The sequence below is a fragment of the Zootoca vivipara genome, chromosome 4, assembly GCF_963506605.1.
Source record: "Zootoca vivipara chromosome 4, rZooViv1.1, whole genome shotgun sequence".
Classification (NCBI taxonomy): domain Eukaryota; kingdom Metazoa; phylum Chordata; class Lepidosauria; order Squamata; family Lacertidae; genus Zootoca; species Zootoca vivipara.
The window spans coordinates 66,482,498-66,554,586 of record NC_083279.1 but is presented as its reverse complement, the minus strand read 5'-3'; the positions used below and the strand labels follow the sequence as shown (position 1 = coordinate 66,554,586).

Genomic DNA, 72,089 nt, shown 5'->3' with positions numbered 1-72,089 from the left:
ACAATCTTACTCAGCTACGAGTGATCGCTAAAGAAGAAGAAGAGTGTCAGATGTGAAGAAGGCTCATTTTGCAGCTTGCATTGCATCCTTTAGGAGCCATCCAGCAAAGTTCTTTTCGATGTTCCAGAGATTACCGACCCCCTCTGTGAAGTTTTAATGCTGTAATTTCATATAAGCCTAGAATTGTAGAGCTGGAAGTGATGCCAGAGGTCATCTAGTCTAATCCCCAGCAATTCAGGAATCATAACTAAAGCATCCCTGACAAGCAGCCATCCAACTTCTGTTTAAAAACCTCCAATGAGGAAACTTTCTTCCTGATGTTTAGTCACAATCTCCTTTCTTGCAATTTGAATCCATTGGTTTGTGTCCTCTCTTCTGGAACAGCGGAAAACAAGTTTGCTCCATCTTCCATGTGATAGCCCTTTAGATATTTGAAAATGGCTATCGTATCACCTCTGAATTTCCTCTTTTCCAGGCTAAACAGGCCCATCTCCTTCAACCACTTCCCACAAGGCTTAGTTTGCACATGTTCCAGCTTTGAAATTTATCGCAATTCATGCAGCTTTCTTCAAAATTCTTGCAGATACTTTGCCCCCTCCAACTCCAGTTCCAAATTTGCTTAAAATAAAATTTCATGGCAATGTTAACGTTCAGTTTTACTTATTGCAAAATTCGTATCCTGCCAAGTAACTGACTCTTGTAGCAGCTAGCAATAATTTAAAATAGGAAATTAAAAATACAAGAATTACAGAGACTGCAAACATAAGAGAGTGAAAAGGCATGAAAAAGCAATGCAACTGCCCTCCAAATAATATCTTGACCTGCTTTCCTGACCACAGAGGTGTTTCTAAATGAGTAGCCAGGCAGCCAAAGGAAAAGGCCTAGCTGCCTCCCTTGCGGGGGTGGAGTGGATCAGGTCACAGAGGCCAAAGATGACAAGTACCCAGGTTCTACTCAAGTCAACTTTCCAGCAGCAACTGCAAGTCAACCTGACACCAGGGATCTTGAGGTTATGAAACTGGCATTGTTTGTGTGTGTGTGTGTGTGTGTGTGTGTGTGTGTGTGTGCGTGAAGTGGTTTTGCACAGAGAAAGCCTTCTGTCTGCCAGCGTAGTTGCTAAAGCCATTTCAATCAGTGAGCTGTCAACATATAGTTTCCTGTTCCCCTCTGAGAGTCTGATTAAGCTCTTAGAGTTCATCCTTGCCTGTTTTACTCCATGCTGTGCACCTGCATGAAGCTGAAGCCAGGAGTTATTTTACTGCTTGCTGAAAAATAAGCAAAAGCCTGTCACATCAGTTTTTCATGCTGAAACGATCCACCAAATTGCCTTCCTTGCTCAGAAAGCCTGCTTGTTCGTGATCTTTTGTAACACAAAGTGTCACTCAAACAGTTACCACTGCCCCCCCCCCGTCCCTGTCAGAATACCAGGACTGTTCTATACAAAATAATCATTGTTTCATACATTATTCTGGAATGTCCATCAGGAGCAGGCATGTACATGATATATCCCTTGCTGAGTCTCTTCCCCCCCCAATGAGATAGGATTTTTGTCACGAGGAAGGAATTGTACTTTACTGTTATGGGCTGTTGCATCTTACTTCAATGGGAATGCATATTTTCTAGCCTTTGTTTAAACAGACGGTTGGTAAAAACTGTTGAATATAATATCAGCTGCATAATTTCACTTGTTTTTTCAATAGAGATTATAGGGTTACTTTGGAAACCTAGCAAATGCTGAGAGTTCCAGCTATCAAGGCAATGAAACTCCATTGTGGATGGGAAAGATGGCATGTATCTTGGCTTCAGGGGTTTTGTGACACTGAGTGGATCATATGATTGACAAGTGGAGACTGTATCTTGGGATAGCCAGCCTGGAGACAAGCAGTTTTGATGTGGTACAAGGAAGAAGGGCTGCTACTCAAGAGTAAGATTCTCCTGAGAGCCTGGTTGAGTTTATGGACTGTTTAGTCCAGGGATATTGGATTGCTCCAAAAGGGAATATGCTAGTTTCCTGCAGGGGGGTATACTCTGTGGTACATGGGAACAGGCTTCCTCAAATGGCAGGGGACCTAGGGTAGCCGAGAGGTGGCTGCCATTCAACCCAGACTTTGTGAATGAGAATCTTTTGGAATCGTGTGCCATATTCTTCCTTCCAAGAAAAATCCAAGACATGGAGTGAAATGGTTTTGACCACATTCTCCCTTTCAGAACTTCAGGACAAGACCACCCACCTCCTGCAACAGGCTTATCTTCCAAGCGGTGGAGATATATCTCAGTCTTCCAGGGCACTCCACCACTGACCTACATGTTGAAATTCTTCTATAACGGAGTTATTCTTCTACAGAGTGCAGCTTAGCTCAACAAGGCTAGGAGGCTGCTGTTGTGAATTGACAGTGTTTATCTTGCATACATCTCACCTTTAGATGAATTGCCTCCTTTCACCCTTCACAATATCTGAAACCCACTGCTTGTTGTTTTCTACACCCTCATGCGCTGTTGGTGGTGTTGATTATAGCCTCTTGAAACCTCTAGATGGCACTGTAACTCTGCCCAATGCAAAAGCACGGGAAGCAACAATATCAGTTTTTAAACGTTCCTTTCCTCCAGTGGATAAAGAAATCAAAGCCACTCAGTGATATGCTTCTAGCTCCTTATATACTGTTACGTATTGGGCAAGTACTGCAATCATTTGATTTATATATTGCTAATAGGATTTTGTGCCACGATACTCATGTATGCTTGATGGAGAATTTGGAAGCAATGCCTGAGCGATGAATAATGGCATAATTGTTGGTGCATGAATAAACAAGCAATTCACTTCAAGGAAATGTGCAAAAAAAATGTGGCTGATATTTCGTTTTCACCCACTAAAATCTTAATATCAAAAGTTGGTCTGTGTTGAGCAGTAGAGTTCATAACCATATGTTCCGTTCAGGGTATTGGGCGGAGCTGTCTCCTGGTGTGCAGGGCAAAAGGACATTCTTCAAATTCTAGAGAACCTCTTAATATAATGCTCCATATTTATAAGCTATCTGTCTGCACAGCATGCTTACCTCCTGAATTACTTTGCTGCCCCAGGTAGAAGAAGGGAAAGGAGTAGACGGTGATTTAGAAACTTGTTATCTTCTGGCAACAGCGAGGCTCATCAGTGCATCTTCCCACAAGGAATGGGATTGCTGGCTGGGACTGATGGGATCCTTAGACCAAAATGCTGGGTTGGTTCTCAATTACTAGGCTCATTTAGAACAGGAAGCAGGATTAAGGCCCACATCAAGAGTGTGGTCCAGTACTAAACACTAGTGGACAATCATTCATGGCATGCTGCAGATTGTAGACATTTTGCCTGTGTAGAGCCATTTTCAAATTCCCACATCCCCTTTCTGAAAAAGAACAAGGAGCAGTCTTCTTCTTTGGCGATCACTCATATCCGAGTAAGATTGTCTTCCATAAACACGGTTTTAACAGTGGGTCCGTAAGTGACTGTGGAGGCAAATTCTGGATCCACATGTCCTTCCACAGTGGGGACATTGGTTTCCAGGCGGGAGTTGATCACAGTGTGGATTTGCCAAGCATGTCTTCCTCTTAGCATGTTTCTCCCTTGCGTCCTGTGTTCGAGCATCTTCAAAGTCCACTACACCTTTGGTAAAGGCTGTTCTCCAACTAGAGCGCTCGCAGGCCAGTGTTTCCCAGTTGTCAGTGTTTATACTACATTTTTAAAGATTTGCTTTGAGACAGTCTTTAACCCTCTTTTGTTGACCACCAGCATTACACTTTCCATTTTTAAGTTCGGAATAAAGTACTTGCTTTGGACGGCGATCATCAGGCATCCACATAACATGAGCAGTCCAACGAAGTTGATGTTGAAGAATCATTGCTTCAACACTGGTGATCTTTGCTTCTTCCCGTACACTGAGTTTCCCATCACTCATTTCACTCTTTGATCGGATGTTTACCAAAGCAAGTAAGCAGTACTGATGAAATAATGCTCTTGCTGAGATAACATCAGGAGTGCTTCTGTAACAGCCCCATGGGAACATATATTGCTATCTAATTAAGGCTTATTTTTCAGCTATCAGAAAGACAAATTTGTTTCTAACTGCAGCTAGCTGCTGCTGAATCTGAAGCCTGTGAGATTTAAAATGAATTATATGATACAGAGAGGGGAAGGAATAATAGGGAAGATCCAGTCCAAAAGCACACAGACACAGCTTGCTTAAACCGTGAACCTGGTCCAGAGAAATGCTGCTGTCATGCAAATTCACATGGGAAATAGTCCCATCAGTATCAGTGAGGCTTACCGTACCTCTGAGCACTCAAAGTTGATGGCTGCTGACATCAGGGGACATCATCATAGCTAACTGGTCCCATTCATTTCAATGGAATTCAAGGTCCCTTCATACTGTGGCTTGGGGCATTTGTCTCTTGTATGTGACCCTGATGGCCATCTTTCTTGTAAATGGGCATCATATATTCACTCAGAACAGGCATCCCCCCAACTTCGGCCCTCCAGATGTTTTGGACTACAATTCCCATCTTCCCCGGCCACTGGTCCTGTTAGCTAGGGATCATGGGAGTTGTAGGCCAAAACATCTGGAGGGCCGCAGTTTGGGGATGCCTGACTCAGAAGAACCAGAGTATTGTGGAAAGTGTGTTTGCTTACTATTCACTCAGCAAAGGACCTGCCATATACCAGGTCATATTATTTGCAACATTTAGATCAGTATAGTTGCTTCTTGAATGACAATAGTTCCCCAGGGTTTCCGACAGTGATTTTCCCAATCACTTACTACCTTACCCTTCTCACTTGGGTTGCAGGTCCAACCAAGGGCGTAGCCAGGATCAAAACTAGGGGGGGGGGCAAGCCATGATCATTCAGGGGCGGGGCCACAAAGTGGGAACGTGGGCGGGGCTACAGGGCCAGCTGGCCTGGCGACATCGTGGTGGCGGCAGCGGCGACCTTGTGCTTCTGGGGCTTGCAACGGCGGCGGCTACCCTGCTTGGCTGGAGAGGACGGGAGGGTCGGGCAGGCAAGAGGGGGTGACAGGGTGGGCGAGGGCAAGGCAAGGCACGGCCGCAGTCACGACGGCTCCGAGGCGTTGCTGCATATCAGCATAATATTTCAACCATGTTGTGGGTTCAAGCCCCACCTTAGGAAAAAATTCCTGCATTGCAGGGGGTTGGACTAGATGACCCTTGTGGTCCCTTCCGACTACAATTCTATGATTCTATTGATATATTGCCATAGCATATGCATCATTCTGCTTTCTTGAATTGTCCTACTCCTAGGCATAGCAGCCAACTCCTAGAGGCCTAGGTGCCTCCCCCCCCCCAATTACTAGTAAATACCGTATGTGAAAGAGTCATCCCCCCCATGTTGATGGGCTTTCTATGTGGGGCTTATCTGCCCCCCCCATATCTTATTAAGAATGGAAGAGGGAGGGAAGGAAGGAAGAAATAGAGAGAGGGATAACTCATATTTGTGGGTGCCTCTGGGTGACGCTGTGATGCTGGAACTCTGCAGCAAGAGGACGGGAGGGTCGGGCAGGCGAGAGGGGGTGGCAGGGCGGGTGAGGGCGAGGGAAGGCACAACCGCAGTCACGACAGCTCCGAGGCGTTGCTGCATATCAGCATAATATTTCAACCATGTTGTGGGTTCAAGCCCCACCTTGGGGGGAAAATCCTGCATTGCAGGGGGTTGGACTAGATGACCCTTGTGGTCCCTTCCGACTACAATTCTATGATTCCATTGATATATTACCATAGCATATGCATCATTCTGCTTTCTTGAATTGTCCTACTCCTAGGCATAGCAGCCAAATCCTAGAGGCCTAGGTGCCTCACCCCCCCCCCCCAAATTACTGGTAAATACCGTATTTGAAAGTGTCAACCCCCCCATTTTGATGGGCTTTCTATGTGGGGCTTATCTGCCCCCCCCCAGTATTTTATTAAGGATGGAAGAGGGAGGGAAGGAAGGAATAATAGAGAGAGGGATACCTCATATTTGTGGGTGCCTCTGGGTGATGCTGTGAAGCTGGAACTCTGCAGCAAGAGGATGGGAGGGTCGGGCAGGGGAGAGGGGGTGGCAGGGCAGGCGAGGGCGAGGCAAGACAGGGCCGCAGTCTCGATGGCTCCGAGGCGTTGCTGCATATCAGCATAATATTTCAACCATGTTGTGGGTTCAAGCCCCACATTGGGGAAAAATTCCTGCATTGCAGGGGGTTGGACTAGATGACCCTTGTGGTCCCTTCCAACTACAATTCCATGATTCTATTGATATATTACCATAGCATATGCATGATTCTGCTTTCTTGAATTGTCCTAGGCATAGCAGCCAACTCCTAGAGGCCTAGGTGCCTCCCCCCAAAAAAGAAATTACTGGTAAATACTGTATTTTAAAGAGTCCTCCCCCCCCATGTTGATGGGCTTTCTATGTGGGGCTTATCTGCCCCCCCCCAGTATTTTATTGAGGATGGAAGAGGGAGGAAAGGAAGGAAGAAATAGAGAGAGGGATAACTCACATTTGTGGGTGCCTCTGGGTGACGCTGTGATGCTAGAACTCTGCAGCAAGAGGAAGATACCGGTACACCTGTACAGGAGCCTTGTAAGCAGCTTTCTCTCTGCTTGATTTACAGCAGGCACGTCCAACAGGTAGATTGTGGATGTCTGTGGTAGATCACTGCTAGATCACTGGCACCCCTAAAAAAAGCTCACCCAAAATTTTCCTCCTCCCTAAAAAAAGCTGAACTATGACCTGAAGCCCTAAACAAAAATGGGCCTCCCTCCCTCCTAAAAGAAGCTCAACAAGTTTGACCTAAACCCCCAAAAACAGGGCTTCCCTTCCTTAAAAAAACTCAACAGCTTTGACCTGAACCCCCCAAAAGGGGGTAGATCACTCCCAGTGTTTAACTCTGTGAGTAGATCAGAGTCTCTTGGGAGGTGGCCACCCCTGATTTACAGTATACAGATGCAGGAGGAGGGGCAGACTGGAACACCAATGCTTTTTATAAACATCACTGTGTCTATCAAAGCTACAGCCCCCCCCTTCTTATTCACTTCCTTTTAGCCTTGCAGGGCCACCTTAGTCAAATTGAATCCTCTGCACCCTCATTAAATCGCCAATAGAACTGTTAATGCGATCCCTGAATGCCCATTAACAACTCCTACTGAAGCACAATAGGGTGAATAGGGTGGACCTTGCCTGAAGGGATATTCTGCTCCATTGTCTTAACTGCTTAAGTACTGGTAGCCACTTTGCTTTATTTATTTGATGTGTTTTTGTTACAGCTGTGTTCCCGCCCCCAGCAAGTGGAGAGCTGCTCTTGCTAAAGCAAAGCCCTTTCCACTTCAGTTTTTGGAGGGGCAAAGTATTGGTTATGGTCTGTAAAATACAATAATTTTTTGCTTCTAGGGGGGGCAGCTGCCCCCTCCTGCCCCCCCCCTGTCTACACCCATGGGTCCAACCCCCTGCAATACAGGAAGCACATCTAAAGAACCCCTGACATATGGCCACCCAAACTCTGTTTAGAAATCTCCACTGGAAGTGAGTCCATCACATTCTGCTGTAGTCCATTCCACTGTCAGGCAGCTCTTACTGTCAGAAAGTTCCTCTAAATGTTTAATCAGAATCTACTTCCTTGGAATTTTAAATCCATTGGTCCGTGTCCCAACCTCTGGAACAGCAGAAAACAAGTTTGTTCCATCATCCACCAGCCCTTCAGATATTTGAAGATGGCTATTATATCACAGGAGTGCCTGGCGTGCTCTGGTCCATGGGCTCACGAAGAGCCGGACACGACTAAACACCTAAACAACATCTTATCACTTCTCAGTTTTCTCTTCTCCAGGCTAAACAGCCCCAGCTCTCTCAACCATTCCTCGTAAGGCTTGCTTTCCTTGATCATCTCCCTCGAATGGTTGTGGACTCTCCTTTCTTAGAGGTTTTTAAGCAGAGGTTGGATGGCCATCTGTCATGGATCCTTTAGCTGAGACACCTGCACTGCAGGGGGTTGGACTAGATTTACCTTGGAGTCCCTTCCAACTCTACAATTCCATGTTCTTGGTCGCCATCCTCAGCACAGATTCCAGCTTGTCAATATTGAACTGGGCACAGTACTCCAGGTGTGGTCTGACCAAGGCAGAATAGAGTGGGGCTATTACTTCCCTTCATCTGGACACTATGCTTCTGTTGATGCACCCTAAAATAGCATTAACTTTCTTTTTCTTTTATTTCTGGTGCATCACACTGTTTCCTTTATGGAAAATAATAATCACATTTTAGAAGTGTCCACCACACACAGTAAAAATGCCTATGATTGGGAAGGCTTTATCCACTCTGAAGGAGCTACTGTGCCTGCAAATTTCATCCACTTCCATCAATAGGAAAAAAGTTAAAGCATAAAAATGAATTTAAAAATCCCTAATAGTGAAAGTGTTGAGAGGAATGAAGGCGACCAATTAAGCTGCCTCTGAATTGGCTATTTTATAAAGTGCAGAATTGTGTGAACCAAATCTTGTACTCCAGGGAACACCCTTAGTAGTTGATAAACTTTTTTTTAAAAAAGACAATTTACACAGCACTATTTTACAGTTGGGGACGCAGGTGGTGCTGTGGGTTAAACAACAGAGCCTAGGGCTTGCTGATCAGAAGGTCGGAGGTTCAAATCCCTGCGCTGGGGTGAGCTCCCGTTGCTGAGTCCCAGCTCCTGCCAACCTAGCAGTTCGAAAGCACGTCAAAATGCAAGTAGATAAATAGGTACCGCTCCAAGCGGGAAGGTAAACGCTGTTTCCATGCGCTGCTCTGGTTCGCCAGAAGTGGATTTGTCATGCTGGCCACATGACCTGGGAGCTGTACGCTGGCTCCCTCAGCCAATAATGCAAGATGAGCGCTGCAACCCCAGAGTCGGTCACGACTGGACCTAATGGTCAGGGGTCCCTTTACCTTTTATTTTACTTTTTTTGTAAAAAAAAACCTTTTATTTTACAGTTGGATCATCCTTTCCTAATATTAATGTCCACAGCCAAGTAAGATAACAAACCACCACAGTCCTGCTGATGACTGATTGTGCAAATGCTCATTAGATCCATTACCTAATTAGCTAGCGCATTAGCACTGAAAGCCTTTTGTGTACATATAATATGCAATACTTTATGTATAATGGTTGTGCAAGGCAAATTGGAAAGATGTCATATCTGGGCGATGTTCCTAATTAAAAGGCTTTCTATAACCCAAACATTGTAATTGCTGTGTACTCACAATGTGATCTCTGACTATACAGATTTTTAAAAAAGAATGTACCCATGAAATGGAGCATAGAGTGGCACAGATTGCTTATGCAGAGATTTCAAATGCTTTAATTCAGACAGATAATGCCTTAGGGAGGCCAACCACTAGCACCCAATCCCCTAGAACAGATGTGTGGTGCAAGCTGGAGGACATATATACAAGACTCAAATACAGACTGTATACACATTACTGCCTTAAAATGCAGCTAAACTGTTCATTTGCTCAATTCACATCAAAGCTGGTTTCAAGGGGAAATATATAAAAGCGTAGTATTCCCAAAAATGACAGGATATATTGTGACCAATGTTATGTGTACATCACTTTGCAAACCAGGAGTGGGAAGTGCATATGCAACCGTATATAGGGTTGCCATACAGCTGATATTTCCTGGAAGTATATCGGGAATATCACAGTTGGAAGCAGTGTCTGGGCAGAAATTGGCAAAAGTATCCAGGAAAATCTGGCATACAGTATGGCAACCCATGTCAGTAGTGTTGTTTTTGCCGATGTTCCTTAAAAATAGCTCGGAGACATCAATTTATATTTTTATTTTTGCGATTGTGACAACAACTATGGCCAGTTGTTCAGTTCCAGCACCATGAATTGGGCTTGAAAGCACAAATAGGCAGCCAGTGGCAGCTTTCAGAACTGATGTTTTAGTATGCGACCCCATCAGGCTTTATTGGTTATAATTCTGGCAGCTGCACTAATTGCAGAATTATTTTTAGCATTACAAAGGCATCCCCATGTACAACAGATTACAATAATCCAACTGGGATTAGTATTTTTCATCACCGTGTTCATCCAGTTGTACTTAATTTACACAGATTAGAGATTGCTTTTGGCGTCTTCCTTGTTGATTTGTGGTTTCATGATTTTGTAGAAACTCCAGCCCCAACTAATCTGATGTTTACGCCTAATTTTGGATCATTTGTGAATAAATTCAGTAGCATAACTCTCAATACAGATGCATGGAGGACTAGTAGTAGATAGAGGAATAGAGTTCAAAATAGATGGAAGTTAATTGTTAGTTTCCATCTATTTTGAACTCTATTCCTCTACTTTGTTTTTCTAACTTATCCTCTTATCCCATGACTACCAAGTTTCTTCAGAAGTCTCTTTTGTCCCTTTTTAATAGCTGGGATGAGCACTGTTCAAAAGTCCCATTGTTCTAGGTGCATTTTGCAATAGGAAAAAACAAAATTTCAGATTAAAACTGCAGAGTGGAAGGGAAGCAAGACCTTTTTCTGCCTCCCTGCTTCCAGCTACTCTCTGAAGACTGGAGAAGAGACCCTCTTAAGGATATTGGGGGGGTGGGCAGAGGAAGGACTATACTATGTGAAAAATGAACATAATATTTTAGCTGCAGTTCATTCATTTTCAGCTTTGTATTTGTTATAAAGAAAGCACGCCTCGACATTCCATTGTTGCACTCATAACCTAGGTTTAAGGTGCCTTTTAGCTCCTAGCTTTCATATCTCAGTTTCTAATACTGGGGCTGGGCCTCTTTAAACATGCTCAGTGTGATATCAGCTCTTGCATAACATTCAGTCAATTTGGCCACTGGTAGGAAAAAGGATAAAATCATTTTACCCTGTGTCAACACTTTTGAGAACATAACAACGGTTTTGCTCATCTCTGTATTTGATCAAATGTTTTTCACTTGTAGAAATATGACTATTTTGTGCTCACAAGCAATTGTTTCTAATCCATTCAACAATGGGTTAACTGGAACACACCAACATGTACTACAATAGCTGACTTTCAGTACTGGTTTCCTGTTTCCGATTTGTATCTAGCTTCCACCACATAATTCTCTTCTTTTTTAACACCCTCATGCAGATTTTGGGTTCTAAGTCTAAAACGACTTAGAATTACTATTTAGAAAACAACCCAATCTCAGCCAGAACCCTTGATGAATGGAGTTCTGCTCAAAACATTATTACAAAGTAGATCAGCTTCATATCAGAGCGTTGAAGTTTTTATTGCCTTTCCATTTCAAGTAATGGTTCCCTTGTCACAAGGGCTTAATAATGTGAATAGAGGGCATCTTTTAGCTTGACAGCAAGATTGATATAATCTGCATCATAACTCAAGAACAGATATGCAAATCAGAAATATTTCTTGAAGCAGTGAACTGGTATATAGTCTGCAGGATGAAGCCTGTGAATACATGGCCATTCGCTGTTTTGCAAAATGCAATAGTTCTTTCGGATTCAGGGGCGATAACACTAGTGGAGAGTCGTTCTGTGCTTTTATTAAGCAGCAAGCTTGAATACAGAATAAAAGGCAGTGAAATAGTCTTAAAGCATAACAACAGAGCACAAACAAGATAAAATACTTTTCCATTCAGTTTTTGGGAGCTCCAAGGAATGTGAACAGAGAGACTAAAGCAGGTTAGTACACAGCCCTCTCCAAGCTCAAAAGATTAGACCCCATCAGGAGATTTATATAGCGTGGCTATGTGATGGCTAGCATATTAGATTCCACCTAAACATTAGGAAGAACTTCCTGACAGTAAGAGCTGTTCGACAGTGGAATTTGCTACCAAGGAGTGTGGTGGAGTCTCCTCCTTTGGAGGTCTTTAAGCAAAGGCTTGACAGGCATATGTCAATAATGCTTTGATGGTATTTCCTGCTTGGCAGGGGGTTGGACTGGATGGCCCTTGTGGTCTCTTCCAACTCTATGATTCTATTATCTCTCCTGTTCCAGAAGCCATTATTGGGATGGTATAAGGATGTTACATCACTTGCAAGATGAGCTAGGCTAATAAACAGGAGCCAAAACAAATACAATACCTTGTTACGCAGATGCAATAGTTACAACATATAGAAGAGAAGAAGAAGAGTTTGGATTTGATATCCCGCTTTATCACTACCCGAAGGAGTCTCAAAGCAGCTAACAATCTCCTTTCCCTTCCTCCCCCACAACAAACCCTCTGTGAGGAGAGGCTGAGAGACTTCAAAGAAGTGTGACTATCCCAAGGTCACCCAGCAGCTGCATGTGGAGGAGTGGGGAAGTTATCTCAGTTCACCAGATTATGAGACTACCGCTCTTAATCACTACACCACATAGAGCGCAATAGGCTGAATGGTAATGTTTGTAACAAATTTCTTTACTGGTTACTTCCTACAAGTTGGTAACCGCACTTATAGAACGTTGTTACCCACGTACGGTGGTGTCCGCAGCCATACAGAGAACTAAAACTAAGGATAGATCTACACTTTTAAAAACCCGGACTGACATCCATGAGAACCAAGAGAATCCATTCTTCCTTAGAATTTAATCACATGACGAGAGACATTGAGAGAATATTGAAACGCCATTGGCATATCTTAAATGAGATTCCTGGTTGTGAGGTCCCTCCACTCTTTGGGAAACAATGCACTAGATCCCTTTGAGATATACTGGTACACACCGATCTAAAACCCATACCACAACAACAGACTTTAATAACATCCCTGAGAGGTTTTTTTCAAGTGCGGACACTGCGTTGCATGCAGATACGCACTTCCAGTAAAAGAGCTCACCAACAGTGAGGGTTTTAAATGCACCATATGATCATTTGCTACATGTGCTACTGCACACACTGTATATGTAATAAAATGCACATGTGGTTTATATGTGGGACAAACCACAAGACCAATCAGAACTAGGATATCGGAGCATCATTCTAGGATCAGAAATAGAATTTTGGATGCTCCTCTGGTATCCCATTTCATCCAAAAATCTCACACTGGGGATGACCTGACATTTTTTGTACTTTGGACCTATCACGGACCTCCTGAAAATGCAGGAAGAGTCCTTACACAGAAGGGAGGCAGATTTGTTTTCTTACTCAACACTCTTCATCCTTTAGGTTTAAATACTGATTTGGACTATACCTGCTTCTTATAATGACATATCCCATACAAGCTATGTGAAATATATACTATATAAGAGCTCTGCCTATGACACACCATTGTGGTCATATTCCTTTAAGACTGCATATAGGTTAATTATCTACACCTGTCTCATCACATGGTTTTGCTTATTAAAGCTGTATTGGGACTCATTGGCCATTACTATTGAGAATCGTCCAATAATCATTGCTTACATGGAAGCCGCCCAGAGTGGCTGGGGGAACCCGGCCAGATGGGCGGGGTATAAATAATAAATTATTATTATTATTATTATTATTATTATTATTACATAATCTGTTACACACTTCAATGGTATGTACAAACTCTTTTCTAAAGCTTGATAATGTATGAACTCTATTTTTTAGTCCTGATATAACAGATTTATTATTCGTAATTTCTACATGTCAAATATTAATAATTGTATTATCAAGTGTTTATATTTATATTATATAGAACTATTAACAGCTGAGGAAGCCCTTCAGGGTGAAACAAGGAAATATCCGGAAACCTTGTTCTACTCAACCCAGCTGCCTGAGCCAGCCTGCCTGTGTCTGCCACCAATGCTAGCCAACCTCATCAGTTGTATCGTCCATGACATTCTGTGGACCTTTCCTTAACCACATTTGAGGACTGTGTAATATATGAACTCAAACAAGAATGTATTAAGAAAGGAAGAAATATATCTGCATTGGATTTAATTAAATAGGATATATACCTTGCTTAAGGATTGTATATAGTGTACATCAGGGGTCAGCAAACTTTTTCAGCAGGGGGCCGGTCCACTGTCCCTCAGACCTTGGGGGGTGGACTATATTTTTTAAAAAAATATGAACAAATTCCTATGCCCCACAAATAACCCAGAGAAGCATTTTAAATAAAAGGACACATTCTACTCATGTAAAAACATGCTGATTCCTGGACCATCCACGGGCAGGATTTAGAAGGTGATTGGGCCGCATCTGAGCCCCGGGCCTTAGTTTGGGGACCCCTGGTGTACATCCTGGACTAGATTCGTATGTTAGGAAGTAACCAGTAAAATTTGTTACAAACATTACCATTCAGCCTGTTGTGCTCTATATGTTGTAACTAATGTGCTGCCAAAATGTTATTTCTATTTCAGATGATCCCAATTGTAGGGAGGATTGGATATTTTTGTTGGGAATTCCATTCCTCCCATGCTGCAGATGTGTGTGGGATTGTTACATGTCGCATGTGTTTACATTCTAGCACTGATTGTTGGAGTCTTATGAGAGGAAATTGAGATACGCTGTTTCCCCTCTGTATAGCTTTTGCAGCTCTCTCCGAGGAAGAAAGACAGAGAGGAGCCATGTTTTCTTTGTTCTGTTATGTTTGATTTAATTTGCAATAAATTAGGCTTAGATGTTACTCTTCAAGGCTGAGCTTCTGTTTTGAACTCTGCTTGTCGTGTGCTCATGTCCCTGGATATGGGCCACATCAGTGTGACGGGAGACCAGAGGAACGAATCCTGGGTGATGCTGAGTTGGGGGGGGGAGGCACCAGGCCTCAATGTTATCACCCAACAGTTTTAAGGATTGGCAGTTATCCAAATTAATTGGCAAGGGAAGAAACCACGAATTAAATATAAAATACTATTAACGGATATAAAGGAAAGAGGCGTTTTTGCATTACCATATCTAAAGCTTTATTATGAGGCCTCATGTCTGTGTTGGTTAAAAGAATGGATGACTGCAAAATACTGATATATTGGACATAGAAGAATGGGACAACAGATATGGGTGGCACACCTATTTAGGCTATAATAAAGTTAAAGTACATAGGGAATTTCTAAATCATATAATTTGAAAATCTCTATATACAGTGTGGGACAGATATAAAAATTTGCTGGAACCAACGACACCTTGGTGGCTGTCACCTTTAGAGGCTTTCTCAGTAAAGAGAAAGAATATGAAAACAAATTGGGGAACTTATAAAGAAATTCTTGAGAAAGAGCATAACCAACTCAAACTAACTTTTTTTTTAAGAAATCAGACATTGTACGGATCGGCTACAATACCACCAATTAAATGATGTCTTAAAAATAGACAGGAAAATTGGGTTTGAGAAACCAAACATCAAAGCTATATAAAGAATTACTACAAAACAGAAAGGAAACACTATCCAAAACCTAAAACTCTTGCTGGACTGGGAGGTCAAGGATGAAGAGATCAAAGAAGTGATAATTAAATGGGCAAAAGATCTTGGTTACTCCATCCAGATGGAGGATTGGGAACGATTATGGCAAAAAGATTTAAAATTTACAGCTTGCTACACAATAAAAGAAAACTTCATGAAAATGCTATACAGGTGGTACATGACCCCCAGCAAATTGGCCAAAATATATAAATCAAAGTAAAATGTATGCTGGAGGTGTAACCAAGGGAAGGAACAATGTACCACATGTGGTGGGGTTGTGACAAAAATTTTAGAAATCTGGAATACTGTCTATGAAGAATTTTTAAAAATGTTCAGATAAACATTTGAGAAGAAACCTGAAGCCTTTCTTCTAGGCATTATGAGAATCGATATTTCAAATGATTAAAAAAAAATGGTGTTCCTATATGCTACAACAGCAGCAAAAATTTTAATGGGAAAAACTTGGAAGGGGGATAAGGACACCAACAAAGGAAGAATGGCAAACCATACTGTGTGAGTATTTGGAATTAGCAAAAATGACAGAGGCAATTAGGAACCAACCAAACCCAAAACTTAAAAAGGAGTTGGAATGTGTTAAAGAGTATCTGGGAAAACATTGCTCTCAGGTAAAATCCTTGATATGTTTTGACTAAATTTTGCTATTTAAAGAACAGGTAGATAAGGTAGATTATGTAGTAGAAGGGTAATAAGAAAAAACAACACAGTTGAAAAGAGAGGGAAGATGTAAGAAGCTGGAATGAGGTGGTTGGAAAGTCACTTGTGAAGAAATATTGTTACTGTTTGGACCGTATATGTGTACAATATATGTTAAAGAATGAATGGAATATGAATATGAATGATAAACTTAAAACTCAATAAGAAGCTTTTTTAAAAAAGGAATAGCCTAACTGTTGTCTATGCTCTGGTAACACACAATAGAAACCAAGATCACGGATAAATGTACTCAACCACAAAACAGATATAAGATATAAGACCGTTTTTTGTAACCCATCTATGCACCCTGCTGGATTAAATACCGATATAGATTATAACTGTTTTGTATAACTGGAGTCTATATGACCTGCAAGAAACAGTAAGCTCCACTTCATGGTCCGTTCTTCCTTCTCTAGAGTCATATTATTTTGTCTGTTGTACATTTATTATCGCTTGCCTCTTTCTCCTTTAAAGGTGTTTTTAAAAGGTCTGAATTGATAACACCTGTGACTCTAACAATATGACCTATATATAGCTTGTTTTATATGATGTTTGTGATTTGAATCCTTATCTTGTGCTGGTCTGTTTCCTTACTCTGACCCTTACTGGTATGTATACATATAACCTTTTTATTAGTTAACAGAACGTAAAATTGTATAGATGGGTTACAAAAAAACTGTCTTATATCTCTTTACAACACATAGTATACCTGTTTGCTGATGAAGCTAATCTGGCGAAACAAGGACTATAATCCGGATAACCTTGTCCCTGGATTGTGTGCCTCTTCATGAGAATTTCAAGTGCATTTGTTGGATTGGCGGGATTACAGAACTTTCGCCGGACTCTACAATATGTGCTGTACACCTTTGATAATTACTTTCTTACTTCATGGACTAGCAGTACTACAAGCATTATCGTTGGAATGAACTCTTGCATACCTTTGAACATCCTACACTACTCTATGTCAGTGTTTCCCAACCTTGTGCCTCCAGATGTTTTGAGACTACAATTCCCATCATCCCTAGCTAGCAATACCAGTGGTCAGGAATGGTGGGAATTGTAGTCCGAAAACAGCTGGAGGCACAAGGTTGGGAAACACTGCTCTATGTGAGCAAGGGACTTGATTTGAATTTGGAAACATTGACGTCTTAGTTTTGGTTTAGTTTATCCTATATAATAAAGTGCAAGTGTCTCTGTGTCCAGTATTCCCTGTGTCCCTGGGTTTGCGCTACTGTGCATGTGCCCCACGGACACAGGGATTGGATGCAGAGACTTGACGCACACACACACACACGCTCTCCCCACCCCCCTCTGCCTACCGTTTCCCTCGCAGTCCTCAGAAGAATCGTGGCCTTCTCCTGGGCGCCCGCTGGCCAGCTGGGCTCAGCGGAGTGCCCTGACGAAGCGGCGGCCATGGGAGGGGCCGGGCCCCCCCCACGCTGCCGCCCCAGAAAGAGACCGAATAGCGGCCTTCTCCTAGGCGCCCGCTGGCCAGCTGGGCTCAGCGGAGCACCCCGACAAAGCGGCGGCCGTGGGACGGGCCAGCCCCCCCCCAAGTGCCACTGCAAAAGGCCAAATGTTCTTGCGCCCGTGAATGACACTAGTATATAATTATGCAATTTTGAGACAATTATCAGCTCGTCACGTCTGTTTTGTGGTTGGTTATGCTCTGGTAACTTCAAGGTTAGATTACTGCAATGCATTATACATAGGGCTGCCTCTGAAGACAGTTTGGAAACTTCAGCTAGTGCAGAATTCAGCGGCCAGGTTGCAAGATAGTCTGAGCATATTACACCGATTCTGGTCTGACTGCACTGCCTACCAATTAGTTTCTGGGCCCAATTCAAAGTGCTGGTTTTGACCTATAAAGCCTTAAACGGCTCAGGAACGCAATAGCTCAAGGACTGCCTCTTCCCATATGAACCTACCCGGACCCTTTGTGTGCCTCCTCCTCAAGAGGTCCACAGGGTGGCAACACGAGAACGGGCCGTCTCTGCAGTGGCTCCCCATCTGGGGAATGCTCTCCCCAGGGAAGTTCACCTGGCACCTTCATTATACACCTTTAGGTGCCATGCAAAAACGTTCCTTTTTAACCAGGCCTTTGGTTTATCTTATTGACACCCAACACCATTTTAGAATGTGACTTGGGGGGGTGTTATTGGGTTACTGCTTTTGGTTTGATTTTATATGTTGTGGTCTTGTTGCGAACCGCCCCGAGACCTCCGGGTATAGGGTGGTGTATAAGTTGAATAAATAATAAACAACAATAATTAATCCTGCAGCTATACTACTGCTGGCAGGCAATTCAGCCTTCAGATGGCCCAGATATGGGTTCTCCCACATCCTGGCCAATACTTATCCTGAACACAAGACAATAAAGCAAACAAAAAAAACCCTTGAGAGTCCTAAAGGGTTAATCCCTTCAGGATGCACCAATAAGCAAGGAAGGCAAATCATACAAACCAATGAAGCTATCTCCTCGAAATACAAAATTCTTCCGCAATGGACCCCCCCTTATATTCCACCCCTTTGGTAGGTACAATTTGCCTTCATGCCCTGGCACTCTTACTTCAGTTTTTAACATGCTATATTTTTTGCATACAGTTTTTGAGTTCTGACATACAAAAGGCGTACTAATACAAATGAAATTGCTACAGAAATCAAAAAGAACATCATACTAGATTCAGAATATTTTTCATCATTGGGCTCCAACCTGAGAAAATGTCCCACCGATCATGCAACGTCAGATCTTCTATGCCTTGGGTAACCCGAACTAACTCAGCTCACTCTTGCTTAATTCCTATCTTCACTTCATCCCTTTATCATTTTTGGATAAAGCATGCAATTTGGCCTAAACGTCCTTACTTTCCCATAGCATTTGGGCTACTGAAGCCCCAAAGAGGCAGAAGCAGCTTTGAACATCCCAGAAGTCATCACACTAGCCCTCTTTGTAGGAGAGGCAGAGCGTCAATTACCTGGTTGCCTTGGCTGGCTATGGGGTGTAGCTCCTGCTGCAAGTTGAACCTGGAGGTGTTCAAATACCACTTTGGATCTGAGGGTGGGGAGGGCTCACCCTCTATTCCTCACGTCACACAATCCACTGCTCAATGGCGCTAGTACTCAATGTCCCAAAGAAAGCTTGTTCAAATGAATTTCTTTTGTTTTCTACTCCTGCTTGATTCTTAATGATAAGTAGCAGAACTTGAAACATCGTCCATGCGAATGTCGCACTGAGAATTACACAGGTAAGCATCTTGCTGATGGCTGGACAGAACTCTGGTGACCCAAGTGGAGGATCTATTACAGCTTGCTCTTGGTATCAGTGACTTCTGGAGGAAAACCAAAGGCTGAAGACCTTTATAGAAGCTATTGAAGAAAAACCATCCTGGCTTGAAAGAAAAGATGAAGGCAGTGAAGACATGGAATGCTCTCAGTCTAAAACTCAAAAGACTCCTTAGGTGGTGTGAAGAATCCCTATGGCTATTTTTGTTTCTCATTTTATATTTATTTCTATTATGTTTTTTTTAAAATTAAAAAAGGGTTTGTTTCAAATAAATTGCTGCTTGTCCTCCTTAATAAAAGACAACTGCATATTCTAAGAAAAAAATCATGGAAATTCATAAATTCCGCAATACTTTAATGGGAATGGCATTCACATTAAAACACATGCCATTCAAATTTCCTGCATAACTCAGAAAACTTTTATCCCAAGGCACAAGAAGAGATGAACCAAAATAGTTCAAGCTGTTGAGGAACTTCTACCTCATTTAATAACCACCTGTCTTACAAATTAAATCTGTGGTGTATATCTCCTTTGCTTGTTACAGTTTGAAAATATGGTCCCAGATTGTGTAGACTGTGGAGTGTGGGAATGCGATATTTCTATAGCCTCTTGAAAATGAAACATTGCTTTGTGTATTCAGTTCCTCACTATTTATGCCTACCACACCGCTTCACTAAATCCTAGTGCAAGTGCCCTGGAACATTCACTGTTACAATTTTGGGATTTTTCAAGACAAATGAAAATCTGTTTTATGCTTACAATGCTATACTCACCCTTGCCCAATTTATCATCATCACTACAAAACCCATTTCTCACATAGTGGACAAGGTGTTCTCCAAGGGACTGCATGGCCATCAAACAATTATATATAAAAAATAAATGTTAGAAATCATTGCATTCAGCTGAGGAAGGGAACAGCTTTGCCTGCATTCCTCATATAGCAGTGAGAATTCCAAACATGGGGAAAAAGTCATTAACACATTGTGGCCTGGAAGGAAAGCATTGTATTGCTTGTCAATGGGCTGTCATATTACCTAAGATCTGGAACATTCATGAAGACCTTTCTCCAGCTGCCCATGGCATTGGACACTAGCTGGGTGTAGTAGAAATTCAGAAAATAAATGGTTAACCCAAGGAGGCCTTGCACAATTAACCCTTCATATGACCATATGGAAGCAGGACTTTACAGTTCTCCTAAGCTCAGCAGTAGTGATTCTAATGCCGACTGCTGCTGACTCAATTGCTCGCAATCTACAGCTGTAGATTAATTTCTTTGCTTGCCTGCTAGCGTAGATCATGAGACTGTTGGGTTTTTAGTGTCTACATGCGATTCTGCAGCTACTCACATTGAGCAATTAAGAGTTGGCTTACCAAGAAAAAGTAGGTCAAGACAATCTCACTCTAATCTGCCTCTAGATAGCCTTAGTAACAACCTGGTGATTAGTTGAGGGGCCAATAAAGGCAGGCATGACTCTCAGTGTGGGTTGATAGTGGTTGGAGAAGGTTGTATAGAGAGAGTAGTAAGAGGAAAGGATTTGTACTGTTTACTGTTTTCCCAAAGATTCAAGTTTGTATATAGTCTGGAGACTGCTGTAAATAAAGTTGCATATAGTGGCAGTGAGTTCCTGCGTCCATTCTACTTGCCAACGCTTTGCAGCCAAGAAGCTTCCTGCACATACTCTGCTGTGTCCAACTGGTTTGAGTTGGCAGTTTACATCAGGTTCAGCCTTGCTGGCCTTCAACAGAGACACCTCCCCCCCCCCCCCCGAGCCAGGTAAAAGTAGCTTAGCAATTTAGCCTCATGACTTGGGGCAGACAATGATATAAAAATCCTTGCCATGTTTATCAGAGAAATAGGGTGCTCTGATGCATGCTTGAACAGATGTAGGCATAGCCTGGCCAGACTGAGGTCTACTCTGCTGCTACATCCCTGGGGCTCACACCCAGACGAGAGAATGCCACTTGTTCCGTATGTTCGTCTATTCTATCCTTGTGTAAGATAAGCCTGCTGCTCAGTAAATTCCAGCCTTTCTTCATTGTGTTTGCATTTGGTTCAGAGAGATAAAATAAAAAACCTAATAGAAAAAAAACACCATTTTGCCTTTGGTGAAACACTGGGGAAGGGGGAGGACTATACACAATTTTTGCTTTAGGTGCAATCTCTGGAACATAACCCCCTGTCAGTTGTGGGCTTACTGTAATGTGGCTTGAGTAATAGGACGATACTGTATCCCTGTAACGAAAGTGCTTTCTTGCTGTCTCCATCCAATGGAACAAATTCATTACATGGAAAGTATTTTTTCGGGGTGGCAGGGGGTGACATCATCAAATAAGATAGCTGCTTAATTTGCCAACCGTATACTGTTGTTTAAATGCAAATTAAATTCTCAAAAACAAGAGCCTCAGATGGGGTATGCCTCATAGAAGAAAGAAAAACAAACCTGGTCTGCTCAACTCGTGGATTTCACCTTCTCCTCCTTCAGCAACCTTGCCAGTGTCACCAGGCCCACAGAAAGCAACAGTGCTGGCCAGGATCTCACAAAGTGGGAACAGAGAGACAAGTCTGATGAACAAGAAGAATTACAACAACTGAACTAGTGGGTCCAGATCTGCAAACAACTGGCTCAGGATTGGTCCAAGACTGGTCCATAGCTCTTTTCCTTCTGAGAAAGGATATTGCTAACTAACTCCGACAAAACACTAACTGAAACGCAGACTACCAAAAATGAAGTCTTTGTCCAGAGCCTTCAGTACAAAGCATCCTTAAGATCCCTTCAACGATCACAAGCAGAATAAAAAATTCGAATGGAAGACATTCAGACTGTGAGAGATCCTTTAACATTAGGGCCACAGAGTTGTCGGAGGACTTTGGGGAGCAAAACTTTCAAGAGGCCTTCCTCTCACACATCAATTCTTTTTCAGGATCTCTCTCCAAGGACTTTGCAACAGAGATGAGAGTTCTGAGCTTATTCCCTGGTGCTAACTGCACCTGGAGTTCCGTATAATTGGGGCTACCCTTTTAAATTATGAGTAAGCCACAACATCATAACCAAATCAACAACAAAGCTAAAAAAAGTACTCAATTAACAGCCTGAATTGAAATACCAGGAAATACAGTAAAGAAGAAACAGTTCCAGATAACCATTCCTGGCAGCTCAAGCTGAAAAGAGGAAGGGGAAAAAACGCAAGACAGACTTTATGGGAAAGGAAAACATATTCTGAACCCAACAGGGCTGCTTAACATGGATATATAACTTGACAGTGATTAATCCCACCTCCTTGAAATGTTTCTGGGAGGAGGGGGGGCCCACCAGGTTTCCTCTGACTTGTCCCTGCTGCATCTGATTCAGAGTTTTCTGTGGGTCTGTCAGTGATTTGAGGATTGTTATTATTTTGGAGGGAGAGGAGAGGAGGAATAATTATTATCTGGTAGTACGGGGCAGGGGAGCCCACTGCTTCGCTCCTCAGAAATTGAAACCATCAATATCTTTGACCATGCCCCTGGGGAATTAGTATTACCAATGGGAAGTGAAATACTGCCCCCTTCCCTTATGGAGGCCTGGCTCATGCCTTCTCCAAAGTACAACCACCCTCTGAACTACAAAAATAGCTTCCCAAATTTGTTGAATTAGATGATTATGGTTCATACTCTTCTGCTTTAATTTGGGAGACTTTCAAAGCCATGGTTAGTGGAATTTTAAATAGCAAACATAAAAGAATCAAAAGAGAAAATGCTGTTACTTCTACCATCACCCAAAAATGAGGAATGTGAAAAGAAACACAAATCCACTGCAAGCAAAAGGGTCAACAGTAAATTACTATGCAAGAGAAGAGAATGAGAATAATTAACAATACCCAAAATAAAAGAATCAATGCAATACTCAAAACAAAAATGCCATTAATTTGGCAATAAAAACTCTAGATTACTAGTTAATTAACCCCATAAGTGTTAATCTAAAAGGCAGGTCCACTCTTTTTAATTTGGTGGCCTAAATATTCCAAAATTAACTCCAGAAATATCTCCTTTTACTATAAAGAAACTGTAAAAACTGAAAGCCCTTTAAATCAGCAGCTCCAGATACATGGTGTGTCTTTACAAAACTTTTATGGACCAGTTGACACCATCTTAAAACTTATTTTTGCTAGCGAGTCAGGGTGGGGGAGGGGATCCCCAATACTTGGAAAAATAAAAACAAGCAGTTGACTCTTGTTGCCAAATATCTCTCATCAGTGTATATAATAAGCTTTTTACATGATTACTAGCCTTAGTTTTACCAAGTTACATACATCCAGAACAAGCAAAGTGACAGACTATGGATACTGTAGATACATCTACTTAAAGTGATAGTTGTTCAACTACAGAACAGTATTTTAGAAAGAACGTTGTATCATTCACCTTTTGTTACCACTTTAGGGAAAGGGAAGGATGGGTCAAATGTTTATTATTATTGATGTTTGTTATATTGTGCCTTCTATGTTTCGATATATGTACAAAAACCAAACAGATTTTTTTAAAAAGTATTTTTAAATAGCGTCTTCTGCAGTGACTGCAAACTATTCCAGACCTGTCCATGGTTGGGAAAATCCACAGGAATACGCCTTCATTTCCCTTCAATAGCAATGACATTCAGTTATTAACAGCCTAAGCCATGTTCAAGCCAGTGAGGTGAAAGGCTATTTGTATCCTGTTACCAATCCCCCTGAGCCAAACAGGCATTCTATGGTGCTTTTCTTAATCCGGTTACCCAAAGCCAATTTGTTTCTTTATAATGAATTGTGACTTAAGATTGTACAGGGAGTACTAGAAGGGGATGCACAACGCAAAGCAAACACCCGCCCTTCCCCCATGCAGGCACATTTTTATATAGATCTTTCAATAATATTCCTTGCTGTCTAAAATTAATTCTACACCCACCTTTAATTTTTTTAAAAAAAGACAGCTACTCCTGCATTTTCCTTTATAAGACATAGTTTGCTTTCCTTTCGTTTTCGGAAATAATTTGCCAACTCCGATTAGTTCACTACAACTTAAACCAAGCTAATGCTTATATAGTTAGGAATCTGCTCCTATGCTGCCATGTCATTTAGAAGGGGGAAATATCACATAGGATATTATCAAAGGCAAGTCCCATAAGTGGAAGCTGCACAAATTGTGCGCGTCAGAAGCCCCTGTTCGTTTTAATGGGCTCGCACAGAGAAACATGCCCTAGGAAAAGCACACCCCCAGTCTCAGATTGCACTCCGTATTCATGGACAAAATAAGCAGCTGGGGAGGTAAAAATCCCCAAGCCTCATATCGTGCGGAGAATGACAACGGTTAAATATAGATGTCTGTCACACTTGCTTCCAGCAGTCCAAATAGATTATACAATTGAGAGGCTAAGTTAAGATTAAAGAGCAATGATTTGGAGATGTTACCCTAAATCATTTCAATGAAGAATAATGAAGGTTTAAATTGGCTTAGCATCAAGATGGGCAACTGAGGTTAAGAAAATAGGTCACCCAGGACGTTGTAACACCACTGGCAGGGAAGGGGTATAAATGAAGGCAGATGCCCTTTGCTCATGCCCTTTGTACTTATCTCCTTAATTATTACACTTGGTCTGCCACACAGCTTCACCGTGCTTGACAAAGAGTAGAAAATCCAGTGATAAAGATTGGCTTTCCTTTAAAAGAAAAAAAAAAGAATAAACTCCAGCTGAAGATCCTTGAGCTGTGAAATACAGCGATCACTAGTTTGCATGATAGAGGCTCTTACACAACCTTTAGCCACGGTGAAACAGGTAGAAATTAACATGCAGGACCTTTGCCTGGCAAATGCAGTGATAGCAAAAGCTACCCCTGTTGATTTCTGTCTGTTTGTGAAACTGTGTAAAAAGTTACAATAATCTCAAATCTTGTGTGACAAGCACACAGAGTCCAATTAGCTTGAGTGTTTGTGTGTGGGGGCGGGGGCGGGGGAGGCTTGGTTAATTTCATTCACAGGTTGTACATTGACAATAAAGGTATTATTATATTAATCCACATCACAAAAAGCCTCTCCAGGTATGCGCTGTCGTGTGTCTGTGTCATGTTAAACAAATTTTACCCAGTTGCTAACATTGCCTTCTTTGGCAAAGCAAAGGATAAATGTCCATTGGCTAGAAAGAATGATTTGGTGGGCAATTCCTTTTTTCTGTCAGTGCTCCTGTGCTTTTAACACTACACGACAGTTCAAAACTCATCTGGTTTCCACTGCCATGGAGATTCAGCGATAGGGAAAGCCAAAGCTATTTAAGGTCAGCCTGCCATGTAGATGTCAAATCCTTTGGGTAAAAGAGGTAGCTGCCTTAATAACTGAGCTGGAGGCTGAGGAATCTAGGGCTGTTTGTAGAATGAGAAGTCACCTAGAAGAGAGCCTGCAACACAAGAGATTGAAAAAAGGTTGGAATGACACACTTCCTGAACATCTGGTAAAAGCCAACGAACAATGAAAACCACTATTAGCCATCTCCAAACACAGGGCAGCCTTTATCTAGCCCTTGGCCTATTTGTGTTCAAAGCCGTATAGACTTTGAAGCAGAAAAGCAATTTGATCAGAAATGCCAAAATGGACTGTGATGATGCACGACTAACCTCATTCACATCCACATTTAAATGTATAGGCAGTTTGCAGTGCAAAGTCAATAGAAAAGAGAGTGAGCACATATAACCACAAATAGAAGCAGTTCTTAATGGAGTCAGCCCAATAGATCAGCCAACCCAACATAATTGCTTCAATATCCAACATTTCATGAGATTTCAGACTTTTTTGTTTCCAAAAAAGGAAGAAATGAAAAAAATAATTTGACTGAACAGTGAAATACAATATTTGGTTCCCAGCAGAACAGTGCAACATCTAGTTTGCTTTGATTTTTAGAGCAGTGCGGATGGTAGCATGCATTGCCTGGGCATCCAGGGTCAGGCATTGCTGAACCAGAGACCCCACATGAGCAACTTGCCCCCCCCCCAAATGCCAAAAGCAAAGCAAACCAAGCCATTTTTTAAAAAGGCTCTCCTTCCCCCCCCTCCCAACATCATCTCCCAGGCTCCAGCTGCTAGTGGAGAACTTCACTTCTTAAAGGGCAACCCTTTGGCCCGAAGAGAAGTGCTCCTACATTCCAGGGACTTTTGTCTGTGACACTAGACTATTGAGGTGTTGGAGGGGGCATTCGGTCCCTCGAGCTCAGGAAAAGTTGCCCATGAAGGTCCTGAGTCGCTGGTGCTGTGGGAGGCTGTTTTGTGGGCCCCTGTCTATGTCAGCTTCAGGCTCAATGGTCTCTCTATTGCTAGGTACAGGCTCAAGAGTCTTGAATCCGTCTGGCCCCTTAGCTGGTGACTTGGCAGATGCCGGCAGATGCGCATCTTGGTGGCTGGACTCTGGGGTCATTCCATTGGTTCTCCACTTCCAAAACTAACCCCATCAGGAAATGCCAACACTGAGAGGCAGCAGGAAGAGAAGCATTTTCTAATTGGTTCTTTTGAATACCTTGAAGACCAAAGTAGGTATGGTGTTAAATAAGTTTTGCATTTAATGTGCAGCTTGCTTCTTCTTTTTTAAGAAATGCATGTGGCATCGACAGTGGGGTGGGGCTGATGGCTATTGAGACTGCAGCAGGTAGCAGAATACTGAACCCTTCTTCCCCAGCTGCAATCTTGAAGCAAACATCTGCTTTGAAGCTGGTGTTTTCAATGAGAGGAATACTCCTGTCCTCAGCTTTAGTGATATGGTTTTCTCCATTCATACTTATTTTCTCAACTTCTTTGCTAGAACTAATAAAATCTACTTGTGCCTATACTGTAACTAACAAAGTTCAATTGGTGTGCGGGAGCAAAATTGCACCATTTAACATTTTATATTAGAATTTTCTGTTCCGTTTCCAACTGGGCTCTCAAAAAATGAAAGATAATAATAAAGCAATAACTATATCCACAGATACTCAGTATCAAAACACACATTGGTGAACAAATATAGCCTAAGAGACACCAGTTGCAAGAGCCTGACTCAAAAGGGTAGAGAGGATGCATGGCGAATTTCCCCAGGGAGGGTGTTCCAGAATTGCAGCACTACCCCTGAAAAGGCACCATCTCCAGTAAAGGATTAGGAAAAAGGTGGCAGCACAATTTGTTTGGTCAATATAAAACTTCTAATTCTGCCATCCAAGCCACCTTCCAACAATTACTAATTATATACCACATAAGGTAAAGGTAAAGGGACCCCTGACCATTAGGTCCAGTCGTGACCGACTCTGGGGTTGCGCGCTCATCTCGCATTATTGGCCGAGGGAGCCGGCGTATAGCTTCCAGGTCATGTGGCCAGCATGACAAAGCCGCTTCTGGCAAACCAGAGCAGCACATGGAAACGCCGTTTACCTTCCCGCTGTAGCGGTTCCTATTTATCTACTTGCATTTTGACGTGCTTTCGAACTGCTATGTTGGCAGGAGCTGGGACCAAGCAACGGGAGCTCACCCCGTCACAGGGATTCGAACCGCCGACCTTCTTATCAGCAAGCCCTAGGCTCAGTGGTTTAACCACAGCGCCACCTGGGTCCCTATATACCACATAGATGTATTCAAATACTTGGCATTACTGTATCAATATACTTCTCACTTCAGACAATATGTTGTTGCAAACAGTGTGGTACATTGCTACTGATTAACTGCTTCTTATGTTTCTACAGCATCCAAAGGAACTGCAGGTTCTGAATGAAATACCAGGTACATCACAGGAATGAGTTATTGATTTGAGCTTGTGAAGCACTTCCAGCCACACACAAAAAGCCTTTTGTAGGTGCAAAACCTTTGTCACAAACCTCAAATCACTACAAGTCAGCACAGCGTGGAGTTTCATATTAGTATCTAAAAAGTGTGTTAACCAGACATTATAGTCGATGCCGCTGCTTAAAAATATAGATTGTTAGGTACTTCGACTTGGTAATCAAACACGATAACATCAATATCCAACTAATGCAGCAGGGGTTGCCACATTTATTTTTGGAAGAGTTCCTGTATGCCTTCAATAGCTGTGTATCAAACAGAACATCAGCAGGTGACCAATGGCCAGTCTAGAGCTGATGGTGAGAGAGCCCATAGCTCACTGGTAGAGCACATACTTTACATGCAAAGATCCTAAGTTCAGTTCCCACAATCTCCAACTAACATGGCTGTAAAAGACCTCTGGCCAATCGTTGCAAGGCTCAGCACCAGTCATAGTACTTACAGGCTGGCAGTATTTCATGGGAGGGATTAAAACATGTACAAGAATTTTAGGGGTTCCTCCAGATGGGAGTTTTTGCAGACACATTCTGCAACATGCCATTTATGCAGTAATAGCGCCTTTGTGGTGAATTTATACTGGACCATCACTGTTACAGCATGCCATCTGGAAGCTTAACCTTGTGTTCTTCTGCTTTAGCACTGCAAAAGGACTAACACCCCTCCCAGAACATTTGTGGTATGGAAAGTTAAAGGTTTTCAGCATGAAATTGGGGGCATGCACCAATTGGAAACAAAGCGGTATGTCCTGTCAACATCCAGAGGGGGTCGAGAGGCCAGCTGGCTAGCCCCCAGCTGGATCATGCCCTTCCAGCCAACATGCTGGACGATCCCCCGATCTCTGGCGCGACATAAGCCAGCGACCAAGGCTTCAAAAGTTTGAGTACACAATATTAGCAGAGTGGGCTGCCCGAACAGAAGCAGCGTGAGGAGCCTTGTGAAAGCATAATAACAAGCAGATTTATTAAGCATAAATCAGGACAAAGATAACATGTCGTCTTTCCTTCGTCTCCTCAGAGAGAGTCTCAAAAACAAAAGCTGTACACAACGGAAGTACCCAGCAATCTGTGCTGGAACGTAAACAGACATGTGGCATGTAACAATCTCACATGTCTGCTCCTTAAGGTGGAATGGAATTTCCCAACATGTCCACCCTCAACCTTTTGCAGGCATGCTATTGAAAGTGTGACTTATATATTACCACCCTGATCCTACCAGGAGCACAAATAATCATGAATACACAACAAATCTGTTTTTAAAAAGTGGACATTTTATAGCTGTGAAAGGGATAGCAAAGTGCATTGGAAAGTTTGGATGTGTAAATGCCCAACTGGAAACCAGGATGAATGCTCAATAACATAAGTCACATCACATCCTGGTGCAACTATAGCTAAACTGAAGTGAATAGGAGTGTTAGGATAGAGAAAACAAGACAAAAAAACTACCTGAATAACCAATTCACTTCAAAACAGTGCGCTCTCTCTCACCTGGGGCAGCCCTCATTCCCCCTCAGCCTCATGCATAAAGAGAGCCCCACTCTGTGCCTAAACTCTGTACCAACAAACTCTGGATTTAGAGCCCTTCACCCAGCAGACCCAGGCTCTTGCACAGACTGGCATAAATCATTGCCTACAAGCAACCATAGCAAAAATAAATAACCCCCCCCACCTGCTTTTTCACAAGAGTAACAGAGCAAAACAAATGCGGAAAGGAAAGAGGCTGGTACCCTCACCCTCATGAAGACACTGAGGTAGCAGTCCCAAAGGAGAATTCCCCCTTTGGAGCAGCCCACTGGTAGTAAGCAGCCTGTTATGGGGTGGGCAGCAATCCTTAAATAGTGATCTCTGGGGCAAAAGTCAGTTAATAAGCCACAGCTGCTGTTTCTCCCCCCCCCCCAGTTCTGACAAAACTCACAGGCCTTGAGGCCGGCAGGGCTGCAGGGGGATTTGCTGGCCTGCCCCATCATTGTGCTCCTGATAAGAAGCCGGGTCAGCATCCCATCTGAAGCTCTGTCAGTGCACCATGGCTGATAAAGAGTGTTCAATCCAGGGGTTGAGAAAAAGAGATACGAATTGACTGACTTAAGGGCAAGAATGATATGAGCAAGCCCTGTAGAGAGATCAGTACAAGCTTCAGGCTGCAATCCCATACATATTTGCTTGTGAGCAAGTCCATTGAGCCCAAAGGGCCTTACTTCTGGGTAAATATGGTTCTCTGTTCCTCTCTCTTTTTTTTACCATTTTGAATTCAGTTTTCTACCTTCTACAACAATTTGCTTTTTTTAAAAAAAAAGATCCTCATGAAAAATCCTCAGCATTTGAGTGTGAATTTATCATCATAAACACAATTTTACATGCTGTTTTGACAACTGTACACATTTTTGCAAGCAATTTCCCCCGTATAATGCACTTTTGTATTTCTTTCACAAATAGGTTCATATTTATGCACACTTTCCCATGATACATACATTTTTGTGAACACTGGTTGGAGAACTACATTACAACATTCAGATAAATGTGAATTTGAGGATGGCAGGGTTTCTGTTCTCAAGTTATTTCAGAAAGTGCAAATTTGATAAATTCAGTTTTGAGTGAAAATGGAATTTCTCCCCCATCACAAACTTCTGAGTAAACACACAAAGAAATGTGCTGTAAATATATTAGTTGCAAATATATGAATATTGTCAACTGACGGTTCAGACATTATCAGAGAGAAAAATTATTAACCACTAATCACAAATGATATTTTATTCCAATAAATACCACTGTAGGAACTGCATTCACAATCACTTGCTGTGCTATTACTACACGTTAGTTACTTACTCACTTGTTTGTTTAAGTCGTGTTACTTGGTGATCTGAATTATCCTTCCTGTATAAATTGAATGTATTGTTTTTGAATAGTGTTGCCTCTTCTCTCTGAAGGTTATCGAGAGGTCTGACGGGGACAATATTTTACCACAACAGGAAAGTAGACCTACCTCTAATCTCCTACCAATAAATCCCAATCTCCTTTTCCCCCACATCTGCCCTAAACAACCGTCCCCAATACAGGGTTATTCTTATATGGCCTATAGAAGCGGTCAGTCTATGCTTCGGTTAATGCAATACATGCTTTTGTGTTATCAAATGTGAACTTGTTTAACTCCATTGCATCACCAGTACAACCAAAGTCTCACAAGACAGAAGGCAGGCAGGATTTCTTTCAATGGAAAATATCTGTGTGCAGAACTTCTTAGAGGCCCCTGTCTGAAAGTGTCACTCAAAGTTCTGGAAAAAACATAGTGGTTTCTCCCCAGGAAGTCTATGGCTTTCAGTAGCTGGTGAGACTATGAAAGTAATGGTTTCAAGAGAGACACCTTTGTCTTCAAATACAGTTAAATGCTATTTAAAACCAAGGCCATGGTTTATTTTTAGGATTGCATGCTAATTAAGGGTGATATACAAGGTTAGTCAGACTCAAAATAGATCTATTGAAACTAATAAACATCAATTTCTGATGCCCATCGGTTACAATGGCTCTGCTCTGTGCATGATTCAGTTGGAATGTCACCCTGAGTAAGTTTATTGATTAAATTTGCATAAAACCCCACATACAGTCATACCTCGGGTTTGCAAACACTGCGGGTTGCGAACTTGCCTCCCGCACGGATCATGTTCAGAACCCAAGCGTCCACTGTACAAACAACATTTCTGAAGGAGACAACATCCTTTGTTTTTTTAGATGAGACACTCATTTGTCATCGCAGGCATAATCTTAAAAAGACACATTTCCTCTTGCGTGAGGTAGAAGGGCACGTCTCTCTTAAGGTGACACTTCCCACACTTTTTATAGGTATTTGTATTAAAAGTAATTTTTTTAATATAAAGGAAAACAAAAATCTTCTGCCCAATAAATTGGGAGTAACCTTTTAGTTAATGAGAAAGCTATAAGAAAAAGTTAATAATTATGTACAGAACAATCGCATACATGCCTTTTTAGAAGTAAATCCTATTGATTTCAATGGGACATACTATCAGGCATATTAGTACAGTGGTACCTCGGTTTATGAACACAATTGGTTCCGGAAGTCTGTTCATAAACTGAAGCGTTCATAAACTGAAGCGAACTTTCCCATTGAAAGTAATGGAAAGTGGATTAATCTGTTCCTTTTTTGGGGGGTATAAAAAGTCCTAAATGACTTGGACCCCAACTATCTGAAGGAGCGCTTCCTCTCATTTCCTGACCTACTCCTTGCTGCCAGTCCTGACTGTGGCTGTCCCAAGTTTCAGACAGGTTTTTCCCCCCAGCCCTATCTGGCGATGCTGGAGAGTGAACCTAGCATCTTTTGCATGCAAGTCATGTGCCACTGAACTATGGATCCTCCCCAAGTGCATGTCTTTGCTTTCTTCTTCCGGTTATTCACTCCTTTGAAGAAAAAGCAAAAGTCTGCACGTTTCCCTTCCACTTTGGGACCCAGCTGGGACAGGCACAACAGCACTTTTTCCTCTTATGCTGTTGGGCCCGCTCTCACTTAGATAAATTGCCCCCCACCTCACTGAACAACCATTTACCCGAAGGTCTCTTTCCCTTTCCCCTTGAAATGTTAGCCCAGAGTATCCTGCAGGGGAATCTTTGTGAGGGGGTAACTAGTAAGTTGGAGTCTCAGACCGGTTTTCTTTAAATAAACAATAAAGATTTATTTAAGGCAAGATAGTAAATAACACAAATGGATTCAGCTTAGGTTACTTCAGGAATACAGTGTGATTTCACTTTAATTCATCCTCAGTTTTTGCGTTAAAGGTTTGGTTCCTTCATATGGTGATACTTTCTTTCAGTTATCCACCCCCTTTAACAATCCTGCTCCTGAGGTACTTTAAGTAATAGACCAAAGGGCTCTCCACACCCCCTCCCTTCACTAGGTCTGGGAGTTTCTTCTTTTCCTTGGAAGAATCTCTCCCCTCCAGACAAGATTTTAGTCCCAAGTAGGCTGTTCCTTTCCAGCTCTTGGCTCAGTCTCTGACTCCCAGTAAAATTCCGGTCTATTCCTCATACAGGACACCACACTCTGTCCATCACAATATGCTCAGAGCGGAAGTTGTTTCTCCCCACCTCCCCCAGAACCAACTCTTTCTCCCATTCACTCTTTATACCTCAACCTGTCTCCTAACCTGTTTCCCTACCTATCTCCCAACCTCTCCAACCTCAATTCCAACCCTCTCAACTCCCACAACTAACTGTTTCTCTTCAAATTCTCTCCTTTTAAACTCTCCCTCCTGGCCAATCAGAGGCTGCCATTCGTTAATAATAATAATAATTTTTATTTACACCGCCCTCCCTGGTCAGCACCGGGCTCAGGGTGACTAACACCAAATATAAATTACAATAAAACGTAATAGAAAAAAAAAACACAATTGAAACACGGCTTAAAATACAGTTTACAATACAGCTTTAAAAGCAGCCTCATTTTAGTAAAAGGTAAAGGGACCCCTGACCATTAGGTCCAGTCGTGTCCGACTCTGGGGTTGTGCGCTCATCTCGCATTATTGGCCGAGGGAGCCGGCGTATAGCTTCCAGGTCATGTGGCAAGCATGACAAAGCCGCTTCTGGTGAACCAGAGCAGCACACGGAAATGCCGTTTACCTTCCTGCTGTAGCGGTCCCTATTTATCTACTTGCACTTTGACATGCTTTCGAACTGCTAGGTTGGCAGAAGCTGGGACTGAGCAACGGGAGCTCACCCCGTCACAGGGATTCGAACCGCTGACCTTCTGATCAACAAGTCCTAGACCCACAGCGCCACCTGCGTTTTAGTAGTAGCCCATAAATCAAGACCATTTGCTGACAGGGAAAGAAATTGGGGGGGGGGAGAAAAGAAACATTTGTGGATCCAACCTGTTCAGCAAAACCAGGGAAGGGAGTAGAGGGTGTCTCATGTGCAGTGTATAAATATGCATAACCAGGGCCGGGTCTAGGTAGACCCCCGGTGGTGCGGTGCGCCAGGGCGCCGGGCCGGTAGGCAGGGCACCGCGTGGCAAAGCCGCACAGAAACCATGCTGCACCCTGCGAGGGCGGGGGCGCCGGAGCGATCTCTGCCCCTCAGTACCCACCCACCCACCTGCACTATATGCAACTATTTCCATTTCCCCTTCTACTCATTCATCATCATAATGATGGTGGGAAAGCCTCTCACTGTATTTCTGCCTCGTGGCTTGTCAAGATCCACAATTTGAAATTGGATTCAGAAATTAGGAGAGGCTGCATTAAATGAGTATTATTGTTGTCTTAATGACAGAAAAAAAGTGATTCCCCACAATGCAATGCATGTTCTATGTCAGGGGTCCCCAAACTACGGCCCCCGGGCCGGATGCGGCCCAATCGGCCTCCCAATCCGGCCCGCGACGACCCCCGCCGCCCGCTGCTGCCGCCCGCTCTTACGGCGCGCGGCGCGGCGACGATCAGAAAAATCGGCAAAAAATCGCCGAAAATCCATTTTGCACATGCGTATGGGCCTCTCCCGACCCAGAAGAGGTCATTTCCGATGCACTTCCGGGTCGGGGGAGGCCCATACGCATGCGCACAAGCGATTTTCGGCGATTTTCCCCCCGCCCGTGTGCGTGTGCGCATGCGCACGGGCGCGCACTCCCCCGCCCTCCGGCCCGCTGCGCGCGCACTCCCCTGCCCTCCGGCCCGCCGCGCGGTCGGCGTGGCGGGCACCGGCCCACTGCGCGGTAAGTCTGGGGACCCCTGTTCTATGTGAATCCTTCATCAGAGGCTCCACTCAAGAGTGCTTCGATTGGAGGTGGAGGGCTCTCACTGTCACACTTTAAATGCATCACTTGAACACCTTATCTTTTCTTTCTTAAGAAAACAATGAAGAGAGGGGAATCGTAGCCCACGTCCCGTGGTTGTTAGAGAAGAAGCCTTGGTGTCTACTCCGTTTCCTGTTTGCATCTACAAAGATTTAGACTTGCGCTTCAGGTGCCCATATACTGACTTAAAATTGGGCCAAGTAAACACATCCCACAGAATCTGCAAAGTTATCTCAACTCTGAAACTGTTTTTGTTTCCTATTTGAGTGAAAGTGCTCAATTTGCGAACGGCAGGAAATTGAAAGGTACGTACCTTATCCTCATTACTGGTAATTTTGGGCATGCTAATTTAGGCTAATTATTTTTGTAGGAGGTTACAAATCTTCTGGTAAGTTACCCGATGCTTCAATTATTCTGATGACTAGTCATTATTGTCACCTTCATAAACCTTAGATAATCTCAAATTAGGTGGAGGAACAATTCCATTAATATTCGTTAGGTACAATTAATGCTTGTGCTTTATAATTGCTACCTGATCTAAGGGACTGCTGCTTTTTATCCTGTGCCTTTTACCCTCTGAAGCCACACAGCTTGAATATTAAAAAACCCAATTAACTGTGTTCTGATTAACTGCTGTTTAAAGATACCTTTCCAGAGATTCAGACCCTTTGTAAGATGTTCAAGCCTATCCTGAAAGGTCATCAAGGTGATTACTTTGTTTACACCAATTTTATATTGTTCAGTAACTTGCAGGAAGAAATTACTGTATGCATGTTTACTCCCAGAAGGAAATCCCACAGAGTCTCTAAGTGGGCATAGGATGCCTACCTTAATGGATTTCCTTTTGGTAAGGGTCACTGCTACAGGAACTTATTTATACTGCTGAGGGTTTGGAGAAAATGTTTTCTTTGTTTTTAGGTAAAGGTAAAATTATAGGTGCTGTATTACGCAGATTCTACTTTCGTTTGCCTGGTATGTAGTGGGTAGAAAATAAACTATAATCTTTTCATTCAAAGGACTGAGGTCCCTGAATGCTTGGATCTCCTAATCTTTTTCTTAAGCAGGCAGTTAAAAGACTCTTAGCTATGTGCACACTTCCATATATACTGAATCCAGTGTGCTGCCACTGCTGGCTTGGGGCGTCATGTACACACAACCTTACGCCACAATCCATATCTTATGAAATACTCTTTGATGTGTTTCCCACCGATCCAGCTTCATTCTGAATTGAGAAAAATATGACCTCTCTGTTTAAAGTCAGTAACGTGTAAGCAGTCTTCATCCTAAAGTTCGCATGCCACCTGTTTCTGACGCAATATGCTGAACATAGCAGTGTATTTAGCTTGAGTTGCTCACACTCATTTTAATTTTATTAGGTTCTAGCAGGCCTTTTTTTCAGCCGGAACTTAGTTCCAGCACCTTTGCCATTGTAAGAGAACAAGAGAGGTGTTCATAGTTACTTCCAGCACCTGAATGCTTTGGGCAAAATGTATATATATATTGAGGTGTGTTTGTTTAAGGCTGTGGTAAAGTGATTGCAATGAGAAAGTCCCATGCACACATACAAATATAGTCTGGAGGTGTGGGATCAGTGAATGAAGACTCCTACATAATCATTTATTGAAATAAAAGAACAGTCCAGTTCTTGCCGTCTCCATTTGTTGGACTGTTCTAACATTCTATTTCCTGGATCACATTTTGAAAACGGGTGTAGGGAAGTGAAAAGAAAATTACTGTGGATTTAACATTAAAAGTTGAGGCAATTAAAAGAGTCCCAATAACTTTTGCAAGAGATGCATCACCTACTGGCATCCAACTCAGCATTACTAAGGTGTTCAGTGTGAGCCATTTTCTATCTCCTTTCCACTTTGCATTATTGATACAGATATATAATTTCATAAGCAGTCCTTGGGTATCAAGGTCTAAATTGGTGAGTTGGTGTGGAGGATAGCTAGATTTAAAGTAAATTGGGGATCTAGTGCTTCTGATATTGTAGTGGAGGAGAAATCTTGCAGTTGTCAAAGCATACACTATGAAAGAAACACCGGTAAAGCTTTTTCGAATTCTTCCCTGTGTGCAATTTTAAAATTAAACTACAAGACGTATTGAAGAGCTACTGCAACCCAACCTTTCCTGAAGAGACGGTAACAGTGATTCTATTCAATTTGGAATAACAGGTTGTTCCAAAAACTATCCCACTAATTTCATCAAGTCAAGCTACACAAATTCCTTCCGTTTTATCATAAAGTGATGATCCAGTTTTCAGTTATATAGAAGCCTACTGCGACGGTGCAACGGCACTTTCCCCCCTGGGACCATTGGGCCTGTCCTCACTTAAATATAGCGCACCTACCTCACAGAACACCAATTCCATGAATTCCTACAAACTACCCCAGATTATCTTGTGGGGGACTTGTGTGAGGGAAAACTTAATAATTTGAGGTCTCAGGCAGGATTTGATCAAATAAACAATAAAGATTTTATTAATCAAAGGAAGTTTATGGCACAAATGAGTAAAACATAGGATACTTCAGATTAAAATGCTATTTCACTTCAGTTCTTTCTCAGTTGTTGCACAGCTGTTGCCACTTAATACTTTGGTTCTTAAACAAGGTGGTACTTTCTATCAGTTACACACCCCTTAGACAACCAGTGTTAGACAACAGGAGTAGCTTGACCTACTCCTGAGTAATTATGCACTGAATCAGGTTGCTGGGTTGCAAGCCACAGAACAGGTTCACAACTCTGTGCACAATGACCTGGAAGTAAGCCCTGTTCAGGTCAAAATGCAGTGCAAGCCTTATGCAGGCCTACTTATAAGAAAACACTGTGACGTTCACTGAGACTTACTCCCAGGTAAATGCACTCTGCACAAGGTTGCAGCCATAAATATAAACACGGAGGTATCCACTTGCCCAGTTCCAGTGTGGGTGAAATACTTCCCTTACATTAATACAGTGTTATTGGTATGATTATTTTGTTGTTGCCTATATATACACAGAGCAACCCTGGGTGAGGTTAGAGGATGGGAAGGGAAGTGCTGGCCTGTTTGGCCTCAGAGGGGCTGAGGGAGACATGACAAGCGCCTTTGCTGCTTTGTTTTCGTGTGCGCCTCAAAGCAACAACAAAAAGAAACCAGTTGCCACTACAAGAAGTTCTGGATGTTGCCAAGGGTCACCAAAAATGGCCTTGAGGGCCACCCCCCCCCCGTGTGTTGGACCACCCTGATCTAGTCCAACCCCCTGCAATGCAGGAATTTAAATTTAAGCATCCATGACAGATGGTCATCCAGCCTCTGCTTTAAAAACCTCCAAGAAAGGAGACTCCACAACCTCCGGAGGGAGTGTGCATCACTGTTGAACAGCTCTTACTGACAGAAAGTTCTTCCAGATGTTTAGTTGGAATCTCCTTTCTTGTAACTTGAATCCATTGTTTTGGGTCTTACCCTCCAGAGCAGGAGCGTTGCTACGGGGTGAGAAGACAGTTGGACCGTCAACTTGGTATAATGCAGTTTAGAACAATATGTACAAGGACAATAAAACACCATTAAAACAATGACTGGCTTATCAGGAAAGTGTAAACAGTTGTAGAGGCATAGAAAAGTTTTCATGAGCTGCCTGAAAGATGCCAGTGGAAACTGCTGCAAACACTCCTGTTTCTTCTGCATCCAGTTGCTCCCTGTTTGTCTTGGAGGCAGTTGTTCATACAATAGCCATATCTATCCCGTGGTTTCTTATGAAATACTGCATTTGGATGGTTTTCCCCAGTGCTATTTTTCTAGAAAAATAGGTGCCAGAACTCACCATGAACGCTTCCCTTGTTTCTCTTATAATTGCCACGGTGCCCACCTGAGAGGTGCTGGAACTGAGTTCCAGCAAGTTCTTGCTTGAAAAAAGCACCAAACCAGTTTTGTTCCAAACAGAGAAAAAGAATAGCCTAGCTGCATTTTAAGCTGGGCAGTGTATGCACATACTAAATATCCCACTTCTTGTTGAAGCCAGCTAGGCTTCTAGAACAGGCTTCCTCAACCTTGGCCCTCCAGATGTTTTTGGCCTACAACTCCCATGATCCCTAGATAGCAGGACCAGTGGTCAGGGATGATGGGAATTGTAGTCTCAAAACATCTGGAGGGCCGAGGTTGAGGAAGCCTGTTCTAGAACATGGGGAACAAATAACAAACATTCCTCCAGATGTTCTCAGCAACTGAGCTGGATTAAAAGGGCTCACTCGATAGGCCCTCAAGTTTTCCTGGGCACAAGTTGTTGTGGGCTTTGTATGTTAACACCTGATCTGCACTTGTTCTACAGGATGGACAGCATTATGTCAGATATAATAGACATCTTGTTAATTACAGCTTCCATAACATGCTGACCTAAATATCTCTTCAGGTCTATTCAAGCCCTACGGCATCCTCACAAAATAGCTGTATATTTTGCATTTTATTTCCCTTCGACCTCACTCCTTTCATAACCTATATGTTCCTGCCAGCTTAGGTTAACTCTTAATGCATCTCATGCAGTGGACTCTGTTCCACAAAACCATATGTCATAACCAATTCGTTAAACTTTAAGGTGCCATGAAAATAATTTGCTATTCCTGCTGCAACAGGTTAACATAGCTGCCCACTTGGAAACTGACACCAAACAAGAACAGGTGGAGATACTAATTAATTCAGGTTGCAGTTCTGTACTGCACATGCCCTATGGAATTCAGTGGAGCTTACAACTGAGACTGCAGGGAGCCCTTCTGAACCAATTTAAGACACTTAAGTGCTAAGTACTGATAAAACTGCAGTGTTTAAGTATCTGCTGCTACTTTGCAAAGGGAGAGAAACAGAACAGGTGGAGGCTGCACACCTTGTTTCCCAGCAGAGAAACAACTGTGTCAGTATGAGCCCCTTCTGAACCAACGACACTACGACAGACAGTTTTCAGTTAAGTTAGGTGCTGCAAGTATCCACACTATATGTGCAAGGGAGGAAGATGGAGAAAAAAATCAAAACAAATGGCCCTACCTCCAAGTCCTCATTAGCCACACCCCATGACTTCCTAGAAACCCAGCCAGCTCCAATGGGCACCAACTGCCCCTGCTAAGCACCATGCGTCTGAAAACACAGGTGTTCAAGGGAAGCTTGGTCTGAAATGGCTGTTCGTTTCTTTCATTTTGTTCCTGGATTCGTTGTACAAAATGGGGGCAAGAGAGGCTGGAAACGAAAGTAGAAGACTTAAGACCTGTGCACCGCGCAGGGGAAAGGATTTCCTCCCCAACCCTTTCAGCCTGTGCCATTTTTCTGCCACAGATAGATCCTATCCCCAGCCCTTTGCCTGTAGCTCAGTGGTCTAACTGATGCTTTGCATGCAGAAGGCTGCAGCTTTAAGCCATGTCATCTCTAGGTAGGCCTAGGAAAGGTGGACACACCACTGCCAGCCAGGGTAGACAGTACTGAGATAGATGGACCAACTCCTTCCTCCTGTGTCCTGGAAGTGAGACAATTACATAAGTTATTTGTGCAGCAAAGATGTGTTGTTCTTTCCCCAAGGGAAGTCCCTTGAAAAGAGAACCAGAGGGCTCTGTGCATTCCACTATTCTGTAGTTGCATTGCACAAAGACCAAAGTTGGTCTTGACTCGAGTGCGTAATGAGCCACGGCCTACCCACACCATCTTTTTCTTCTTCTAAAAATAGAGCATGTTTCTAGCCTTTAACGCTCATGAAAATAAACATGAAAGGGTGTGGTCAGGGCCTGTAAAAACCTCAGAAGCCAGGGTGGGTGACTGAATGTGCTGTTGAACAGGATTTCCAGTGGTAAGAGGTTATAAAGTTTATAGTACACCCCACAATTATAGGTACAAAGACCAGGATGGAGTGGGGGGTGGGAGGCACAGGTGGACAGACCACACCAATGGGGTGTGTGTTTCTTTTCAATCCTCCTCCTGGTTGCCCAAGCCACTCTGGGTGGCTTCCAACATATAAAAACATAATAAAACATCGAACATTAATTGTAACAATCTGATCCGATACCGAAAGCCACAATACCTATGAAGTATATATATGTGTGTGTGTAACTGTTGTTTTATTTTTAATATGTGTAAAAAAATTTATTATAGAAATGGACGGTTTTCAATGTATCTCTTGCTGGGTACCTCTGGGTTTTGTAACGACAATCCTGATTATTTCCTTGGCGAAGAATGTATCGTACTACTTGAAGGAAAAGAAAAGGAAAGGTAAGAGGCAGTAGATTTTTTTGACTTATGGGAGCCTTGTGCTTCACCCAGAAGAGGCAGTTGCTGCAAAATGCTGTCGTATGATTGCTAACAGGAGTGATATCCTGACAGCATACAATCCCTTTGCTCAGAGACCTGTGCTGGTTTGCTGATCTGCAACCAAGCCAAGTTCAAGGTGTTATTAGTAGTACGTATATAATTTCCTTAGCAGCTTGGGACCAGTTTACTTGTGAGATTGCCTTACCCCCATATATGTCCTCTCAACCACTATATGATGCTCGTTCCACATTTGCAAAAAGTTGATCTGTTGGCATGGCAACACTCACTGTGAGGGACAAGGGATACAGGGAAGTCCCTCCCATCTTAAGTTCCAGCCCATCCCCAAGCGCTGGAGAGAGTAAGGAGAGCTCTGCCTCCAGCGGAGAGTCAGGAAGTGGTGTCCGAGGCTCAGGCAAGGTTGTGGAGCCCATGCCTCAGGTGGGACAGGAAGTTGGACGCACGGGGGGGGGGGGGAGGCCAATCCCCCCAACTCCCGAATTGCGACGCAAACGTAGGGGGAAGAGGTTGGGTCTGCCAAAGCTTTGGTGCTGGAAGAAAACGCGCCAATCGCCATTCGGGAGTTCTGACACCTCACCTTAAGGATGCATTTTTACTGCTCTGAACACTGTAAATAATCAGCACTTAATAAAAGCCTTAAAAGACCATGCTGGAGTCGTTACTCTAGAGTAGCCATATCAGGCCCTCTGACACTCACACTTTCGAACTTCCTGCCTATTGATACCAGGCAGGTGCCTTCTCTGTACTCTTTTGGGTGCCTGCTAAAAACCTTTTTTTGTTCAGGAAAAACATAGCTAGACATGTAGAATGCTGATATGTGTCTAATCTGGTTTATAGCTTATCATTCATTTTAATTATGTTTTAAATATGTTCAGTTGGTTTTAACTGTCCCTCCCCCCTTAATTGTATTATTCTTTTTATAGCCCACTTTGAGGCTTTACAACAATCAAGTGTATATAAATATCGTAAAATAAATAAAATAGTTACTAGAACCCTGTAAAATGGTTTCCTCCCTAATGTGACCAAAGCTTCAGTTATCCGATATAGTAATGGGGAGGGTACCAGTGTTACATAAAATCACAAATATTTATTCGGCATTTCCTTTCAGTGCCAAGGAATTAGGCTAGATCTGAGCAAAGTTAAATGCTATTTTTTCTTAAGTAAATGTCATCCGAGTTTAGATTGATCAGTTTGTAATTCATATACAGTACAAAAATAATACACGTAAAAATGCCATAGTATGGCATAGTTTTCAATAATGTGAGGTGTAATGAGAGCTCAGGGCTAGAACACATGTTTTGTATGCAGAAGGTCACAAATTTAATCTTCAGGGGGTTGGACTAGATGACCCCCTGGTGCCTTCCAACTCTACAATTCTATGACTTTGCTGTGTTTTAAGTGACTCTGTGATATTTGGTGTGTACGTTACTTTGTTGTTGCCAATCATAGTCGACTGTGGAGTATAGAGGGCTTCAGGGACCCATATTCTTGTTTCTGTGTAAGTCCGCTTCCTGTGTGGAAGAGAAGCGGGTGGTGCTGTGGTCTAAACCACTGAGCCTTGTGGGCTTACCAATCGGAAGGTCATTGCTTTGAATCCGCGCGATGGGGTGAGCTCCCATTACTCTGTCCCAACTTCTGCCAACCTAGCAGTTCGAAAGCACACCAGTGAAAGTAGATAGGTACTGCTGCAGCAAGAAGGTAAACATCATTCCCATGCGCTCTGGCACCCGTCACTGTTCTCCGTGCACCAGTAGCAGTTTAGTCATGCTGGCCACATGGCCAGGAAAGCTGTCTGTGAACAAATGCCGGCTCCCTCAGCCTGAAGTGAGATGAGCGCCGCACCCCATAGTCACCTTTGACTGGACTTAACCATCCAGGGATCATTTACCCTTTTCTAAAAAAAAAAAAAATCTAAGCCTGCTTTCTGTGTGGAAGTGGAAGTCTGGAATTAGTCTGGAATTAATCAGGACATGATCACAAAGAGCTGCACTACTGCCACTGTAAATGAGAAAAGGTAAATTCTGTAGGCAAAACAGGCTGGAAAAACGTGCTTTGTAAATTATAGGAACTGCTATTTTATTTTTGTAGATACAGTGGTGCCTCGCAAGACGAATTTAATTCGTTCTGCGAGTCAATTCATTTTGCAAAAAATTCGTCTTGCGAATCGCGGTTTCCCATTGGAATGCATTGAAATTTCTTTTTTGCCTATAGGAACACATTAATTAAACTTCAATGCATTCCTATGCATTGTGAGTCACCATCAGATCGCAAGACGCATTCGTCTTGCGAAAAATTCGTCTTGCAGGGCATTCGTCTTGCGAGGTACCACTGTAATAGAATTAGAGGGATGCTGGAGTCTACTGTAGCTGTTCGCCTGTGGAAGAGTTCAACCATGGATGATTGGGTTAATTTTCTATTGAGTTACTTTGCACATACTAGATATCCTCAGTTCTGGTTTTACTATATATTTTGATCACTTAATTTGGGATCTTAAAGGCGGTTTTAAAAAAGCTTTTCTCTTGCACTCTTTCACTGCAGTCTTGCTTAGACACCAAGAATATGTACAAAAATGTGGGTTAACTGAACTGGTTAAGGGGATAACATCTAAACCTGAGCTGTTAAATTTAGGCTGCTGCACCTAATTACTGACCGGAAAGGTGTAAGTCAGGAAAGATTTAAAATAATAAAACAGTTTTCTAGAAGATGAGTTACGTGAAGGTGTGAAATGCTTTCCTAATTTGCTCAAAATACTTTCCAGATAAAATATATGAAGACTATCAGCAATACGACCCAAGGTATGGCAAATGTTTTATTTCCTTTTTTATGGGTGAAAAGTGATTGGGCTGGTATGGAAGGTTATCTTGATTACATATAAATACAAATATTTATTTAAGACATTTCTGTACAGCTTTTCACATCATTCACATGACTCTGAACAACTTTTAAAATGCTCTGAAGAAGTGTGCATGCACACGAAAGCTCATACCAAAATAAAAACTTAGTTGGTCTTTAAGGTGCTACTGAAGGAATTTTTTTATTTTAAAATGCAAGATTGGCATTGAAACTGTCACATATAAAATGCCCCTGAAACCTTGACCAGGGTTAACATCAATAGCCAACCTACTGAAAATGAAGGATTAGCAATAGCGTGAAAGCATGGGTTTTTTTATTTGACAAAAGGACCTTAATGTTGGTGCTTGTCTAATTTAGTGAGGTGGAGGGAGTGATTCCATAGATCGGGCACCACCACCAAAAAGGCCATCACCTCCTCATGACTGCCAAACAGACCTCTAGCAGCTGTAGCACAACCAGACTCTCTTGCATCCTGGCATACATTATAGCTATAATTTCTTTTACAGCTCTGGTGAGTTCTATACTGAAGAATGCCCTGTTTATGACAACCTGAATCATCATCACCATCAAGACATACTAAGTAAGTTGCGTTTAAGACGTCTGCCTTCTGCATTTAGGATAATATGTCAAAGCATTTCCTGTGAGAGTAAGCAAAGATTTGAATATTTTTTATTTTTATTGAAAAGGAACAGGCTGTTGCAGATCTAAGTATGTTTAGCACAGGTGAATACAATCCAACATAGCTGGGCACAATGTTCAGAGGCACAGTCGTATAAAATATACACAGAAAATTTAGATTTGAAGATTTTACAAGTCCCCAGCCCCACCCCAGAAATTAAATGCTGATAACTGGGCACATTTCTATCATGTTATTTTAACAGCCCAGGGAATATTCTAAATGTATATTCATATTTTATGACATGTTTAAAACGGCCATACTGCAGATTCTAATTAATTTGCTACAGCTCAGCGCAGGATATTTAAATCATTGGTAGCATTCCTCAGCTCTTTTAAATGATGTTCTGTTTCATACCATCTCCAGATGAAAGCTGCTATGAACAAATGAATGCCCACCCTCACACATCTGCCAATGAAGTACAGGTATTACTACGGAGACTTCCTTTCTAGAGAAGGTTGACATTCTGCATCTGAGCTGTTTGTGTGAATGTAAATGCCAGAATCATATGTTCTGATACTCTTCCCTTCTCCGTTGTCAGCTTGGTGCCCTTCTACTAGCAGAAGGCCTCTTCTGATCTCTAGGAAAAATGTTATTTAATAAAAGTCCCTTCCTCCCTGCAAACCAGCCTTTATGTTTGCACAAAGCTCTTTCCACAGCCTTTCTAAGGCCCACTATTTGCACCTAACCCAGATGCCTTAAGGTGCTGCACTTCAAGTCGTCTTCTGCTAGTGCTTCTGCAAAAGTTCACTGAATAGCCCCAATACATTTTCTCCTTATACTCCAGTTATTGCATTTACACTTAAAGTCTTTATACACAGTTATTAAGCACCATTAGTGTGCATGGCACTATACAAAGTGGTTTTTATTTTAATTTGTTGCAAACCTAAGAGAAAGACAAATAAACAATGACTCTATTCACACTAGAGTTTATTCTGTTTTCTTTCCCTAACTCTTATTTTGCACATTATATTTGAGCTTTCACATGACGTAAAAGCCACTTCCGAGAAACTAATGGGAGTATAGAGCAAGTTTACCGCTCATTTCTGCTTTAGGTGATTCTGGAAAAATCCATTTGCAGCCCCCTTAACCTGGGAGTTTTGTGCGGTGATTTCTCAGCCTTTTTCACATGTTCATGCCACAGCCACTCATGTGACGAGCTGTGAAGTGGCATACTGGCATGCACTGTGCTACCTGCCCATTGCAAGGTGTGTACCTTTTCCCTGACGAGAAAATGTGCCGGTGTTTCGGCACAGAAATCCATTCTAGGCAAAGCCTAGAAGAATGGCGGAAAGCAGAGGGAAAGGAAAGGCATGGAGGAATGACAAGTGTCAATGACATGTCGGTCACAGAACAGGCGTGTGCGGCGTGTAAGTTAGAAAAGGGGACAGAAGCGCTGGCCTTATAATCTGTTAAACTAGTGTAATAAACCCCACATACTGCAGCCTCATAGGTTCTTTTAAAAATAACTACAACCCCATGACTAACTAATATGAATTACTTATTCTTTGCCTTCTTCTAGCAGACAGCTGAGCGTCAGATGTGCTATGCTTCCTTAGATCACAGTGTCAGGAGGAAACACAAAAACCCTCGAAAAAAAAAATATCCTACCTTGGAAGTGGATGAAGACCAACTGACCAGAAGCAGCAACTTGCCCTCTGACACCTGCATTTACCTCAACAGTGAACAACTGAACGCTGAGAACGAACTGTCTGAGGATCCAACTCATGAGGATCCCCACAGACTATTTGGGTTAATTCACACTATGAATGATGCCAATTTTTAGTAGGAATTTGGCCCAGCTGAGTTATTGTAGCTGATAAATTTCTTGGAAAACAACTGAACAACTGGGTTGATACCAGGTAGCTTAAAAACTAATTACCTGTAGCTAAATAGGAAGGATGTTTGTTCAGTAATAGCTCTACATTTATCTGACCTTGGCCTAGCAGGGTCCATTTCCAAGTAGATTGTCAACTGAGAAATAATATACTGTGTGTGTGTGTATAGGGATGGGATGACGCTATGGTCTAAACAACTGAGCCTCTTGGGCTTGCTGATTGGAAGGTCGGCGGTTCAAATCCCTGCGACAGGTTGAGCTCCCGTTGCTCTGTCCCGCCTCCTGCCAACCTAGCAGTTCGAAAGCATACCAGTGCAAGTAGATAAATACGGTAGGTACCACTGCGACGGGAAAGTAAATGGCGTTTCCGTGCACTCTGGCACTCATCCCAGTCCTCCTTGTGCCAGAAGTGGTTTAGTCATGCTGGCCACATGACCCAGAAAACTGTCGGACTGCTAGATCGTATCAACTTCTTAATGGAAGACTTGACTGAACTGAAACTCCGTCTGACTGGGTGCTTATGTAGATAAGCCTGATTCACACAGGAAATTCCTTTTCTCCCCTCATACTGTTTCAGAGCTGACCCCTTTCCCATAAACGTGTATGTACAAGCCAGGGCACATAGCTATGTAGCTAGAGCACTAGTCCATAGAAGGAAGCCCTTAGGTCAGGCATAGGCAAACTCTGCCCCCCCCCAGATGTTTGCGACTACAATTCCCATTATCCCTAGCTAACAGGACCAGTGGTCAGGGATGGTGGGAATTGTAGTCCCAAACATGTGGAGGGCTGGAGTTTGCCTATGCCTGCCTTAGGTCTCATACTGGAAAGACTAAAGTGTTGTTAACTTTTCAACGTGAACCTTGTCCATCTATTATGTATTTAGGATTTGCCACATTGTACATTTAGTAACACCATGCATATTGTGTGTCTAGTAACATGGTGTGATATTTAGGGCTAATTAGTGAATAATGTTAACAACTTTGGTTCACCTAATTTACACTTGTTCAACGAGCAGATTTAATGTCCACATATGTTTTGTTTCCTGCTGATGAGTACTGCTAGAGCCGCTCCCCATTGCTCAACGAGTGTGTAATGTCTTGTGCATCTGAATTCAATTGTCTGGAAAGAAAGGGGTAAATGAGGTGTAAAAATAAATCTCCAAGGAAGAATTTGACATTCTTCTAGGTATTTGAATTATGACTCTCTTTTTACACAGTACTGTAGTCTGTTTTATAATCTACTCCTTATTATTCCCCAGATATACTCACTTAGCCTAGTCTAAGGCTGTGCCTTGTAATAAATTTTAAAAAGATTTTTTAAGTCCAGTACTGAAAAAAGAGTTGCAGTTAAGCAAATTTAACGCCATTGAAATTGGTGAGTGGCATTTAAGTGCAGGCTGTTGGAAAAAAAGGCTGGTTGATTTAGGTTTGTGCCTTGATGACCTGACACATCTTCTACTAGCCTTTTATATACCAAGACATCTTTTGTTAGTTTAATGATAAATATTTACAGATGACATTTGCTCCAATTTTGTCCCCTTTGCCAAAATGTTTATTCAAAGTTATCCTCACCTAATGACCTAATCAAGTAAATTAAAAACTTAACATTGTTGTTAATTCATGCTTGATCTGTAGAACTGCACAAATGCTAATATATATTGCTAGGCCATCTGGCAGCCCTTAGCGTGCCAAATTTCTGTGCTACCAAGCGTGTCTCCATAAGTAGTTCAGGATAAGTCTGCACTCAAATGGATGCACTGTAAAAACTACAGCCAGGCATCTTAATTTATTTATAAAAAAATTATTCAGTTTATATAAAACACACAGATACAAAAACAAGACAACAAAAACATACAATACCACAACAAACATTTCAACTCAATAACACTACACTTATAATTTTAACCCCAATTTGCTAATCATCGTCTTTTGGACTCCCTCCCTTCTGATTTCCAATTTATTCTCCTCTTTAGCAATTTTCCTTCCTCCTAATTCTTTAATCCTTTTCATTTTACTACCCTTTACTTTAAAATCCTACCCCTCCCACACACACCCTGCCACCAGGGGAATCCAGAATGGGGCAGAACAACAAAAATCCTTATTACAATCAGCTCCCCCACCCCCCATCCTATTTTAATTTATTTTTTAATGTGGGAGTGAAGTGCAACTTTCAAACAGGAGAAATCAGCCATTTATATGTAAATAAATACATTCTTTACAGCTGGCATCCCCAAACTGCGGCCCTCCATATGTTTTGGCCCACAACTCCCATGATCCCTAGCTAACAGGACCAGTGGTTGGGAAAGATGGGAATTGTAGTCCAAAACATCTGGAGGGCTAAAGTTTGGGGATGCCTGCTTTACAGCAATCATAGAGTGATACCTTTCATCAAAGCCCTGTCTGAAAAGGTCTCTAGGATTTTATCTAAGAGTGCCAGGTCAAAACATTTCACTAAGTCCCACAGCAGAAATTTTGAAAGGCATCTTAAATGATGGAAGTATAGATATATCTGATGGCAAGCTGCCATATTATCATTGTAATATACTGCTGTCCCAAAGCACTGGTATGTGCCATTATGTGCTCTTATTGAATACTGCTTACTGTTTATAAGGCGTTCCTCAAATGTCCAATGTATTACCCATTATCTCTGTAAAATAGGCTAGAATAATTTATTCGGTATTATCAAGGGGAAACTGATAGCTAAGGCACTAAGATCAATAAACATACACATTCCTAAAAGTAAGCTATGAACCCAAAGAATTCCCCATTTGTAATTCATAATAACCACTAGTGCCAGATTTGGCTTTGCGGTAGAAATGGGTATGGAAGCTCTGCTGGAGCAAAAAATGACTGTGCATGCATAAAAACAGAAGATTCAGCACCCACCTTGTCTTGTCATTTCTCTGCTGGGAAATTGTTCCTCCCTGGGCCTACATGCAAAGCAGCAGCAGCTGGATGCAAAATTGAAATGGATATGGTAGGATGAAAGTTCTATCTCTACTTTCATGACCACTACTTTCTGTATTTCTAGAAAGTTAAGAAATAGGACTGCAAGATAAAAGCTGCAATCCTTAACATATTTCTTCCCAGCTAGGATGTTGGTGACTAAAAAGGCTGCTTATTAACAAAAAGGAAACACAGAGCTATAAAAGTGAATCCGCTAATGGAATGTAACAAAATTCACACAACACATATAAAGGTTTATTAGGCAATATAAGAGCCAAGTACTAGTAGATATATACATTAAAAGACATGCAAAACACAATAAATAGCTGAAATTACACCTGCAGAAAACAAAAACACTGTTCAAGAAGGAACAGTGCTTTCCCTTAAGACAGATGATACTTTGGCCCCTAGATGAAAACATCCAGAATTAACTGAATTCCAGAAACAGATGCTTAATCAGCTCCTTAAAGGATATGTAGCTCTCATATGGCAAAACGTATCTGTAATGGGTTGGATTCTGAATTAGGGTAAGAATCATGGAACAGGGCGCTTCCCTCTGGAGATTCCTGCACCCTCCTGAATTCTGCTTCAGAGGGTTTGAAGGAACATCTGGAACAGATGTGGTGGGGGTGGTACTGGTGGATAACATAGGGAAAAGCATAATTGGTGAAATTCCCTCGCTTCCATTCATGAAAGGTCCACTAGATTCAAGTTCTTTTCATAAATGGAAGGGAACTTTTGCATTCAGTCAAACAGCTTTTCCCTTAAAAATCATGAATTTCCCCTTTAGTCGTCCAGAAATGAACTTTCATAGTCTTCACACAGAAGTTCTTCCACATAAGCATTTCTTCTTCTGGTTCTCCCATCATGATAGCTGAGCTTTCTGGAAACCCTGAAAAAGGAAAGAGGATCTTGTCTGTTCAAAATAGTGCTAGAAATGTGCAGTAAAATGAACTGGCAGCAAACAAATACTTCCCAAAGACTAGGATATTTTTTGCTGTTTCAATGGAAATAAATAATAATACAAAACAGCAACACATTTTCCTCAATCTCCAACTCCTTGCATAACACATTGGTGAATATTCATGGCGTTTCAGATAAATCTGTACAAACTATAATCCACTGTATATCACATAAAAAGAGTGCAATAAGTAAAGAGACTTCATATTAAAGTTACTAATTTTAAACTCAACAAAGTGCTGCAAGCTCAAAAGGATGCTATAGGTGCGGCAATTTCAGAATCTCTCTCAGTAATGGCATTATTTTCACTGCGGTAGACAGCATCTATTGTCTCTAGAAAAGCATTAACCATTTGGAGATGACTCCCGACTAATGCAATAAAACACCAATATAAAGTAACTCTTCAGTCATCCCCGAGTCAAATACAAAAAAGTTGTGCTCCCCAATATTTGGCACACTACTGCCAAGTCTGTATTTCTCAAAAAGGAAGCAGCACTGCAAAGGGGAGAGAAGAATGTATTAAGCCAACTTGACAATATGCTATCTATTATAATACCAATGAATGCTACACGAAACCACACTACCTTCAGGACAGGACTACCAAATTTCACCTAGCAAATTTGAAAGGAGCAAATTTAACACATTCATGTCCAACATCCGAAAGTTATTAACAACCAATAAGTGGTCAGTTAGATGCTAGTCACATAAAGCACCAATGTGCAAAGTAGATTTTAAGACAAGTTACAGTGCAAGTCAAAGCTTTGCCATTCTATTCAACTCATCTTAGGTGTAGCTTATAGGAAACCATTATTGGTTCTCCTCATCATATACTTTCACAGAGAAATATGGCAAAGGGATACTAAAAAGGAATTCAGGTGATACTTAACGGTGAGGTATAGTTCTGTGATTTTCTTATGGAATCGCTATTTTCCACAAACATGGGAATGTTTTCATCCACACTTGTAATTCTGGATTCTGTGATGAGATTAGATGCAGTAAGTAAAGCAGGAAATTAGCATGGAAATGATAAAAAGCCAGAACAAGAAAACCAAACTACCTCATAGAGGACACATCTAAGGAGCATTATTATTATTATTTCATTTCTATACCGCTTTATATTTTCAAGAAAAACCTCAAAGCGGTTTATAGAATATTAAAACATCAATAAAACAAACTGAAGAAAGTGAAATATAGAGTATACAGTCAAACCAACATAATTAACAGAAAACTAAAATATTATCTTAAAGATTTAAAAATAAAACATTACAAAGGAGGTCAACTACAGAATACATATTTAACACAAACAAAGTTAACAAAATACTTTAAATCTTAGCAGGGTGAATAAATAAAAGTGAATTACAATATTTTTTAAAAAAAACTTGGTATTTTTAAAATCTTGAACATGTGCGTTCAAAAATTAATAGCCTTTTAAAAATTAATAGCCTTTTAAAACTAAATTCATGTCCTTCTACCAAACACAATGAAGCCATGGAAATATTTCTTTGGATTTTAATCTCAAACCTTTGGACGATCATATTTCAGCTTGTTAAGTCAATAAATATCAAAACATACACAACCCTTTTGCTCATGCAGGTGGCCTATTCATGCCACACACACCAATGAAATCATCAAGTGTCTAATGGGCTACTGTTGCCTGTTTTGCTGAAATTGGAAAACTGTCCTCACCAGCTTTGAAACAAACCAGGTATGACACCAAACTGAAACTGATTTGATATCCTACCTTGCTCCAAAGCTGGGAGCAAAATTAACAATGGTTAATATGAGATTTCCTGATTTAAGTGCAGCATGAATGAAGAGAGGAGCAAAGGTGTGTGTACAAGCAAAATGCAGCTTCCTCATTTTTTAATTTAAGAACTTCAGAACCAATACCCAAATTAAAAGCAGACAAAGCCAGATAATAATCACTGCAGATGCGAGCATCACTCAAACATTAAAAATTACTGCTTCTTCCTTTAGAATGAGTGGAGAAGGAACTTGCAATTTCTGGGATGTGCCTGCAAATGTTTAAGAGTCCATGTAGCACTTTTAAGTGTTCTATCACAGTTCTCATGCTGTTGCTTGTGTAAGATGTGACATAAATAGAACATTTAGTTTTACAGTACACTCCTAATCATGTCTAATAAGCAAGTCTGATTCCATTCAATGGGACTTACTCACAGGGAACTGAGGTTAGGATTGCAGCCTTAAGACTTATTCACTTACCTTTCCTGTTTTCCCCCAAAGTCCGTGCTTTAAAGCACTGTGTCTGAGTGCCCCCCCCGCTTTTGCTCCAAATATTTTTTTTTGCAAAAACCCACTCTTTAAAGCTCAATTGGAGTAAACAGCAATCCTTGGAAACCCAAACAGATGTTTGCTCTGTTTGAGTGCTAAGGAGTGGGTTTCCATGGGGGAGGGACCCACACCCAAACATGGCGTTTTAAGTGCAGAACTATGCCTGGAAAGAGCAGGACAAAAGGTAACTGTGAATAAACTCTTAGTGTTCGTCCTTCTTTTCACACAATGCTCTAGCCACTAGTTTTAAAAAACAACCCTGCCACAAGTAGGACATCTTTGGGAATAACACACTGAACTGAACTGAACTAAAGGGCTACAAACAAGCCAACCAGATGAAAATACACGCAGTGGAATACTGCCTGGAATACAAGAGGTTTTTTTGCTTAGCTCAACAAAAACTTCTTTTTCAAATCTGGAAATCTCCTGTTTGCTTGGCCAACTGCATAACAATTCAGTAAGTCAATGATTAAGTTTGACACGTATGCATGTCTAGATTTAGGTTCCATTTTCTACCTACCTTTTATACAAGTACTTGGAACAGCCAGAAAGGTGCGATTTGAAGAACGACAAAACCCAGAATCCTGAAAATAAAATGTTGAAATATTAAAAATGATGCAGTTTTACAATATGGATTATCATCCAGGGATTATTTTAATCAATGTCAGGGAGCTTCTTTTCTGTCTCAGTTTGCTTGCTTTGTAGTTGTGGTAACTGTGGGCATATTTTTCAGAAGATTGGGAAAACCTGAATACTACTTTTACCCTCCCCTGCTTCATAAACATTCTGTTCAGTTACAAAGATGCAAAATGATGCTGTTGTATCTATATAATAAAGTCCCTATGTCTCTGCATCCAGATTCCCTGTGTCCCATTTTCCGTGCTACTGAGCATGTGCCCCAGGGACACAGGAATTGGACGCAGAGACTGCACGCACACACACACACACACACTCTCCCCACCCCACCCCCACCCCTCTGCCCTGCACTGGCTCAATAAGCAGTTAAAACAGAGGCCACCAGGTGGAAGGCAGGAGCAGGCAGCAAGGCCCCTAAGCAGGGCAGGCCCTCTCTCAACGTGCCCAAGAGCCTGAGGAGGAAGCCGGGATACACCAAAAATCGAGGCCCCAGCCTCTCCTCACCAACAGGCCCAAAATGGAGGCCCAAGCAGCGCAAGATAAAGCAGGCCACCAGTGGAAGGCAGGAGCAGGTAACAAGGCCCCTAAGCAGGGCAGGCCCTCTCTCAACGTGCCCAAGGGCCTGAGGAGGAAGCCGGGACGACCAAAAAATTGAGGCCCCGGCTTCTCCTCACTAACAGGCCCGAAATTGAGGCCCAAACAGCGCAAGCAACCGGGAGACCCCCGCTGGGCCGGAACGGCCAGGAAAGGCGCGGGGAGGCCACCGAATGCTCAGCGCCAACCGTGGGACCCTCAGAAAGCGCCGGGTTGGGCGCAAGCCCCCCGGACGGCAAAGCTCCCTCCCGGACGCAGCAGGCGACTGAAAAACAGCAGCGGAGGCCAACAAAAGTAGCGGGAGCCACCCCCACCCCCCTGAAAAACTGGGCGTACACCCCGGAGCAGCCGCCCGGGCCATCCAGGAGCCAGAATTCGGCCACTGGGCCCTGGCAGCAGCAGCGCTATTGACGGGGAAAATTAGGAACCAAACGGCAGGCCAAAAAGTGCGCGAAAACAGGGTGGGGAGGGATCTGCACTCCAAACACAAGCTTCGGAGGGGGTAAAGAAAGAAATACCCCCCGCACCCCCAGCCGAGCCTGAGCTGTAAAGGTAAAAAAGGGGGGGGGGACTTTGGCTTGGGGTTTGGGAACGGGTGGTGGTGGAGAAAATTAGGGATAAATTAAGGATCAAAGGGATGGGGGGATGAACAATCAATTAGACAAGGAATAAAAGCCCCCCACGCGCCGCTGCCACCGAAAAAGGCTGAATGTTCTAGCGCCCGTTTATTAAACGGGCTGAATGGCACTAGTACCATAATTCACTCAAGAAAGAGTGGGATGGGGGACACGTATAATAAGACTTCTAGCCCAATCCTATGCAAGCTTACTTGAAACAAGTCCTGGAAATTTACATATTATCTACTTCAGGAATCTTGTCACTGAGGGGATACTAAAGTGTCTTTCAGTTTGGAGTACTTTTTCATATACTGTACTGTATTTCAAAGTCAATAGTTTACTTACCATGTTTGAGGTCCAATTGTTGCCATTAGGAGTATGCAGTGTGAAAGTCATGTCAGTTTTCTGAAGATTGTTTTTCCAGTAAGGTAGCTTCTGACTTATTCGATCAGGTGAGTTCTCAGATATATTTTTCAATCTTTTCAATGGTGAAGTCTGAGGGTCTTCAATGCAGAAGGTTGCTGCTCTTTTAATTCTGGCAACTGCAGGTAAAGTTCTTACAGGAGAATTAACTAGGGCATTCACTGTGTCAGACATTGGGATTCCTTCATAGTTTTTTAAGTTTGCAGCACGCATAAATGTAGGAAGTTTTGGAAGCCCTTCAGAACACAATTTCTGATATATACTCTCAATCATATTTTTACGCTTCTGATTAAAATTTGAAGAAAGACTTTTAAAACCAAACTTGCACAGTTCTGAAGACTTCCTAGGACTTGTGCATATAGTTGAGCACTTAAATGGTTTTCGCATCTTTGAACAACAAAGCTCCTTATACATTTTTTGGAAGGCATCATCACATTTCTGGTGAGTTTTGATGGGACTGTGATTAACAGGAAGTGATGAAAATGAATGACTTCGCTGCAGCGAAACAGCTTTGTTGAATGTTTTAATTTCATGATTCCCAGGTAATCTATTTGAAGTTTTTACTGGAGAAGACTTGTTATTTTGCAAGACAGAGCTTATGCTTCTATTCAAAGACAAGCTTAAACATGATGTAGCATTGACTGTGCTAGTGCTCATCTCAGTTTTATAATCTCCGGCTAGATTAAATGTTGTTCCTATATCTACAGTGCAAACTGAAGAGTAATCTTCAAATGTTTGAGCCTTTCTTCCAAAGTTTGACAATGAAGGGATATAAGATGCAGTTCTGACCAGAAATGTTTCTTCTGTAGAAAGATCTCTAGGAAAAATGGTGGTCTCCATGCCATTTAGTCCGGCATTCTCTGTGTATGAATGATCTTCTACAATGCCAGAAGCATCCATTTCCACACTATCTGGATTACGGTCTATGGAAGATACTACTTTAGTTACCTGGTTCATTGAGCATTGCATTTCATGATTGCCATCATACGAAGGACTAGTTTGCCCATTATTTGCCATGGGCAATTGATATCCCTTAGAATTATCTTCTGTAATTGTCAAGCAAGACTTCTGTTTTAATTGTCTGGACTTCCTTACTCTGTATGTGCTGGTATTAAGGTTTGTTTTCTTAGGGTGCCAATAGGCATATCTGTACCGTTTGATGAATGAATTAGAAGAAGCTTTGCGGGATTCTTTATGGAACAATCTGCTAAGTGCCTTCACCATTCCTGGATACAAGTCTACTATTGTTACGTTATTCCAAGAACAATGCTCATCTGCAGACTCGTACATTTCTAAAAAGCTACTGCAAACAGTTTCATTTCCATCCCCAAGAGACTGATTTTTAGGCACAATTGTCATATTGTCTGAGCCTGGAGCAGCAGAGTTGGACAGCTGCAGAGATGATGATGATGCAGTATGCCCATTTATAGATTCTGTTTGCTTCCTCAGGACCACATCATGGTGACCTACTAGACCAAATAAAGGGAAGTATAAGTACTAATACTCTTTTTTTAACATTAAGACTATTGCTAATGATGTTCCAAACAAGCTACAATGTAAGAAAAGAAATTTAAAATAAGAAGGCACTAACCACATTTTAAAATTATCTAGGATTTTCTCAGTTCCCATTGTGCAATCAGATATTTTCTATGTGTTTTAAGAAACAATCATTGCCATGATTACTTTTAAATTAAATTTTGTAGCAGCAATTTATAATTTCACTTGATAACGAGGCAATGCATACCAATATGCTATTTAATGAAGATACTGGCACTCTCTACCTAGTGAAATCAAGTCTACATAGCTTCAGGCACCAACTTAAGACTATTTCAGAAAGCTATCTTATGAAAATTATATACAGTGGTATCTCAGGTTAAGAACTTAATTCATTCCAGAGGTCCGTTCTTAACCCGAGGCGTGCTTTCGCTAATGGGCCCTCCCGCTGCTGGTGCGCGATTTCTGTTCTTATCCTGGGGCAAAGTTCTTAACCTGGAGCAACCACTTCCTGGTTAGCAGAGTTTGTAACCCAAAGCGCCTGTAACCCGAGGTACCACCGTATATATATTTTTGTGAGATTACCCATTTATATATTTGTTTCCTTAATGTATTTTTTATTGTATCATCGCCCCATTATATCGTTTTTGTTTTAAGACATAGATATATTTTATATGATTTTGCAAGTATGCAAGTAAAGAAATAAAACAACTTATTGTTAACCCCTTTAAAAGACCCCCAACTCTGATCCAAAGGACGTCATGCAGTCTAATAAGCTGAGAGCTCCTACATAAACTCACATTCCCACTCATATCTATTAGTATTTAGTGTCAGGAATAACGTAAACCTGGACACAGCAGAGTACACGCAGGTTTTTCAGAAGCTTCTGGCTGTAGAGCAATGACTAGACGTCTGGATGCAGGAATAGACAACTTCACCAGGATAACTATATACAGTATTTATTGGACAAACAGTATCCAGAAGTTACTATGCACAAACTTCATAAAATAAATGAAATAAAATAAATCATTTCCTTTCTCTCACAACCACCTGTTACAAAAACAGTCTTTTTTCCACAATACCACAGAGCTTATCTTTTAGGAACTTCTTACCCAATCAGAAGGTTGTTACTAAGGCTCTTGTCACCATACACAGAGAGATCAGGCCTTGGCTTTCAGCCAATAGTTAATTGTCAGAAGTGGATAGCTGACTTTCTGCATGCATGCACTTTGAAATCTCTAACAATATCAATATCACAGGGACATCTCTACGCACACAACGGTTAAATGACACAGAATTTTCTCCAGCAATGTAGAAACTTCAGTAAAGATTCTATGTATATAGATATGCACAGTTCTTTAATTAGGCTGAATTGCTGCATTCATTCTTCAAATCCATCCAATAACTAACAAAAAATCAAACTACAGTAAAACATTTTTAAGTTAATTTTTTTTTAGAAATTTAGAATCCTCATTTTGCTTATCCTCAAAGAATAAATTTGGTCGAAAAACTGTCATTTGTCCAAAGCTATCCAATAAGTTTCAAAGCTAAATGGGAATCTGAAGCTACATATCATACATCTAAATGCAGCTTAAGCCATTGCACCACGTTGCCTCAAATTAATGTCAATCTATGTAATTTAACTACATATAGCTAGGAGGAACATGGAACAAATTGCTTTGTAAGACAGAACGAGAAAATATGACATCCTTTGACATAAAGCAGCATTCAATTTACTACAGCTGATAGAGAGTACTAGACACCTGTTACCTGTTAATCTGTTCATAATGATACTTCAGGGTGTTGTAAAGTACAGGTTTATTACCATACACCTGTACGCATGTTCATTTAAAATGATCTAGAGTGCTATCCTTATAAAAATTGTTTGCAGCTGACTTAAACAATACAGCATGCTACAGTAGAATCTAGCTACAATGGTACCTCCTTTTACGAACTCAATTCATTTCGGAGGTCCATTCTTAACCCCAAACCGTTCTTAACCTGAGCCGTGCTTACGCTAATGAGGCCTGCTGCTGGCGCGTGACATCCGCTTGCATCCCGGGGCAAAGTTTGCTACCTACTTCCGGGTTAGCAGAGCTCGTAACCCTATGCGTTCGTAAGGAGGATGGTACATAACCCGAGGTTCCACTGTACTGAAAATGAACTACTAAAGGAAAACAAGTTCTGACAGTGGACTCATATCAGCTACCAGAGTGTTATACAGGGGTTGGGGGAGACACGCCAGATACTTCCATGCTTGTGAGCAAATGCCAAGACTCTGGACAGGATGGAGTTACTGTAGGGTCAGGAGGGACCACAGGTCAGTGGTAGAATATACGCTTTGCAGTGCACAGTCCAACAGTGCTCACTCTCCTAGGAGGCAGTGATGGTCACCAACTTGGATGGCTTTAAAAGAGGATGGAGAAGAGGACTATTAACGGAGTCAGCAATGCTTTGGATTCCAGATGCAGGAAACCACAGGAGGGGAGAGTGCTCTTGCGCTCAGGTTCAGCTTGCTGGTTTCCCACAGGCATCTGGTTGACTACTGTGAGAACGGGATGTTGGACTGGATGGGCCACGGGCCTGATCCAGCAGGCTCTTCTTATGTTCAGAGGTGGGAAATACTCGAGCCAGAAACCATGAAGAACTACTGCCAATAAGCATAGACATGTGCTAGCTGGACCAGTGCTCTGACAGGTAGGTAAAGTGCTATGATAGGCCATGGCACAAGATTAAAAGCCCTCCATGGCTTCCAGCAGAACGCTGAACTACTCAGGTCCTGAGCAGTTGCTCTTGCAGCACTGAAGGTCCAGCTGAAAAAAAGAATGGTGGTGTTGGGTTGGGAGGGAGGAGATGTTGCGGTCCTTACAAGGCCTTTTCATAGCAGATGCAAGGGAGCAGGCTAGAGCTAGCTAAACAGATATGCTGTTACAGCCACTGTTTGTCAAAGGAGCCATAGCAGGTAAGTACATGCTGGTCCAGTTGGTCTTTGTATACTCCAGAAAAAAACTCAAGAGATAGACCTTGACTCATATGTAGCTCATTTCCAATTCAGATAACAAAGTTTCTAAAAACACCAATTAATTAGGTCTTATAAGGAATGCTTAGCATTACAGTGCCGAGCCAGCCAATCAGAGCTAGCATTTGTGCTTACTAGATTGTAAACTTTGTTGTGCCAGCCTTCTTATGCAAGTAAACCATTTACTTCTCCTTTAAACACTATTTTTCAGTAAAACATTTAGGATTTGTCATGATGCTCACCACTCAAGGATTCACCTCCCAGCTTTTGCAAAGGAGACCACTGGTAAACACTCTTTGCTTTGGGTCTTGTAACCTAAGCCAAAATCCCAAAGGTAGATAGTTAGTAAACAGAACATAAAGATTTGCAGAAAGACACAAGCCTTGAATGACTAAGCAATTAAACACTACTTGAGATATACATCCTATGTACTAGTTTGATGCTTTCTAAATTGAGTATGACTGCCAAATAATATATTCAAACTTAAAATATTATGTAACAATTGCATTTTTATACCCCATTTATTATGCGCCAGCCCAATGTGACCAAAGCACACACAGCAAGAACAAAATCCCATCTCAATAAAAATTAACCTGATTTATGCCTATTAGGGTGTCAGTACAGTAGACATTACGTTTAAGTCTTCCCCATCCATTTCAATCCATTTCAATAGAAACACTGGGAATGTGTACAGATAATGTACCTCCAAGAGAAAATAATAATAAATGGAGAAGACAGGAAAACTGAACTGCACATAGAAATCTGGACTTGCATTACTAGCTATGTTTAAAGATTTCAATACAATCAGCTGAACAGTTACCGTAAGTGATTTTGGAGCAAAGTAGACACTATTATCCAACAGAACATCCATTTTGACTTGGTATTTATTCTTTGCAGGTGTTCCAGAAAAGTATACAAGAGAGGTATCGTCCTTTTGTTAAAAAAAGAGTGAATAGAAGTTGAAACAAGTTGTGGCGTGGGCCTTCCACCCAAGTGTGTTGTTGTTTTTTATGTTGAACCAACAAGGATAAGTACACACAAACAATGTAGTCTACTCTCATTCTTAAGTTGTTGAGGGTTTTGCCTTTAAGGCTTTGTTTCTAAATCCATATGTGACAAAGCCTTTTTGAGCAGGTTGCACATTCCATTTGTCTCATCCTGCCAGGTTTTAGTAATGCCTATTATGCCATATTTGCTTGTCTGTATTAACATCAAGCAAATTATTATAATTATAATTATTATTCCTGCTTGATTTCCATAGGTACCACTTGCTGTACATGGCAATGACCAATATTTTCTCTTCTCTCTTAAACTAGAAGAAACCCACAATAATGACTGCAGTCCCTGCTATGAGGAAGAGAAAGGCTTTTCATATACTATTCACTCAAACAGCCACATTAGTACACTGTGATCAAGAATTTGGAAGGGAATCACAGCTTTTGAAAAGTAAGTAAGAGCAAACCAGAACTCATGGCTATAGTTTCATAAACACAGACAGAGCCTATGGAATATTCAGAAAACTTTTGGCAGAACTCAGGGAAGTTTCGAGTTCAGAGCCACTCCTCATATTCCTTGTTTCCTACCAATCGTCTTCCTAATCGTCTCTCCTAAGACAAATATTCTAATTTTTCAAATGCTCAAATACTGTAACAAAAATTCTCATTCACCTTGATATGCAAATTTTCCAAACGTCTTTTAATGGACGCCGACTCAACATCGCTTATGTGACCTACAATTCAAAGTTAAAAAACAAAACATATCTCAATTATAAGATCGCTTCCAATTTCTTTGATAAAAGAAATGTGTAAAAAATTTAACCTCGGCACAAAACCTCAAGGCAAGGAACTATGCAATAACCTGTTTCCAAAGACTGACAAATTTCTCTGGGTTTATTATTCCCCTCATTGCTAGGAGACCTCTCTTTGGGTGTTACTTGGATGAAGCAGGCAAGTGTGGTGAAAGTAGCTGTAGGCTCATGCAATTTATAACCCCGACTGCCCATGAATTTAAATCACACAGGGAGTCTCACGCACAATGTCCCCACTGTAGAAGTTATGCTTCTGTAGGCACTATGAAGGAGTTGCACAACTCTGGGGAAAGGGGCAAACTGCACAACGTCACAACCCCCTTCCCTGCTCCAGCCCACTTCACATGGGCAACATCTGAAGGAAGAGATTGTGAAGCTATATATTGTCCCAAAGCCATTTCATTACTCTCACCTCTTGATAGGTAACTGTTTAACAAACTGTTTAATAGGAATGAGAAATGTTGGAATTAAAAGTGTTGTTCTTTCTTTCCCATCCAGAAGGCGTCTAATGAATATGGCATGCAGAAAAACTGCTGGGTCAAAGTTAGGGGTGTAATCTTGTTTTTCCTTTGCAATTATAGTTACCCAAAGGAGAGCAAAATTAATGATACTAATAAGAGTGCAGAAGGGGCTACAGTGTGGCAACAATACAGGATTCAGCAAATGATAAAACAAGTAGTTGATATTGCTCCTTAAGTTACTGACTTTGATAAGTCCAAGCAGTCCCCCAATTTGGTTACAGCTATATTAGCTATCTCACTTACAGAAGAAAACTTTTGATGAAGGGTTCAACTGTTTGAACAAGAAAGGAGTCATGCTCAAAAGAAAATGAGAAATCATATTTCAAATAAGGTGCATGTCACAACCTTAATGTACAAATTTATGTAAAAGACTATAGATTCTCCCCCCCCCTGGAAATTGGAAAGAAATAAAGCAGAACAATCATTGCTCAGTGGCATATAATAATTTTAAAATGCATGTGATCATCTCTCTCAATTGTCATCCACATCCAAGACAGCTTAGATTAGTCCTATAAATAAATTGCATGCTTTTCCGCCAAGCCTGCCTTACCTGTATCAAGTAGGCTCTTTCTACATGAGACCATGGACTGTTCTTCATTAGGTGACTTAATAATAGCAAAAAACAAAACAAAAAAACAACAGCTCTGTATTAGCTAAATTTGGGCTAGAAAATCAACTTTAATATTAGAGTCAACGTATGGGGATGTAATGGATCTTCATTCTACCAAACTTACATATTTACTTGATTTAAATATTCGATCAAATGCTAGCATCACTCCACATAAATCTGCGATGGCTATGGCTGTTAACAATCTAACTGTACAAGACATATGTTGCTTCAAAAGACTTAGGCAAGCATTTTTAAATATATACTACACATTTGCCTGCCCCCATCACCTTCTCAATGCACAGGCAATTTAATATTACCTGCAATTATTTGTACACTTTTCCTGCTACTAACAAAAAAAATAAACTTACGGGATGGGAAGATTAATCTCCTTCTGATGGAGAAGAGGGCTATTGATGGTTACTAGCCATGATGGCTATGTTTTGCCTTCACAGTTGGAAGGAGCAATGCTTCTGAATACCAGTTGCTGGAAACCACAGGAGTGGGGAGTGGTCTGGTGTTTGAATCCCGTAGGTTTCCCACAGGCATATCTGGTTGGCCACTGTGATCCAGCAGATAAAGGATTCATGCAATACTGTAAGTTTCAGGCAAATTCTAAATGCAGAAGCACACAGCTTTAGCAGAAGCCATTTTCAGGAATTTTACAGGGTGTGAGGCTATTCAAGATTGCAAAGGAAGTGCCAATAAATTGGCAAAAGCTATATAATATTGTTTGGGGGCATTTCTCTAAGCAAGGACAGTTTTCTTGCACATTTCATAATAGGGTTAGAAAAGCGCCCTACAGCTCTGAGCGTTTGGGTATTGTTAAGCACACTTCTGACACCACACAATATTTTATAGGGTTGCAGTGCCACCCTGCCCTACATTGGAAATCACATTGGGATGGAAAGTACACCCCTTAAACTTGTTAAAGTTATTCTCCCCATCCCATGTTGGATGAAGGTTCATATCTACATGAAGTTGCTGAGAACCGTCATTAGGAGTTTCGGTACTATCAGTACACTGATGACATGGAGCTCTATTTCTGCATAATAACTGAATCAGGAGAGGCTGTGTGAACCATAGACCAGTGTCTGGATGCAATGGTGGGATGGATGAGGGGGGAAAACTGATCTTGAATCCTCATGGTTCCCATGGTCTGCCCTGGACAGAGTTGGGGGGTGCTGGATCCAGCTTTGTTACTTGATGCCCAGGTAGCCTCAGTGACTGTTTGAGGACTGGGAGAGCTTGACCACAGTAGTTCAGATACTGGTGACTTCAACACTGAATTACAGTGGTACCTTGGTTTATGAACACAATTGGTTCCGGAAGTCTGTTCATAAACTGAAGCGTTCATAAACTGAAGCGAACTTTCCTATTGAAAATAATGGAAAGTGGATTAATCTGTTCCAGACGGGTCCGCGGAGTACTTAAACTGAAGCGTTCATAAACTGAAGCATGGGTGTAATTGGTTCCGGAAGTCTGTTCATAAACTGAAGCGTTCATAAACTGAAGCGAACTTTCCCATTGAAAGTAATGGAAAATTAATTAATCCGTTCCAGATGGGTCTGCGGCGTTCATAAACCGAAAATTCATAAACCGAGGTGTTCATAAACCGAGGTTCCACTGTACTTCAGTGTAAGCCTTCTCTTTTGCTACATTCAGTTCTGAGTGCTGCAGTAAAAGGTAAAGGGACCCATGACCATTAGGTCCAGTCGTGACCGACTTTGGGGTTGCGCGCTCATCTCGCATTATTGGCCGAGGGAGCCGGCGTATAGCTTCCAGGTCATGTGGCCAGCATGACAAAGCCGCTTCTGGCAAACCAGAGCAGCACATGGAAACGCTGTTTACCTTCCCGCTGTAGCGGTTCCTATTTATCTACTTGCATTTTGACGTGCTTTCGAACTGCTAGGTTGGCAGGAGCTGGGACCAAACAACGGGAGCTCACCCCGTCACAGGGATTCGAACCGCCGACCTTCTGATCAGCAAGCCCTAGGCTCAGTGGTTTAACCACAGCGCCACCTGGGTCCCGAGTGCTGCAGTACTGTTGCCAAAAGAAGCGAAAAACCTTGTAAGCATGTAACCGTTCTGGTCAGAGATCTGCACTGGTTGCCCATTTGACACCAGGTCAAGTCGAAGGCGTTGCTATCAGTACTGTATATAAAACCTTTAATAGCTTGGCACATTTACTTGTAGGATCACCTTGGCCCAATACAGTGGTACGTTAGTTCTCGACCATCTCCATTGATGAACATTTCAGAACCTGAACGCCGAAAAACCAGAAGTAAATGCTTCCATTTCCGAATGCGCCTGGGAAGTTGAACGACTTCCACTGTGTTTTTCAGTTTTCTCAATTGCATTTGCGGACAGCCATTTGCGCCTCAGTTGCTGAACGTTTCAGAACTCGAACGGTCTTCCGGAATGAATTACGTTCGAGAACTTAGGTACCACTGTATATATTTCATAAAAATTATAAACTGTTTGATTGTAAAACACTTCCAAGTGGTTTACAAAAAATACTTGCTAGACTGGTTTGAGCTATGGAACTGGCACTGTTGCACGTGCCACAACCAGTATTTTAGTGTGGCAGCGCCTACACTTTGAAACTCCCTGCCTATCAACATCAGCCAGGCACTTTCTCTGCACTCTTCCTTCAGTGACTGCACCATTTCCTCAATATGCCCATGAACAGGATCCCAGAACAGACCCCTTTCAAATACAACTCCAGAAAAAAGTAGATGGATAACTATTCTGGTTGACTGCCATCATGGATCCTACATACCTGATACTCCTCGTAGTTCTCATTTTCAGAGTCAGAGGCCAGCTGCCCCTCAATTTCTTAATTGAAAAATAATTCATTGAAATTATAAAACTGAAGATAACAGATCTCTCTTCACTGACAGGTTATAATCAGTCAACATAGCCAAAGGTAGCCACTTGGCTTTTCCATCTGAGAACGCTTGCCCCACTTTACAAATTCTATGGAGAAATCTCCATTTAAACCTGGCTGTACCTCTATCGTAGTGACTGCACTGAATTGGGAAATGACTCATGTGATCCTGGAAATGGTTGGTTGTGGCACAAGACTCAGTTTTGCTATACAAGCGCAATGCAAATTTTTGAAATCTAGATCTTGCACTTACATATGTGCAACAAAAAGTCAAATATATATTTAATTAGTTCTCATAGGCAGTTAAATAAAAGTAGGCATGATACTATCACACCAACACTAGAGTATATATCAAAGCAACTGCCTTCAAGTCCCATGAAGTTGATGCTTAACACAATATCCTTAGGAATTAATGATCTGGCAAGTGGCAGGTCTTAAAGGGAGGAAGGTCAGTTCTTCTAATGAAATGCATTGCACCCAAAGACACTTTTCAGAATAATTACAGGCAAACCCCCCCCCCCATTTATGTGTGTTCTATTTGTGCGCGACCACAAATGCATGAATCACGCCAAACTGGGAAGTGATCCCAAAACATCACAAAAGGGGGAAGACTTGGGTGGGATGGGGCGGAACAGGTTACTTGCAGGCTTTTGCTAGTTGCTTGTAATACAAACATATTTGGGTAAGCCATTAAATTCATTTAAAAAGCAATCCCATAACAACTGAAGAATTAAGCTCAAGTGAACATTTCATGAATACCTTGCAAGAATGAACAATTAGATTCTGCTTTATAACATATACGGCTCATAAAGTCTTTTCAAGTAAAAAGCAGGCTTTTAAAAAAAAAATGATACAAATGCATTCATATGAAGAAACACAGTACTGATAAAGCTAAACATATATCCAATAAAAATAGCCAATTTTATATGGTATTTTTTCCTTTGCAATAGCTTATTTAAATCAAAATTACAGCAAGATTATCTGTGGATTTAGTACCAAAAAGAACAAAATCATGTATCGTAAGCCAAATTAACCTTCTTTCATAAAAACTGATGACTATTATATTTGCAAGCAGTTATTGTTTAAGAGCCAACTCTAGAAGGAAATACTGTCTCAGATTTTTAATTGATCTTTTTCTTTCACCATTAAGAACCGTTAAAGGTAAATCTTTACACAATTTAAACATACAAGTATTGCAGAAAGTTCTAAGATGTCCCTTACCCGTGTTTTCCTGAAATGGTACATTACTCTGTAATATGAAAAGCAGGAAAATTTCAGTGCATACAAATTATTTCTTGTACAAAAAAAGGCACCCAGTGCTTTCATTTTCAAAAGAATGCATTTTTTTCTTTAAAAGATCCTCCCATTCAGAAATAAGTATATTGTAAAATTGCTTATGTCTGCCTATTGGTCTGGAAACATGAAGGGTACCGATCAAGATTTTCATTTGGTTAATTACCGACAGACTCAGGGAAGGCAGGCAGCATGATCTGCCAATAATTCTAATACTTGAAATATTTTGATATGCAATTTCTACACACATTGCCAAACTCAAGTCACAGGGCAAAATAATTAGGGACAAAGTTAACAGTTTTCATATGTCTTAGTTACAGTGGTTCTCAAGCTACTTTCCCCATGGATCACTTGAAAATTGCTGAAAGACTTGGTGTAAATATAATTAAATATAATTCTGCTTTCTATAGCACCTGTAATGTGCTGTGCTAGATGCTGCATAAATTTTATTTATTTTTTTGCTTTATTTCTTCTATTGGATGTTATTGTATTACAAAATGAATTCCACAGAACTCAAATATGAATCCCATAGAATTCAAATTGTAAGTGTTCTTTGCGCACACACTGAAAGTTTGGAAACCCCTGTCTTAGTACATTGAATTTGATACATCTGCACTGTATCAAGTGAATTATCTTCCTGTACGTCCGGAGGGATAATTAAGACAAAATGTGAGAATCTTGTTCTGAAGACTGGTATCACCAATTTAAATCACCCCAACAGCATTTCAGATTGCAGGTAAGACCACAAAAGCTTTGTTTTCATCAGTCAAATTTCTCCATTGATTAGAGCAATGTATAACAATGAAAACAAATTTCATTGAGCTATTTGGGTGTGCTCATTTTGGTATCAGCTTTACCAATGGTCTGAAATTTAAGGAAAAGAGAAAACTAAATGAGAGAAAGTAATATTCTCCAACTTAAGTTCATAAACCCTGAAGAGAATCTATGGCTTTTTCCCCATTCAAGTTGCCACAGAAACATTGTTTAAAAATACTACTGTTATAGCTATGCATCCAGTCTCCCAGAGAGATTTCAAGATTTTTAATTTGTCACAATAACTTAGAAAACATCAAAGTACAGTCATTACATGTTATGCATTTAAAGTACCTGAGAGCTATCCATAATTTTGGTGCTTCTCTGTTGCTCTTCTCCCCAAACCTTTGACCCTAGAAATGATACAATAATTTCTACAATAAATGCCACATGCATAAGAATTTGTCATTTGTGATAAACAGAGTAATGTTAATCTTTTACAGTAAGCATAGTAAATAAGTCTTGTGGCACTCTGAAGACTAATTCATTCTGGCATAAGCTGTCATAGAGAGCCAGTGTGGTGTAGTGGTTAAGAGCGGTAGACTCGTAATCTGGGGAACCGGGTTCGTGTCTCCGCTCCTCCACATGCACTCTGCTCACAGAGTGTTTGTTGTGGAGGAGGAAGGGAAAGGAGAATGTTAGCCGCTTTGAGACTCCTTTGGGTAGTGATAAAGCAGGATATCAAATCCAAACTCCTCCTCTTCTTCATAGATTACAGTCCACTTCATCAAATGAATGAAGAGATATACTGGGTTGTACATCCATACCTGTATATACATGGTTGGGTAAAGGTAAAGATACCCCTGACCATTAAGTCCAGTCACGGACGACTCTGGGGTTGCAGCACTCATCTCGCTTTACTGGGCGAGGGAGCCGGCGTTTGTCTGCAGACAGCTTCCAGGTCATGTGGCCAGCATGACTGAACCACTTCTGGCGAACCAGAGCAGCGTACCAAAACGCTGTTTACCTTCCCGCAGGAGCGACACCTATTTATCTACTTGCACTTTGATGTGTTTCGAACTGCTAGGTTGGGAAGCGGATTGTAAAAAGCCAGCTCAGAAATAAAATTCACAGAAATACAGTGATACTTAAGAGTAACAATCCACAAAACAGTTTCTGTTGACAAATCGCTCCTGCTTTGCCACGGATTCTCTCCAGCACAAAGCAACAAACCACGATTCTTAGCCTAGTGTTATATCTGAAACAAGTTTGTTTTGAACCAGATCATAATCTATTTTGCTCCACGCAAACCAGTTTGAAGCCACGGTTTCTTATTGGCTTCAGGTAGTCATTTGTTAACAGTGAAACAAACCAGAACCCCCAATTCTGAAACAATGCTAGGCAAAGATTTTGGCAATCTCACTTGTGCTAGGGGAAAAGCAAAATGAGAGCAATTTGCTTATTCATGGTAAACAGTTAACCATGACTTATGGCATGCAAGTCCTATCACTGTTATGTACTGTATAGTCACACTGTTACAACAAACCTCAAGGTTTCCAACCAGTCTTTGATTCAATAAAGTTTGATCCACATAGGTTTCAAAAAGTCTCTATACAGTGGTACCTCGGGTTATGAGCACGATCCGTTCCGGGACGCAGTTTGTAACCCGAAATGGTTGTAACCCGAAGCGCCATTTTGCTCATGCGCAAAGTGCAATTTCCGCACATGCGCAGAACGCGCGAGGGGCGAAAATACTTCTGGGTTTGCGGAGTTCGTAACCCAAGGTGTTCGTAACCCGAGGTACGACTGTACAGTGGTACCTCGACTCACGAAGGCAATCCGTTCCGCGGCGCTCTTCGGAAGTTGAAGCGTCCATTTTGTGCATGCGTAAAGCAAGATTGTGCGCTTCTGGGCATGCAAAGAACACACACGCGACAAAAAGACTTCCGGGTTAGCGGACTTTGGAAGTCGAGGCATTCGGAAGTTGAGGTACCACTGTACTATGTTTTTTATAAAAGCAAACTAGATAAAAGCAATCTTACCTTCTGGTGTATCATAAGTCAATGATCTGATAGAAACGACCACATCACCATAAATGGGGAGGTTGTACTGGATTAAAAGAAACACACACCATTTTAACATAAGACTACAATGCTAGAGATTATAATAAAAGCTTTTTGGGGGGAGGGGGGTAAAATTCATGCATTATTAAACCTCCATTCAAACTACTAATTCGCATACTTGCAAGTTAACTCACTCCTATCTACGGTAGTTGGCAGTACACAGGCCCCAACTACATGTTACATGACACATCTGTGATGGAACATTTATAAATAATAATAATAATAATAATAATAATAATAATAATAATAATAATATATTATTTATACCCCGCCCATCGGACTGGGTTTCCCCAGCCACTCTGGGCGGCTTCCCACAGAAGAATAAAATAATCGATTAAAGATTAAAAGCCTCTCTAAACAGGGCTGCCTTCAGATGTCTTCTAAAAATCTGATAGCTGTTTTTCTCTTTGACATCTGATGGGAGGGCGTTCTACAGGGCGGGCGCCACTACTGAAAAGGCCCTCTGCCTGGTTTCCTGCAACTTGACTTCTCACAACGAGGGAACCGCCAGAAGGCCCTCGGCACTGGACCTCAGTGTCCGGGCAGAATGATAGGGGTGGAGACGCTCCTTCAGGTATACTGGACCAAGGCCATTTAGGGCTTTAAAGGTCAGCACCAACACTTTGAATTGTGCTTGGAAACATTACGTATTATTATTATTATTATTATTATTATTATTATTATTATTATTATTATACCGCCCTATACCCGGGGGTCTCAGGGTAGTTCACAGAATAAAATGAAGTTATAAAACACATGATAAAAAACAACATCTCATCAAACTTAAATCCGGCCCTGTCTGTCTGTCTGTTTCAGCCAAATTTGGACACACGGCCTTAATGATTTTTACATTAAGGCAGTGTGTCTAAATTTGGCTGAAACAAACAGACAAGACAGACAGACAGGACCGGATTTAAGTTTGATGATATTTAGGTTGCCGCTGTTTTTTGTGTTGAATATATGCTATATGGTAAATTATGGACCATTTGCACATAACAAATAGGAGCCCACATAACACAAAAACTGTTGCTGTATGTAGGTTTAATTTTTTATCTTATATTTTGGAAATGTACATCCAGTTTTATTTTCCTTTAATTTTGGGGGGAGCCCCCAAGAGAGTGGGGCCTTAGCTATAGCTTGTCTGAGACAGATTAAAGCTAGTAATTAAGAGTGCAAGGAACCCTGCTGGAAGGAAGGAAGGAAGGAAGGAAGGAAGGAAGGCCGAAATTTGACATTTCAATTGCATTTATTAATTATCTCCCGCACAAATGACCGGCCGAGGAGGAGCCCCGAGCAGATCCCGCCCGGGGCCACTACCCTCCGGAAAAGGCCTGCGACCCTCGTCCCGTCCTGCTCGCCGAAGCCGGCCCTGGAGCCCTTGGCGCCGCGCCGAGCTCACCTTTTCCACAACGCTGCTCATGGCGGAGTTGAAGCGGAGGGTGCTTCTCCTGAGGCGGCGCTCCATGGCTGTGCTGCCACCGCCGCCTCCTGGCGCTCCTCTTCGCCACAGGTCCGCGGCCTCGCTCTCCATCCCTGCCTACCTCGCTCTCCTCATCGTGGCCGTTGCCTTGGCCCAAGGCCGAGGATTGGTCGCTTCCAGTTGGGCAACTCCTTCAACCCGATTCAAATTTGCCGCTGCGCTAGTCCCGCGAGAGTGCGCTTCAGCTTGCCGTCGCCGGATTGGTAGATACTGGCCAATCGGAGAGCCCCGAGCAGCAGTTTTGTGTTGATTGGCTGGCTCCCGTTAGGCTGCCGCCCCCCACCCCTGATCCCGCCTCCCTAGCTCTTGTTAGAAACTCTCAAACAAGTTCTTCGTTCCTTCAGTAGCAGCTTAAAGACCAACTAAGTTTTTATTTTGGTATGAGCTTTCGTGTGCATGCATACCAAAATAAAAACTTAGTTGGTCTTTAAGGTGCTACTGAAGGAATTTTTTTTATTTTGCTTCGACTCAGACCAACACGGCTACCTACCTGTAACAAGCTCTTCGCTGAGCGCGAAAGTCGGAACACGCAGGAGATCTTAGGGAACACGGGCCAGCATAGCAACGCAAACCGTAAGAGTGCGAACAGGAGAAGCAGAAATATTTTGTTGAAACAAAATAAACAAAATAAGGGAGATGTAAGGAGACGCCCAATGGTGGATTAGTTTTGCCCGTTCGAAGTTAGCTGTTCCTATGGACTATATACATAAAAATCCAAGAGTCTTGTGGCACTTTGGAAGCTCACGCATTTATTGTGGCATAAACTGCCGGATTGGAATTGCTCTATCTTTCAGTGCAAGGCAATGGTAGTTTGCTTTCATAAAGTTTTCGAAAGATGCCAACTGCTGATTATATCAGGGAATGACTGCTGCAGATATTTTTTATTGAGTCTGTTATTTGGAAAAGTCTTCATTGTGTTTGATTCACGTTTAATTATTTTGTTTTTGTTCTGTTTAAGAGGGTTTTTTTGTTACCTGATCTGCATATTCAAAAGTTCAAGTATTTTACAGTTGTTTTAATTAACAAATAAAGAATGGAAAAGAATTGAGCAAGCTTTTGAGTTCATGAACA

General features: G+C 41.8%; 2 protein-coding genes across 7 annotated transcripts; one reads left to right on the top strand and one right to left on the bottom strand.

Annotated features, from left to right (window-relative positions):
• The first annotated feature begins 34,970 nt into the window (after positions 1–34,970).
• Positions 34,971–48,378, top strand: LOC118085294 (T-cell receptor-associated transmembrane adapter 1). 2 transcript variants are annotated; one of them, XM_035115803.2, is made up of 6 exons: positions 34,971–35,223; positions 41,025–41,141; positions 43,957–43,993; positions 44,558–44,631; positions 45,094–45,152; positions 46,250–48,378. In XM_035115803.2, exons 2-6 carry the CDS (start codon positions 41,027–41,029, stop codon positions 46,511–46,513), a joined length of 549 nt encoding a protein of 182 aa, XP_034971694.1. In that variant the 5' UTR covers positions 34,971–35,223; positions 41,025–41,026; the 3' UTR covers positions 46,514–48,378. The 2 variants fall into 2 exon arrangements, with proteins under 2 accessions (XP_034971694.1, XP_060129670.1); XM_060273687.1 differs by lacking the exon at positions 34,971–35,223 and having other exon boundaries at positions 40,815–41,141.
• Positions 48,379–49,067: 689 nt separating this feature from the next.
• Positions 49,068–71,142, bottom strand: HJURP (Holliday junction recognition protein). 5 transcript variants are annotated; one of them, XM_035116661.2, is made up of 13 exons: positions 70,938–71,142; positions 69,458–69,524; positions 67,770–67,828; positions 66,591–66,618; positions 65,262–65,317; positions 62,423–62,477; positions 61,212–61,273; positions 60,365–60,475; positions 59,787–59,859; positions 54,954–56,500; positions 53,282–53,345; positions 51,357–51,444; positions 49,068–50,401 (listed from the first exon to the last, which is right to left on the bottom strand). In XM_035116661.2, the coding sequence occupies exons 1-13, from the start codon at positions 71,067–71,069 to the stop codon at positions 50,296–50,298; spliced, it is 2,448 nt and encodes an 815-aa protein (XP_034972552.2). In that variant the 5' UTR covers positions 71,070–71,142; the 3' UTR covers positions 49,068–50,295. The 5 variants fall into 5 exon arrangements, with proteins under 5 accessions (XP_034972552.2, XP_060129666.1, XP_060129667.1 ...); XM_060273683.1 differs by having other exon boundaries at positions 54,954–56,497; XM_060273684.1 differs by lacking the exon at positions 60,365–60,475.
• Positions 71,143–72,089: the final 947 nt, after the last annotated feature.

Bases quoted from the DNA above. Each gene is read 5' to 3' on its own strand.
- HJURP (XM_035116661.2), bottom strand. From the start codon at position 71,069: ATGGAGAGCGAGGCCGCGGACCTGTGGCGAAGAGGAGCGCCAGGAGGC. The intron at 61,274-62,422 runs GTAAGGCAGGCT...TTTGAATTGTAG, and splicing joins AAAGAGCCTACTTGATACAG to GTCACATAAGCGATGTTGAG. The intron at 53,346-54,953 runs GTAAGTAAACTA...TTTTATTTTCAG, and splicing joins ACAATTGGACCTCAAACATG to GATTCTGGGTTTTGTCGTTC.
- LOC118085294 (XM_035115803.2), top strand. From the start codon at position 41,027: ATGGACGGTTTTCAATGTATCTCTTGCTGGGTACCTCTGGGTTTTGTA. The intron at 41,142-43,956 runs GTAAGAGGCAGT...AATACTTTCCAG, and splicing joins GAAGGAAAAGAAAAGGAAAG to ATAAAATATATGAAGACTAT. The intron at 45,153-46,249 runs GTATTACTACGG...GCCTTCTTCTAG, and splicing joins CATCTGCCAATGAAGTACAG to CAGACAGCTGAGCGTCAGAT.